Here is a 70,808-nt window from a genome sequence, read left to right on the forward strand (position 1 = left end):
CTACTTTGAAACCTAAAAGAACATGGAGAACAGACTGTTCAAGAAGGAAATTCCATCTCAAACCCAGGAGATTGGTGAGAAACTCATCCTGAGTAAAGCGTAACTGACCAAAGTCTAGATCCTCTGATTGAAAGAGTGAAGTTTTTAATGTAAGGACTTAATAATAGCTTCTTGGCTCAGCCAGCCAGAGCACCATCTGCTCTTTGTCCCTCACTGTGGCAATGCCCAGGGCAGATTGAGAAAGAAACTGAGAGGAAAAGTAGAATTTGCCCTATCAGTCCCAAGGGGAAATCCCCTGCTTAGATATAAGGGAACATTTCCTTCTGATCGGAATAGCTCCGAATGTGCACATGGAAGAAGCTAATATGTAAAGTAGATTTCATTAATGTGTTATTAGTTCATTGCCTACAGGATATGGTTCTTCTAGTCCAGTATCCTGTCTCTGACGATGGCCAGTAGCAGCAACTTCAGAATAAGCTAAAACGTTTCTACAGCTCCTAACACAATAGGGTCCTGATCCATGACTGTGACGCTAGGCACTGGGGTAATACAAATAAATACAAATAATGATAATAATAAAAATCTAAGCAATATCACTTATGCCGTCAACTGCTCATGGGGGAAACAATTAGTGCTTGGCTTGTGTTGGTTTATATATTTTGATCATGCCTAATATAATGGCCGATATTTTTATTACCGGTACTTATAAATGGTTAATCCCACCAAGCTCTTTGTGTCCATAATATACTGTGGCCCTGAGTTCCACAGATGAATTAAGCACAATACTTTTTGAAAAATACCCTCTCACTTCTTATTTAAGAGAGCACAGCAGATTGTTACTGAGAAGTGTGAACAAGGGCTGGATAACAAAGGAAAAAAGACTTGGGCTGGCAGGGAAGGGAGAGAATGGATTTGCTTTAGGTAATAACTGGTTAACACACAAGGAATGGGAACTGTGACACTCTGTACCTTGGGAGAACACCCTGCACCCCCATGTTCATCCTTATAATATGATTGTGTGGTATCCAATGCAAAGTTTGTTATGTTGGGTGTCTTCGGAAGGCTCATGATGTACTGAGCGTTGTTGATACAGTAATGTTATAGGTTGTAATTTCATGTATATGGTGATGAGGCTGAAAATGTGTCTTTGTGGCTTAAAACCAGCCCAGGCAAAACTCTCCAGGAACAGAGGGGCAGTTCACACCTCATCAGGGCATGTATGGGAAAAACCCAGCCCAGCCTCACAGGAACAAAGGACACTGGCCTAGGCAGCAACAAAGGATCTGTTGGACTCTCGAGTGAATCACCCCCCTTCCCTTGGTCAGTTTGGGACTACGATGAGGTAATGCTCACCTGACCCTGTGGGGGAGGGGGACAAAGCCAGGAGGGAAGAAAGAACAGGATAAAAGGGAGAGACGTTTACCATGCTCTTCCTCTCTCTTCCACCTCCATCTACAGACACCACCACCAAGCAACTGAAGGGGAGAGCCTGGCTGAAGAGAAACCAGCTAGCCTGTGGTGAGAAGCATCTAAGTTTGTAAGGGCTCTGAAAGTGTTGAGACCAGCTTAGAATGCGTTTTGCTTTTATTTCATTTGACCAAATCTGACTTGTTGTGCTTTGACTTATAATCACTTAAAATCTATCTTCTGTAGTTAATAAATGTGTTTGTTTGTTCTACCTGAAGCAGTGCGTTTGGTTTGATGCATGTCAGAGACTCCCCTTGGGATAACAAGCCTGGTAAATATCAATTTTTTTGTTAAATTGACAAACTCATATAAGCTTGCAGCGTCCAGCGGGTATAACTGGACACTGCAAGACGGAGGTTCCTAGGGTTGTGTCTGGGACCGAAGATATTGGCTAGTGTCATTCGGTTGCACAATCCAAGCAGCGGCTGGCCAAAAGTGCTCACTCACGTAGCTGGGAGCAGCTTACATGCCACAGGCTGTGCGTGAACAGCCCAGGAGTGGGGGTTCTCACAGCAGAGCAGGGTAAGGCTGGCTCCCAGAGTTGAGGATTGGAGTGACCTAGCAGATCACCAGTCCAGATACCACCAGGGAACGCCACAGGAATGCCTGTGTTCAGAGGTTTATTTGTTCTTAATCATCCATGGTGACAGATTGTGCTTTAAGGAAGTCCAGCCCGGTTTGGAGGTTGTGTCTCGTGTTGTGAATTGCGACACTAGCATGTTAAATCATTTCCCCATTAGCATCGGGTCAGACAGTTCCCCAATGCCCAAGTGTTGTGAAAGGCTTGGTGTTTGAGTTAGAATTCATGCAGTGACTAATTAATGGAGTTAACTGCTTATGCTTGGTGATGGTAACTCACATTAAGATGTTGATGATTTCATTTGTTAATGCTTTAGGCTATAGAGAGTTCAATGTAGCTAATTGGGCAGATATTTATGCACATGGTTAGAAGCTATGGTGACAGCGCAGAGATCGCTGTAGCATTTTATTGGCAAGACTTACATGATTGAATTTCTTTTCCTCTCACATTACTGAGCTTCTGTTTTGCCACTAGGGCTGCAGTTCTCCTGTCTCTTTGGAGAGCATGGCCACGCTAAGTCTGTCACTAATCACATTTTGTATTTACATGGGGCTTTTTATCCCAGGGTCCCTCACTCTTGGGAAAGGAACGGTTAGCAGTCGTTTAAAATTCCCCACCTAATCATTTGTAGCGAACTCCTCCAGTTTGGTGTCGCTCAACACACATTTTAATAATCTCTATACACGTCCGGAGTTTTCTTCCCCAAATCTGATCTCTGTGGGGAACCAGTGTCTGCAACAGGCACTTCCCTAAACTGGGGTTAGTTACAGAACTGCACGGTGGGAAAGAACATTGATGGTTGAAAGAGATGAGAATGTGCAGAACTTCTATTAGCTAGGCCGGCACGTAGTGTTTCTTTAAGTCTTTCCATTCGTTTTTGATGCATATATGACACACAAATATGTCTGGCCAAATAATAGATCAGACGCAGAGGCTAACAGGCAAGGTGCTGTTTATCTACCCACAGGAGGCAGGGACGTGTCAGTCATTCGGGAATGATGTTGGGCTCATTCCCCATTAAAATAGTGGGTGTCTATAGCCAGCCCCCCACAGCACAGCTTGGGGAGGACCCCTCCTCCTCCATGTCTAGATCTTTGTCTCCGCATCTCCGCAGTGATTTCAGATGCCCCTCAGCCCGGTACGTGTCTCTGGGGGTTGAGGGTGTGACTAGAGGGGGTCTGTGCTCCACAGTGCTCAGACACACGGTCACCGCTGAACCAAGAGCTGAATCCTATAGCTGGGGGGCCAGAGGTAAGAGCACGTTGCTGGTTCAGGAGCCTTGTTGTAGCTGCCAGGTGCACAGAACAGGACCTCTCTTGAATTTACACAGACCATCCTCCCAGCTGGGAGCTACCGCTGGCCGAAGTGTACATTTGGTCAATATCTTCTAGATTACACAGTACACCGCCCATAGGCCGTATGAATCCCCGATCCCTAACCCTGAAACCAGTAACCCCTGGCCCCCTTGAGCACAGACCCTCTGCCTAGTTATCCTCATTGGCACTAGGGGGCTGAGTTCCAGGAGAAGAGGCTGCAGCATTTTGTGGTCTGTATGTCAGCGAAGTGAATGGCGTGTCACATTCTCGCTTGTCAGCTGTGACGTATCACTTAGGCCGTGCCAGCCCCCTGAAAGCGGTTGACCTTGGGACCAGTGCATCAGCCGAGTGCTTGTCTGTGTGTCGACGTCACAGAGCTGGAAATAATCACGGCGTTTTTGCTGCATTCACGGATTTGAGAAACCCTCTCCCGTGCATTTCCAGCAAGGATTTCCCGCAGCGGGCCAGTCGCAGCCTCCCGTACAGTGGACAGCTGAAAGCATGAAAATCACTTAGTCTGAACAGCCTCTCGGGCTCTGAAATAAACCGTTCTGTGCTATTGCTCACAAGCCACAGGAGCCCCACGTCTGCAGAGCTGCTACACACCAACCACTCTGCCTTGGGGAGGCTCTCTTTGTGCCTGAATTGGCCGGCACCTCGGCTGCTGTCAGGACAGGAGGATCTAAGCAGGAGGCATTTGGGGTTAAAGCCACACTCCTATGGGGGGTCCAGTCCCTGCCCCGTCAGCCCCAACTTGGAGGCAGGACCCAACAGGAGCAAATCCCTGTTTAGATCCTGGAGGGAATCCGCAGAAACAAGGCTTCCATGTTTCATGCAAGCTTAGCTGCGATCCGCCCTAACTCCTGCGGCATGGGTTAGACGTGGGTTGTGCACAAATAACCTCTAGAACTGCTATCACAGCCACTCATATCACTGTCGCCCCCTGTTGACATTGTCCCATAGGGTGTGATCACACCTCCTTTCTATCTCCACTCCACCCAAGTGCTTTAACGCCCCACTGGGACACAATCAGCAGCATAGCACAACTCATATAGGACACGGGGCCACATCCTCAGCAGATGTCGCACCACCCATTCCAGTGGCTTGTCTGGCCCGGGCTCTTTTTAAAAAATGCCAAAGAGAACAGACGTCTCAAAGCCAGGACTTCAAAGTCCTGCAGCCTCCTTTAGCAGAAAGCCATGGCAAGCAGGAAGCGATGGGCTGCGATAAACGAATGTGATAAATGTCCCAGCAGCAGCATTCTGAATTATCTACAGCTGCTGTGAGATCTTATCAGGCAGCCCAGCCAGCAATGAGCTACAATCACCTAGGCCTGGAAGGCAGAAGAGCATTATCTGCAGTTTCAGCATTGGATGTTCTCTCGAGATAACACTTTGCAATCAAGGAAGAGTTCTGAGGGAGTGAAAAGAATCCAGATGGTATCATCCAGTATAGGGCTGAGCGATTTAACCCACTGCAGATCCTGCAGGCATCAAAAGGGGATGGATGGATTTAAGAACTTCTACCACACCCTGCCTCCAAGGATCTCCAAGCACTGCACAGACACTGCCGAGCAGTAGTTGAACCATTTTATGGATGGGGAAAATGGAAGGCACAGAGCTATTTCGGTGCCTGGTCACGGAGCAGTCTGTAGCCAAGCGGAGAACAGAACCCAGCCCTGTGCCTTAGACACAAGAGTCGATTTCCTTCAGCTAACGAAGCGTTAGAGGGGGCTGGTGGCCTTGCACGGCATCTCTAGACATTGGGCTCAAATCCTTTTGTTGGTCACAGGTGAAAATGAAGGTGGCGGTTTCCTCCAAGTCCCCATCTCAGTCCGTCACATGCTGGGTCGTCTCGGCTCAGGCAAGACCAAGGACTGGAGTGGCTGGCGGGGAGTGAACACATCTGCAGGGGGGAGCGTGCTACCATCGGCCCATTTCCTCAAACTGATGCTGTTAATTTCTCTCTCGGGATCCAGACAATCTCTCCCTCACCTCAGACACTCTGCATCGGGGCGATTCCCACTGGAAAGCAGCCCCCTTGGGAGACCCTGCTCAGAAAGAGTTGCTTGACAATGTGCTACTTGGCCCAGGGCATCAGGAGAGAATGGCACCCCCAATTCAGATCACCGCTGAGCCCCAGAGAACTTCCATTAAACCTCTGGGGCAGCCGCAGGTCCAGGCTTTCTAAGGTAGCAGCAGTTTGGGCTGGGGAGAAGAAAAGGGGTTCTTTTTAGGGTGGTAGGGGGAAATCAGGGGCAAGTTTTAGCCAGTCAGAAAAGTCCCTTTGGAACATTTCTGGTTGTCTCTTTGATCGCCCGTCGCTCTAGGAGTGCCCAGCAGCGGTCACCCCTGCTCTCCTCTGTCTAGGGGGGAGTTAAGGATCCCCTGGCGCTTTGTGGGTCCGGATGCTGGGGTTTCCCATTCACTAGGTGTGATGAACAAAGGAGCCATTCCAGGGCACATCACGACTGCCATGTCAGCCGACCGAGATGCTGCACCATCAGCATCCCATTTAAGAACTTTGGGATCCCCAGAGGAGGAGAAGCGCTGTGTAAAAACAACCCACGCACACGTATTTACTTTCTGAGGCACGGCAGCTATCTTTTCAGCACGGCGGTCACGCCGGTGGACACAACACACATCAGAGATGGGCTCAGCTGCAGCCCCTGGAAAGGGCACAATAAATACATCAGGCGTCAGCACGACCCCAGTCCCTTTATTAGCCCCTGGAAAATAACTAGATGGGCTGAGGAAGCGGCATCTGGATGCAGATGAGGGTGAGGCTGGGATGTCAAGGCTGAACTGAAGGCCGGGATGGGTTAGCCCCCATCACGTCTCCTCTGATGAGAGACAGGCCCCAGTGTGGGAGAAGTCTCTAAGAGCAGGAATTGTGGAGCTTTTGGCCCAGAATGGAAAGAATCCTATTCAACGCCTCTTCCTGAAAGATTTTAGCTGCCTCTGAACGGGAACCTGAAATCAGGCCCCTGTCCGGTCCTGGGCTTGACCTGGAATCAAAATCCTAGGAGAAGGTTTGGCTCCAGACACTCAGATCCGACTCCTTCCTCTTATAAAATGCCAGGTGGCTCATGGTTGAGGTTCTGGTTTTGCCCTAAGGATAGTGCCCAGATAGAGAAGGGCACAGGGCCTGGGGACGTCCCCAGAGAAGGCTCCTGGGGGACTGGGACACGAGGTCTGCTCAGGTGCAGACAGCAGCCGAGCAACAGTGCTGGGAAACTAAGCTACACGCCGGGATAAAGCTGGCCACAGAGAGACTGCAGACAGCCAGGGAAAGTTAAAAGGCCTCCGCTCAGCAAGATCAAAGGCTCCAGCAGTGCTCGTTACGCCTCCTCACCCAATCAAAGACACCAGGACTCCTCTCAGAAGGTAGGGCGTGCAGCTCTGGGCTGCTGGTGCCTAGACACCCTGGAGCTGATGCGATAGATCACACCTCGCGCAGACTATGCCAAGAACCTCAGGTCTGTTTGCATCCAGCTCGCGGCCTTGTGCTTTCATCTCGGTGTCAGGATGCCTGCCTGCTAAACTGAAGCTATTCTGTCCTCCATCCCATGGTACAGGCAGGTGTGTTTGTTCCACAGGGAGATGGGAGGCACTAGCTTGCATCTGCCCTCTGGCAGACATGAACGCTCCCGAACCAATCCCGATTTCCTGCTGCATTCTTACTTTCAGCTAAGAAGTCACCGCTTATTTTACAATTATCACGGCAAGAAATAATCCTCAGCCCTAAACACAGCGAGCCTAGGGTCCGATTTGTATATTCCTCCTGCTCCCCCGCTTTCTTTTTTATAGCCCCGCTCCCCATGTGAGAGCCAGCCGCAGAGCACGTCCCCCCGAGCACATGCTGAGCCCAGCGAGACATCAGGAACAATTAAGTGCTGTTTGTGGGAAATAGGACTTGTGAGGAGTGAAGGACTTTACACCACTGGCAAGTATATTTGTCTCTGTCTGTTCATGCACAGAGCACATTGCTGCTGGCACAGGCAGGCTTCACTTTCGAGTGCTTGCCAAGAACACTACTTCGGCCCTGATGTGTGGGAGGGGGGCTGGGAACTAGGGATTGGTAATTAGCTTTCCATGCTCTTCGGAGCCCCTGGTTGAGAGGGGAGGATCTCTGAAGGTTTGGCAGCTCGCACCTCCGTGGCACTCCTGTCCTCCAGCACTTGCTGCTTCTCAGAGTTTCTGAGCTGGCGTCAGAGCTAAGCGTCCCAGGGCTAAGGGCGGATTATGTCGTTCTTGTCTCTGGTAACAAGAAACAGAAAAGGAAGCTGTGAAGTCCCTGTTTTGCAGCCAGTGCTCATAGTAACGCCCGCCCTGCAGAGATCACCAGGATGAGCTCACATACAAGCTGCACAATTAGATGAAGAGATAATGGACAGTAGGTCAGACTTGCTGTCAGACAGCCAGTTAACTCTACCGCACATTGCTGAGAGAATGAGGAGAAGCTGTTCCTTCTAGAGAGGAACAAACGAGCGTTACCGCCAGATCTGTGTAGTACTTTATGTTTCACTAAAAACTCCCCAGGGACCAGCATTCCCTGAAGTCCTCAGCCATTAATGTGGAAACACCTGCTCTCCATATTCTGGTCTCAGCAGCCTGAGGCAGAAGGAACGTCACAGAATGGAGTGCAGCTACAATGGGGTAACATGGAACCAGGCCTGAGACTACCAGCTCGGTCAAGATTCTGGGCCAGGTTCTGATCCCGGTTACACCAGTGTAATCCCAGAGCCCCTCAACGTGTTACACCTGCGCAACTAAGATCAGAATCCGGCTTATTTACACCCGCGAACTCGAGACGTGACTCCACTGAAGCCAGCGAGGCTCCGCTAGGTTTACGCTGGCCCCTAAACTGGAGCACAAGTCATAAAATCAGGATCTTCATTTAGGACCATACCATCACCATGCCGACAAGAACAGAGCCCTCCACTGGCATCAGGCCCCTGAGAATCCAAAACCCCAACCCTACAGTCAGCACTGTGATGATGCCTCTCCATGAAAGCCCCTGGGTGCCCTTCCCATCTAGCAGCATGGGCAGCGCTGGAGCCGTTGGGTCCCTGGTCCCTGCTCCAGTCGTGTACCTAATGGGGGCAGAAGGTGCCCATTGGAAGCAGATGTGGCTCCGAAAATACACTGCTTTGCCAGGGAGTTTGCTGTATAGAGGCGCAGCTCCCCTGATCCTCTTCCTCCGCCAGCCACATCCTTCTAATGCCCTTGAAGCCTTAACCGTGCTGGGTTGATGCAGAAGGACTCCAGCTTGGGGGTCAGCTGCCCAGGGTCTGTTCCCCTCCTGCTCCCAGCTTGAGGGTTTCGGTGTGTGTCCCAGGGCTCTGCACAGCAGAAAGGCGCACGGGGCCCTAGGAAGCCAGGGAAGAGATTGGAGTGGGACGCTGCTGGCGCGTTCCCTGTGACGTGAGCCCAGCCAGGACGTTTAACGCCTCGCTGTAACTAACCAGACAGCAATTCCAGAGATTCTTCAGCTTCTCACCGCTTCCTGACTCTGAATGCTCCAGAGCAGGTCTTCAGACCGCGGCCCGAGCGCCATGGTACCTCTACACAGCCTACACTTCCAGTCCATACAGGTCAAGATAGGGCAGGCTTCCAGGATATACCCACCTTTCCTGCTGTGACTCAGGCCAATAGGAATTCCCCAGCAGGAAACTTGCAGGAATACGTTAAGGAAGCCTGGATGAATTACTCTGCTTCCACTGCTGCAGGTGCCATGCTCCAGCAAAAGCAGAGCCAGAAAGCAGCTGATGGGTCACTGCCTAACTCACTGAGAGACACAGAACCATCGAAGATCCATGTAACAGCTTCAGGGACCGTCCCACTGCATGCATGCAACCCCCAGCGCAATGGGGCCGGATCCTGATTGGGGTCTCTGGGCACTACCGCAATACAGACAATCAATAACGTTTTCATGGGTTTGAATTGTTCTTCACATCGAGTAAAGGCCGCCTTCCTGGGCTCAGTCGCTGAGGTGAATTTCGGCTGTGTTTGTCGGGGCAGAAGAGAAGACAGTGCTTTGGGAGTCAGGTTTTAATATTAAGCAGTCAGACGTAAGTAGTTCTGCAGAAGTCATTGACCAAGGGCATCCCAGCACAAGCTCCCAGTGGAGCATAAGTGTTACTAAAATTAAGTTGAATGTGATTAGAAATACTGCTCCCCAATTAGTCTACAATAACGGGTGGCTCTTCACAGTGAGCTGGGAAGCAAGCTGTATTGTGGTGTCCTCGTTTTACTGTTCCTTTAGACGCATACAGATAGACACAGTAATTTGGGTCCTGCCCCCCCTTCGCTTTGGGACTGGTAGAGCTATCACTCAGGTTTCAGCCTCCAGCTGTAATCACCATCCACAGCTTCCTAGGACTGCCAGAGTCTTCCAGCACAGAGGACCTGGGGTTTCTGCTATGAAAAGCAAATCAAGTGGTAAAAGCCCTTGCTGAATAAATAATAAAGACAATTCCTTTGAGGCCCCCTCCTAAAGGCACAGTAAAGAGCACAGTACACAAGTTGCTTGACTTTGCCGTTCATCTTTAAATAGCGCGAGACCAGTGACACATATCACAACCAAGGGAAGGCCCATCAGAAAAGCATGAGAAGGAACCCCGCAGAAGAAAAGCCACCATCAAACAACCGTTCTGCTTCACAAGGCAGCTTTAACCCCCGCCGCCCTAACGGCCTTTGCTTCTTTGATAAGTAGCTGAGGGTAGGGGGGTAGCAAATAGATTCTTAATGCAGCACCCGTCCCTTGTTAACCCTTTGTTTCCCTAGGCTACATAAGAAGCTTGTTGCCGTTAGTCTCGTCTCTGACTGTGAGACACCCATGAGAGCAGAGACCTATTGCAGTGGAGTAAAGCAAGCCAGCTGTGCTCAGATGAGTGTGCAGTGAGAAGGCCAGGGAGGATATGGTCTGCGGCTGTTAAAATGGGCGACTGTCAGAAGGTCTCTTTAGGCAGCCCATGAGTCTGACCCTCACACAGATATGAATGCCTGCTCCCTTCTCCCTCATCTGAGGCTCAGCAGGCTCTATGCATCACTCCTTATCAACTGGCACAAGGGTATTTTTCCATCATCGAGTTAACATATTGTTTAGTACAAGCTAACATCAGATAAAACTAATTTAAGCTCCTTCTGTACTGGGTGTCTTGGATTAATTTGGCAGACTACCCAGCTAGGCTGAAGCTACATTTGGCTCCCTGGAGGTGCTAAATATCAGAAGTGCAATAGCAATACCTAGTTTTTAAAGAGCTCATAAGAAAAACTGCCCCAGGCTCCTGCCTCTCGAGTCAGAGAGGGCTTCTCGGGGTTAGGGCAGGAGACGGAGCAGTGTGATGCATCGCTTCTATTCTGAGCTCACGGCCTGGTTTTGTTGTGGGAAAACACAAAAGTAATTTAATTTGAGGGCTGGCTCAGAGCTCGGATGGTCTGTGTGGTGTCTGGTGCTGAAAATGAGGGCTACACTCGGTAGTTTATGGAGGCCGAGCTCACTGCACACACTCCTGTCAGCCCTTCCTTCCACCCACAGCTCCCTGTGTGCTACCTTGCCAGCCCCTCTTCTTCAGGGACTTCCTGCAATTCCCCCCAGTCGCTTCCCTGCTAAGGCCTCCGTTTGCCCCCCATTCCTCCTATCAGAGGGTCCCCCATTCTCCCTTCACGTTCCACAGGCTGGGTGCACTTCCCCCCACTCCCTTTCTTCTTTCTAACTGGGAGAGAAGTCATTCAGCATGTGAAAGGACTGAGAGGATATTTGCAGGGTTGTTTTATCCTGGTTGGTCCCAGGATATTAGAGAGACAAGGTGGGTGAGGGAACAGCTTTTATTGGAGCTCTTCTTCAGAATAAGCGGAGATGAGCAGGGGTATTGTTTAACAAGAGCCATCAACCAGTTCTTCCATCTACAGACAGTTGCAGAAGCGCTAGAGTTTGGGGGGGTGCTAAAGAGCTGGCAAGGGCTCCGTTTGTCCCCTAGTTCACCCTTTCTCATTTTCCATTTTTCCCAAAACTCAACAGAGTTCTGACCATCGATGGCTAGAACATCCCCTGAAGTGCTGGAGTTGGGTGGATGCAGCATTCAAACGTTCTCTTTTTATATACAGACAGAGAAATGCCCCCGAGTTGAGTGTAAGGGCTTTGCAAGCTCGGCCAAATATCAACATGATCAGCAATTGTAGCTGTCATTGAAAAGTGAACCTCCTTTGGAAGTATGAGAATTTGGGTTGTAAGGAATGAAAAAAAAAGAGCCTGATGTATAAAATTTGCTTTAAAATAATCTGAGATCATTATTAAAGGGTGGAGGAATTCCTGTGCATGCTGGCTGATGTGTGGTGGAGGTCCAGGAACTTTATGGGTCTGATCCAAAACCCACTGAAGTCAATGAGCATCTTTGATTTGACTTCATCTGGCTTTGGATCAGACCCTAGACTGAGGTCTTCCTGTGGTGTTGATTTTAAAGAACTCCCCATCGATTTCAGTTCCTACACCTTAGCCTGTGGTGTCTTTCCTCTTTTCTGATGATAATTTTAAGAGACTTTCCCACCTGCCCGGGATTTTGAGAGACTTAATGAAGCTGTGAGACCCAACAGGCTGGGTGGTATGGCCTCATATGGCCATACCTTTTAGTAGTGGTTGGCCATAAGGCTGAAGACTGACTGCTATTAACCTCTAAGGCAGGCCCCTGTTACACCATAATATAAACTGCTTTGTCCTAATGGGATTGTAAAATATTCGTGTCTAAAGGAAAAAGCCCTAGCAAGTGAGTGAATGGAATATTTCCATTAGTGATAAAACGGCGCTATTCTGACAGAACTAGAACTTGTCAGGAATGTCAGTGTGTGGTCCCACTGCGCAAGAATTGAAAACTCTCCACATCTGTGTGTAATTTTAAATGGCGCTCTCAGTGTAGAAAGAGCAGCTGCCAGCGTTCTCCTGGCCGTTTGAAACCAAGCAGGGCGGGGAGCGTGATAAAAAGGGGATGAGAAAACCTGACTGGGGTCAATGTTTAAAGACTTTAACATTTGAATCCCACCAGACGAAATTCTTTCCTTTTCTGAGCACACTTGTGTTTCTCTGTTAGGCAATAGACACTCGACGTTCTGTTCTGACACCGAGAAAACAGGGGAGCAAAGCTGGCGACGAATGAGGGGCAGCCTATACTAGGAACCTAGGCTACCCCCCTTACATGAGGAATCCGGGTGGGCTGCAGTGTCGTAGCTGATAGAGCCAATAATCTATATAGCAGTGCCCGTCACCCACCCAGCCCTGTGACTGGCTTGGCTCACAAATCGTGGGGCCTGGCCACACTGCTGGTGGCTCTGGCCTCAAGTGCTCGTCTGTCTGCATTTACTATCTGCATTTACAGTAGTAGATAAATCCCCATGGCGGCCTGGGGTCTGCTGTGGACTCCCCCAGTGCACTTATGCCAGCTCCAGCGAAAGCCCTTCTCATGCACCCAGACTGAACAGGGCTGGCCCTGCAGCGAGTCTGCTGCTGGGACTGCATGCAGGGAGATGTTCTCCTTTTCCGCTCTATGCTGCCCCTGCTACTGCTCAGCCTGCAGGGCGGGCATATGCGTGGAGGGATCTGCTGTCAGCTGCCCTAGGGCCCTGCTGGCAAAGGACAGTAGGCTGGGAGTACAGGGACTCAGAGCGGAACAGGCTGCAGGCACAGGGTTCTGCCCATGCTGTCCCCCTTTCTCAGGAGAGATTCACAAGTCTCTGTCTGGTTGCCTCGTGGGTCAGTTTGTCCCCAGCTGGATAAACTCTCTGCTTACAACCCTGCTGCTGCCCGTCCCCGAGATGCATCAGAGTAAAGGCCGCTATAGCCATAAAGATGCCAGCATCTGGGTAGGTTATTAACATTGTCTCTAGCGCATGGGAAGGTGGGCTCCAGACTCAGTGCCTTTGAGAAAGTGGGGCGTGATGGAGCAAAGGCTGAAAATCACTGTTATGCTGGACTGGACATGGAGCTCAGAAGCCAGGGGTCCTGCTCTGATCCTGGCTCTGACACCACCAGCGAGGGGAATGGGGAGGAGGCATTTCAAATAGCTTCAATCTTCAAAACTCCCCACTGGCTTTTTGAGTTCCCAGCCTGCGGCACCTTGGACCTGGATTTTCAATGGCACAGAGCGGGCACAACTCCAACTGAAGTCGATGGCAGAGGAGGGAGCTCCACATCCCTGAAAAATCAGACCTGAGGTGTCTCACGCTGGGCACCCAAAATCAGTGCCCGCTTTTGAAAATGCCGCCCTCCACCTTTCCGTGTGTCCCAGTCTGTAACTCAGGGGCAGTGCCACTTACCCACTTCCGGAGGGCATTGTGTTGATGTTGGCACAGTGCTTAGAAATGTAAAAGCTGGATAAATACTCAAGTATTGTCAAGAATCTGTGAACAGCCCAGATGTCCCTTGATACTATGGTGCCACCCAGAATTGGATAGCAGTTGCAGGAGTAAAACTCAGATCTTCCAGTACAAAATCACATGCCCTTTCTACTTAAGCTTGAGGGAAATCTCCTGTCTCCACTAGCAGTAGAGGGGCCATGGTACACATCTGTGTAGTTCCCTCTAATAGTGGGCAGCTGCACACAAGAGCGGGCTGCAGGGACGATCATTCTATTTTGTGAAGGATTTTGAGGTTTTGAAAATTGGCTTCATTTGGAATTGGAACAAAACCCCAAAGTTTCAAAATTCTCCGAAGGAAGATTTGCATTAAAATATTTTGTTTCAACAAAAATGAAACTTTGTTTCAGTCTCAACTTTTAAATTATACATAACATGATGAAACGTTCATTTCAAAAATGTCAAAAAGGGATGTTTTCCGTTGCCAGAATTCCCCTCCCCCCAAATGAAATGTAGACAAAATCAACGTGATTGCAAAGCATTTCGATTTTGACAGAACGGCATTTTCCGATGCCCCTCCTAACTGGTGCCACTGGCACGTGCCTTTATTACGGTGTTATGAATAAACACGGTGGTATCCTTGGATGGTAGGTGCTACATAGGAGCTAAGTGTTACCGTTGCAATTCCTGAAGAATGCATAATGTAAAATAGGGAGACATTCTGAGTCCAGAAATAATCTGAGATATTTACCAGATTTCATTCATGCTCCTGTGTCACGGGGGACAAACTGAAACCCCAACCAACCTCTTAGAAAGAGAATTGGGACTCTCAGTTTGTTGGGGGTCACTGAAAAAAGGTCTAAGGCCTGAAGCCCACAGAGTGACTGATCCAGCCATAGACTTAGAGGGCTCAAATATCCAGCACTGTTGCCACTGGTCTTTGTAATGCTTCCCCGAGAAAGGTATTGAAAGCATGGAGAGCTCTTAGGTCCAGGCCTTGAAGCTGTGAAAGCAAACCTATTCCTGAAAAGCTCTCCTGAAAGACTGAAACCTGGTGCTTCCTCTTTTTCAGTTATTCCGGCCAAGCAAACCCTGCAAGCAGCGAGTTATTTATTATTGCAACCTGTCAGAGCCGCTCTGAATGCACAAAGTTCTCCCAGCACCTGGTCTGGATTGCTTAGGAGCAACGTAACACCAAAGGGTGACGGAGCCCCCTGGTTGCATGGCTGCCGAAGCAGATAGGAAAGGCCAGCGGGGCTAACTAAGGAAAAGATGGCCTTTAAAATCCAATGCCTCCACCCCAGCTCAAGTGGTAGTTTCAGATTAAATTAAGAAGCAAAAGCCGAAGCTAAACTTGTCGAGCAGAGCCTGGCTGCCCAATAATAGTATTTAACGTCTGGCAGCGCTAACCCACCCCTGATGAATAGCGCAGCAAGCTGCCTGCTAACGGTGGGTGTTTGATTCCGAAGGAAACTACTAATTACGGCATTATGTCTCCTGAAAGGCTCTGAGCTCTCTCGCTCCCTCGCAGGCACTCAGCGGCCAGGGGAAATGGCGCTTTCATCGCAAACAGATTATTAACCTGCAGCCCCTGCTACGGCACAAAAGCCTCCTGAGTTGGCGGGCCCCAGAAAACACCACTCGCTTTGATGGGGAGCTTGTGTAACCAAACCAAACAGCCTTGGGCAGGAGGGACGGGGCAGGAGGGCAGACTGCTGATCCCACTGGCCTGCCCATATGCTTTTTATAGGGGAGCACCACCAGCTTCGCTCCATGAGGCGCTCACGCCACAGCCATCTGCTTTGCTTCAGCACATTCCTCCTTGTAATTTTTTTAGCTCTGTAACTTTCCTTCCTAACCGTTCTGTAGCTGCTGCTTGCACACGGACTGTCTCCACTTCGTAATTGCCTCAAAACAGGTTGTCTGAACCTTCAGCACGGCGCAGGAGAACAGCCTAGACATGCTGAAGTCAAACAGGCCTCCAGGAATTCTGGCTCCATTTAAAAATAACCATCAGGGCGGAGAAATGCCGCAGACAGCTGTATGCATCGCACCCATATATCGTCCCCCTTCCTTCTGGTCCGCCAGCACCAACTGCTCCAGAATTCAGTTCTGGGGGGTGCTAATGAATTGAAATCTAGGGAGGGGGATGTCTTATGCTTCTATAAGAGGCTCAATTATAGGATTTTAATAACCCTCTGCCCAGCCCACCCTGCTTTCCATTTGGATCCCACATGCCCACCACTGTGCAAGGAATTGTTTTAAGCCCAGACCAAGCTCCTCTTGCCTTACAAAAAGCCCCAGATGAAGCATGAATGTGGGACAAAATGGTTCCAATGTGCTCACAAACCCCATTCCCTGCTGCTCACTTACACGCTTGCCAGACAGACAGGGGAGATAAAAATGGTGGTAGCAAGTTTCTTTTTACAGAGGACGGCCACTGTTTCCACTGGAATAATATTGACTACAAAGATATTTGCATTATGGTAGTACCCGGAAGCTCTTAATCAGGTTTGAGGCTTCACTGAGCAAGGCGCAGCACAGGCACACAGGAAAACGCATTCCCTGCTTTCAAGAGCATGCAAATTAAGACCAGATGCAACACGTGGGTGTAGCAAACTCCAGGACAGAGGAGAGGGGTTGTAGTGGTAAGAACATGAAGTTACATGGGCTGACAATGCGCCCAGCTTGGGGGGTCCATTTCCAAATCACTTGAGGTCGCTTTGCCTTTTGTTTACAGCACGATATAAATGGAGAGACTAGCTAGGGCACTCTCTCCCCCTCCCCAGGGTGGGGTGTTACGGTTAATGGGGGCGGAGGGAGGCTGCAAGCCAGGCTGCTGGAAGAATTACAGCAAAGTTCTCCAGAACATTGGAATTATTCTTGTTCTAGACAGCAGTCGCAGAGCAAGGTCTGCAGCCACCCTCTGGCTGAAGTCTAGTGCGGGACAGGAGTTAGCTGGTATTTGCGCTCTTCCTGCTCCTGGGTATGGCTAACTGTCTTATACAGTGTGAGCATACGAATATTTGGTCTATCTGGCCCCAATCAAGGCTTTTTCTTTCTAAGAAGCTAAAACAGCAGCAAAGACTCCCCCAAATATCTGCCACTCCCCAGCCCACTCTGTAAAGGTTGCTTTGATTCCCTGTGTGCTGTGCATTCATATTGCTGGTAGGGTAGGCTCAGGTACAGCGGTGAAATCCTTCAGGGCCTGATGGGCAGCCACAGCCTTACACGATAGGTCATTCCATCTGTTCTGACCCAGGCTGGCAGCGAATGAAAATTGTTACCAGCTGACCATTGTTCAATGAGTTGATCATTGTTCATTTCCAGGTAGAAGTGCCCTGGCCACAACTGGCCCCTTGTTCACAGGGAAAACCAAGGTCTGACTGGATGGTGGAGACTGTGCTTGTCTGTGTGTGGGAGGAGAAGCGCAGTAGTGTAGCAATGCCATGCCCGCAGTCCCCAGCGTAGTGGGTCTGGTGTCTTGGAGGAACACGCACAGCACTTGGGATATGGCTACGCTGCAATCAAAGACCCGTGGCAGGGCTGCTGCTGGCCCAGGCCAGCCGACTTGGGCTCTCAGGGCTCGGGCGGCAGGGCTATAAAATGGCAGTGTGGACGTTCCAGCTCAAGCTGGAGCCTGGGCTCTGACACCCCGCGAGGGGGGAGGGGCTTAGAGCCAGGCGCCAGCCCATGCGTCTACAATGCTATGTTTCGCCCCAAGCCCCATGAGCCTGAGTCAGCTGACCTGGGCGCTGAGACTCGACACCACAGGGTTTTTATCGCAGTGTAGACGTACCCGTGAATACGCTGCAGTCTGAGAAGGGAGAACCAAACTCTGCCTTCTCTCCTCTGTCCTGCTCTTCCTCTGCTTTTCACCCTCCCATCGCCTCTATCTTCTCGTCTCCACACTTCCCCCCTTTCTTCCCTCACTGCCCTGGGCTTTTGTTCCATTGATGGAAAACATGCCCCGTCAGCCTGTGACAAACGGCACGTCGCGCGGGGCATCGGCTGGGGAATCCATTCATCCGTTTCTCCTCTCAAACAAAGCTCTCCTCATCACCATACCAGGGAGGGAGTCGGTACCACTTGGCAACCAAACGCCTATTAAGTGCACTTGCGGGAAGGGTTCCTGTTAGCTCCTGAGGAGTCGGAGGGCCGGGCAGTGGGTAGGGGAGATGGAGACCCGGCTTTGGGGGTGAGGGCCAGGGGAGTCAGGGTTTTGTCTGGCATGGATGGTTGTGAGAGGGAGGTTGGTGCTCCCCTCCCTTCAGTTAGCTGTTGGAATTTAACAAGGGGATCCCAGAGGCTCTCGCCAGGAGGTTGCAGAGAGACTCCTCCCTTCCCCTACTTCTATTCTCCCCCTCTCTCCCCTGTTTGTTCCCAGCTCCACATCTTCCTACCCTTCCATCTAAAGTGCTTATTATTATTAATGTGTATTACGGTAGCACCTGCGAGCCCCAGTCCTGGGCCAGGACCCCATTACGCTAGGCGCTGTACAGACATGGAACAAGACAGTCTCTGCCCCACTGAGCTTCCATTTAGGGAGACCACATAGAAAGAGTGAAAAATCGGGATGGGGGTGGGAGGTAATAGGCACCTATATAAGAAAAAGCCCCAAATATCAGGACTGCCCCTATAAAATTGGGACATCTGGTCACCCTACTCCCATTACCGATGTCTCTGAGCCCCTCACAGTTGGGAATGTGTTTTGCCTCACTGCTCTCCTCGGGGCAGGGTGGGGCTGTCGCCCCAAATGGAGCAAATAAGTAAGCAAACAATTTGCAAACACCTAGAAGATAATGTGATAAATAGCAGTCAGTATGAGACACGAGAACAAATCGTGTCAAACCAACGTGATAGCTTTCTTTGACAGGGTAACAAGCCTTGTGGATGGGGGAAAGCGGTAGTTGTGGTTTAACTTGTCTTTAGTAAGGCTTTTGGTACTGTCTCACATGACCATCTCATAAACAAACTAGGGAAATACAACCTAGATAGAGCTACTATAAGGTGGGTGCATAACTGGTTGGAAAATCGTTCCCAGAGAGTAGTTATCAGTGGTTCACAGTCATGCTGGAAGGACATAATGACTGGGGTTCCACACGGACCGGTTCTGGGTCCGGTTCCGTTCAATGTCTTCATCAGTGATTTAGATAATGGCATAGAGAGTACAATTATAAAGTTTGCAGACGATACCAAGCTGGGTGAAGTTGCAAGTGCTTTGGAGGATAGGATTAAAATTCAAAATGATCTGGACAAACTGGAGAACTGGTCTGAAGTAAATAGGATGAAATTCAATAAGGACAAATGCAAATAACTCCACTTGGGAAGGAACAATCAGTTGCACACACAAAATGGGAAATGACTGCCTAGGAAGGAGTCCTGTGGAAAGGGATCTCGGGGTCATAGTGGATTACAAGCTAAATATGAGTCAACAGTGTAATGGTGTTCTGCACTACTCTGCACTGATTAGGCCTCAATTGGAGTATTGTGTCCAGTTCTGGGCGCCACATTTCAGGAAAGATGTGGACAAATTGGAGAAAGTCCAGAGAAGAGCAACAAAAATGATTCAAGGTCTAGAAAACTTGACCTATGAGGGAAGATTGAAAAAATTGGATTTGTTTAGTCTGGAAAAGAGAAGACCGAGAGGGGACATGATAACAGTTTTCAAGTACATAAAAGGTTGTTACAAGGAGGAGGGAGAAAAATTGTTCTTCTTAACCTCTGAGGACAGGACAAGAAGCAATGGGCTTAAATTGCAGCAAGGGCGGTTTAGGTTGGACATTAAGAAAAACTTCTTAACTGTCAGGGTGATTAAGCACTGGAATAAATTGCCTAGGGAGGCTGTAGAATCTCCATCATTGGGGATGTTTAAGAGCAGGTTGGACAAACACCTGTCAGGGATGATCTAGATCATACTTAGTCCTGGCATGAGTGCAGGGGACTGGACTAGGTGACCTCGCAAGGTCCCTTCCAGTCCTATGATGCTATGATTGCAGGGATGGGGAACTGGGGCACGAGGGACTTGCCCGCGGTCACATAGGAAGGCTGGGGTAGAACAGGGACTAGTACCCCTGTTATAGACTAGTGCTCTAACCACTGGGCAGCCCATCCTCTCACCCCCTCTGCTTCCTGCTTTCCTGCCCTGCCCTTCAGTGCTTCCTCGGCCTTTCCCTGGGCTCCATGGGGAGCATCTGGGAGAGGCTTGGTGCAGACCAAGGCGGGCTCCTGGCTCCACGCCCTCCCCTGGCCGGGGAAGCGACTGGCGAAGGCAATGGCGATGTAGGGACCGCCCCAGCAGCAGCCGAAGTGAGCTCGGGAGCCCGGGAGGGAGGGGAGGGAACTCGCCCAGCCCACCTTAAGCCAGCAACGTAGGGCTGATTCAGGCAGGCAGGGATGACCTTAGAAAAACAAGTTTGCGCGGAGCCAGGCCGGGCCCCGCCGCACCAGCCCGGCAAGCTACCTTAAATCGGGGCTGGGCGGAGAGCCGGGGGGTGGGGGGTGTTCTCGGCACTGGCGCTCCCAGTCCTGCCTGCTAGGCAACGCGGGGAGGCGGGTGTCTGCACAGCTCCAGCCGCAGCAGCGGGGAACCGGAGCGGGAGCCGGGCTGCAGGTCCGCGCGCTGCCTCTCCCGGGGGGCGCCCAGGGCGCGCGGCTGCAGCGCCCCGGGACCGAGCGCTCCCCCTGCGGCGGGCTGCCCAGGTGCGCCCCGGCCGCCGCGGGGGCGTTGCAGCGGCGGGTTCGCAGGGGTCACCGCGCCCGGGATTTGGACCCCGCCGGGGCAGAACCCAGCGCCTGCCGCAGGTGAGTGGCAGCTCCCCGGGCAGGATCGGCCCGATTCCTCTTCCTCCTTTCGGGCTGGGGCCCCAGCGTAATTTCCTCCTGCCGCTGCCCGGCCCCGGCCCCGGCTCTTCACGCAGCACTTCTCCTTTCTGTCCCTGCCAGGCGCCAGCGATGGAGGCTGTCGCCAGCCGTTCCCGCTGCCCTGCCTGCTGGCTGCCCTGGCTGCTGCTCCTCGCCCTGCACGGCTGGCAAGGTAAGTGCTGCTGCCTCTCACCTGCTGCTGGGTACTCCTGGCACAATGATTGTTGGGTCCTGTCTGGATCCTGGCCCCCGCCCCCCTCTCTTCCTTTCCCTGGTGTCTGGTTCCCCTCAGCCTCCCCCTGCAGAAACCTTTTCCAGCCAGGAGTGTCTGCTGCACAATATAAATGCGTATTGACCTTTAACTACCGCAGCACTACTGCAGGGGAGGGGGCCATAGATGTGAATTAAAGGGGCGAGGGGGTTGTAACTGGGCTGCTATGGGTGGTGGTAGCCCGGGCTCTGGCCCCCTCGTTCCGCCTGGGTTCTGGGAAGCCCAGGATTCCACCGTGTAACTTGGCTCATGGCTGTGGTTTGTTTGATTTGCTCTGATCCATGGATTCTGCTACAAGGTAAACACCTCTTCCTTGCCTTGGTGAAAAAGGGGCACTAGGGGCTGAATTCAGCAGGTCTGCACTGGCACATCGCTCGTAGGGCCGATGCGAGCTCGTCAGCAGATGGGTGTACATGGTGAATTTGTCAAAACTGCACAAATCTGCCATTCAGGCAATGTACGGAATGGGTGTCATTTACACACCAACGGTCAGCATGATAGAAGAGCAACTAAGGGCATGTCTGCAGAGGAAGTTGTTCCTGATTAACACCCTGTGTGGATGCTTTTAGTCTAGAATAAGAGTTAATCATGAATAGCTAATCTGCTTTCAATTCACACCCTATCTTATTCCAGATTAATTTTCATGAGCCCGTGTAGGAGGCTGTAAAATGGGCACAGTTGTAAAATAGCTGTTTTCTTACCCACTGCTGGTAGTTGCTTTTCTTGGTCCTTAACCTCCTTCCTGCACTGCGTGGTGTGCAAATCTCACTCGCTTTGCACAATCACTGAACGTCAAATCAGGGTAACTTCTGCCACTGGGCATCAGTTTTCTAGTCAAACTACACCCAACATGAAGTTTGCATCACAAGGAAAGTTGCACACACTGACGCCAAGCTCCGTTTGACCCTGTCTAGGTTATGTCTACACTCCGGACCTTACAGTGGCACAGCTCTGCCACTGTAAGTTCTCCTGTGTAGCTGCTCTATGCCGGCGGGAGAGAGCTCCTCCGCTAGCACAATTAAACCACCTCCAACGAGGGGCGGTAGCTCTGTTGGTGGGAGCAGCTCTCCAGCTGACATAGCGTTGTCCACACCGGTGCTTTTGTCGGTGAAATTTACGTCCGTCAGAAGGATGTTTTTTTCCACACCACTGACCGGCAAAAGTTTTGCCGACAAAAGTGCTAGTGTAGACAGAGCCTAATCTAGGCATTTACACGGTGTTCGCCCCATGGTATCTGAGCACCAATCAGGGCTCCTGGCTCTGCCAGATGATTTGTTTAATGCTTGCAAAAGGCTCTGAGATCTATGATGAAAGGTGTGATTGTGGTGCATCTGAAGTATTTATTTATTTTTCCTGCCGTTTGCATTTCCCTCTCTTCACTCCCTTCCCTCCCTCAGTGTCAGTAAACCTCCCTCCTCCACCAGGAAATGAGCCCTGCGGCGGCTGCTTTCAATGGTGCTTCGCTTGCAGCTGAAATGCTGTCAGTAATTTTATTTCTATCTCAAGATTAAGCAATTGGTTAACCTGCCTTCTCTAATTCATCTAAGGCCACAGTGCGACCAAAGTCAAGGCCTGCATTTCATTGGAAGCCCTCACAGGAAAGATGTTGGAGTAACCAGCTCCTGCTAATGTCCAATCACCGCTAATGCCAGTCCATGAGCCAGAAAATGCCATTGACCATCGACTAAAAAAAAAAAAGAGAGAGAGAGAGAGAAGCTCTCTAGGCTGTCAGTTACCAAGAGGGGTTCTGTGTATCAATAATAAGGGCAAAATTTTCAGGTGAAAATGTACACTTCTACCCCGATATAACGTGGCCCGATATAACATGAATTCGGATAACGTGGTAAAGCAGTGCTCCGGGGGGACGGGGCTGCGCACTCCAGCGGATCAAAGCAAGTTCGATATAACGCGGTTTCACCTATAACGCGATAAGATTTTTTGGCTCCCGAGGACAGCGTTCTATCGAGGTAGAGGTGTATGTGGGGTTCTTTCCATGCTGACTGACCACTGCTGTCTAAGGTTGATGGGTTCCAGGGAGGGTTGCCACAAAGAGGTTTCTGAGGGGGTGGGGAAAAGGCACAACAACCCAGAATATTTCTTTCCTGCAAAAAAGTGGCACTGGCTGATCACTGGTAAAGCTGCCTTCGAATTAGAGATTTGCCAAATCAAAGCCATGACTTCCCCCCACCTCTCGGACACCGATTTTCCTGAACAAGTGGGCTGGTTGAGCTCCGGGTCCCATTCCTCTAAGTTCTCCCTGTGTAGGAGAGTCAGATAAACGTTTCTGTGGTTCTGGCAGTGCTGGGGAGACAGCGGGTCACAAGTAAGAGTTGTTGAAGCAGATGACATTACCCTCGTGAACTACACACACTTCCTGCTGATGTCACCCACGTGAAATACACCCTTCCTGAAACCCACCAGACGCTGTCTGGGGCTCCATATAGCGCTGTGTAAATATATCTGTGGCTTTCTTTTCCTTTTTCTGAGTTGCAAATTCCATGCTCATTTATAGCAGGCACCTGTTCATTTTCTTAACTGGGTATCCCCATTGGGGGGGAATTTTAAGCATTGTACCTAGTGAATTATTTTTGGACTCCTGCTCCAGTTGAAATTGTCTCATTCCAACAAATGACAGTGACGCTGACTGCAAATATTCAACCCAGCTGCAGATTTCTTTACGCATGTGAAATCCTTTCTCTGAGTAACGCTCACAATGCTCCTTCCAGTGTTACTTTAAATTGCTTTTGAAGAAAAGCTATTTTTGTGGGCAAGAATTTAGGCAAGCGCTGCAGCTCGCCTGCAATTAAACCTTAACCCATTCCAACCCACTTAGCATCAAGTTACTCGAAAATGGGGAGAAGGAAAAAATTAATCACTCACCAAACCGGAAATTTTAAACCACAAATAACAAAAAACTCACTGCTCTCCTAAGCCAAGCAAAAATCAAGGTAAGGATAGACGATGGGGAGCACGTGCCATGGGACGCTATGCATGCTGCTGCCTCCTTGCTGGGCTAGGCGCATCGTAATTCACTCTAGCCTTCGCCACTTCCCCCCTCCCATGATGAATTCTACACTGTACAAGTTCTGGGCCGGCGGTATGAGGATTTCCACACTTACAAGGCTATTGCCTTACGTGATGAGATGTAGTGCTTTTAAAAACAACATTTCGCTAACCCTGAAATTTAACATCATGGTAAAGTAGATTGCAGCAGATGAGCATTAAGGGTCCAATCCTGCGGGGATCAGCACACACTTAACCCTCCTTAACTCATCCTTAATTCTAATTTTTAAAGCACCTTGCAGGATTGGGTCCTAAAACACAAGTTGCCAGTTTCCTAAGAAAATGGGTTTTCTAAGAAACTGTTCAATGCGGTGCCTGGGAAGTGATTTGTTCCAAGAGGAACAGCTTGTCTTTCGTTTGTGGAAGTTGGCTGTGGAAATGATCTCTTTTCCATGTGTGTGATGCGGCAGAAGGAACTCATGATCTTGATCACTGTACAGTATGTGTGTCACATGATCAGCGTCTGAGTCAGGAGCTGTGTTGCACAGACTATTAGAAGAAACTTTCTGAAACCTTCCCACTCAGTGCTTCCGTGCTGTGTAGTAGGAGCCTTCATGGAAGGGGATGGGTGAATTCTTGTCTGATTTTAAACCCATTGTAATACCGGTGGATTCAGAAGCTCACCTGTAACAGTGCTTGTGTTTTGCCTTGGGGAGACAATGGGGAGGGGGTTTAATTGTGGGGAAAATAAGTAGAGGAAGAGAAAATACCCAGTCACTGAAGAGTGGCAGGGAATGGAGTTTCAGCCTAAACTTTGCATTTTCTTGCTCGTATGCTGCAGTATGCATGTCTCTTCAGGGTTTTTCAGCTCAGCTTCCTCTTTTTTCATAGTGATGAGGGGGAAGGGACTCGCCCCACTGATGGGTCTTGGCATTTCAAGCTGTTTCTGAACTAATACTGGGCCAAATGCATCCCTGGAGTTACTCCGCTGACATCGCTAGAATTGTACCAGGAATTAATTAGCCCACTATGTCAATAGGCATGCTGAGAGGTAGGCCCATTTTGTATGGCGACTCCAGTGATAGTTGTGTACTTGTAAGATGTGTGATGTAAATACCCCTAGTTGAAGCTAGGAAATGCTAGCATGGTCGATCATGGCAGACGCTTGCGTGCTGTGCCCATCCTGCAAATGCTTCGGAGCCATTACAGTAAATCTTAATATCAGCAGTCGCTTATGTCTGATCTACGGACCAGCAGGTCATCATAGGTTATGGAGAAGTGGCTGAGTTGGGAGGATGGGGGAGAAGGGCTGATACAAGTTGGGCAAAAGCAACATTTGAAATATATTCCCAAAGCGCGTACAGCTGGGCAGTGTTGACAGAGACGACTCGGAAACCAAAGCCGCCAGATGAACTAGGGGCAGCCGGCAGCAGCGATGGGGTGAAGCTGTTTGTGTCACAGTTACACTGATGGTTCTTCTCAAAGTGCCAGCTCCATCCGAAACAAACAGCCACATCTAGTGCACTGACCTCACCAGCTGCAACAACACAACTGGCCGACCTGTGGCAGAATGCGTGTCACCAGTTGGACTCGACAACAATGAACAGACTCATTAACCACAAACTCCTCTTCTGTTAGAAGCTGACAGCCATTCGGATGTGCACACGTTACAAGAATAGGGTTGGAAGAGCCAGTGCATGATACGGACGACCTGCCTGCAGATCCTCACTTCAAAACACAGACGGGCTTGAGCTCCAGGATCACAGAAGAAAGTCTCTAGTACTCTGCCACTTCCTATACATGCTGACTAGCTTGAAGGTGCGGGGCTGCCAGGGAGGGAAATGCCATCCTAACTGGACACTATGTATAGTGGGTTTCAACAACAGTGACCAACAGTAACAGTTCATGGCCCAAGTTCCTCTCCTAGTTATACTGGTGTAAATGCAAAGTAATTCCATTCACATCCATGGAGTTACTCCAGATTTACATTGGTGTAACTGAGATCAGATTCTGTACCTCTGAAAGCCTGCATTCATAATGGAAACCGATGAATAATACACACAACTTGGCTGAACCAAATCCAGACCCACTGATATCTGTTCCTGAGGCTCCTCAGACCCCCCAGGATTCCAGAGCAGACACTTCCCCCATCTTCCTCCTCTCTGGGTACAGTGCTTGCCTTTCAGAGAGATCGACAGATGGCGAGAGGGAGGAGGAAGGAGAGAGCTCTCTCACATCCATTACACACTGTACATTCTACTAGCCTACACACTCCCTCTGCCTAGGGCTACTGATATTGACAGGTTCATTCCTACTGGGAAAGTTTATCCGGGATCTTCCTCTGGACAGAGCAGAACTTTGTTTTGCTGTCTGATAAGACCAGGGTGAGGTTGTTTCAGACAGTTAATGTTGGAAACTGCTCCCTCTTTAGTAGATGTAATTTAATCAAACATTGCTGTTGTGAGCATGATGCAGAAGGATAATTATCTTCTCAGTGAACTTTTGTTGGAGAAATAAATCACCCGCAGTAGCGAGCATTCAGTTCCCCTCCATCACGTTCTCCTTAGGGCCCAATCCTCAAGAAGCTCAGATGTTACAGTGATGAGTGTCAGTATAGGAACCTCGATAGGGCTGAAGGATCTCCAAGGCAAACTCCCACTGAAAACATTGTGAGTCGTACCTGAGTGAGACTTGCTGGACTGGGCAGTTCTAGTGAGGATTGCAGTGGGCAGATGGACAAGAATGTCCTAGAATTCTTTCACGAAGCAGTTCTAATACCAAAGGTGAGGCCAATATATTGGCAATACGATGGGAGCCCTTATTTTTCCAGCGGAAGCTGCTTTCCTGTTATCCCCAAGTGATCATGGAAGAGAACAGCTCTGCTAGCCAATTAGGCCCATTTTCAAAGCAATCAGTGCTCAACGTGCCAAGGCCCATATTTAATATTACTTCTGTGTAATAATTGTGCACTCATGGCTTCTGGGAACAGTGTATATATCTAAACCTATCAGCCAGCCTTGCATGCATTAGGCAGCAGTACGAGCCATTCCTCCCAGTCCTCTGTCCCAGCCCGCCAGGTGGAAATCACATCCAGAGTTGAGCCCAGAGTCCAGCAAATGAGTAGTCAAGACAACAACCCTGTCACAATTCCTTCAAGCCCAGCGCAATGACTCTGGCGCCAATTCCATGGCAGGGAGCCATCCACCAAGGACACCCTAGCTCCATGCCTCAAGAGCTTATGTGATGGCCACCAGCTTGGTCCACAAACAGGGGATTGAACCAGAGATCTCCAGAGCTAAAAGCCAACGTACTCTAGAGATTTATATCCTCTGTGGATAGGACACAGAGAGGGATCTGTAACGTACCCTCACCAACGGGTTATACTAAAATCTAGTGACTGTCAACAGGGGAAACTCAGCTGATGTCACCCATTATGGAGATGCATAGGGAAAGGAGGTCTTATTTGACAAAGGTAAGATAAAAACCCAAATGAGGAACAGAACCGCAAATTAGCTGGGAGAGATGCGGGATTTTTTCCCTTATCATCTGTCCCCTGTGTTTCAAGGCTATTGGTCGGTTGCAGTAATTTACAAAAATTAAATCCGGAGCTAACAAGACTTGTGTTTGCAACAGAGCTGAATGAATTATTCGTGGTAAACAGCTGACTTGATGAGCTTGGCCTCTTCGTGCTTACCGAAATGATCGTGATTTCCTCCGACGGGGTCGTTGTATGAATTTCATCTTTTTATACTCTTTGAATGGATCGGTTTGCTGCAAGGATTCTCTAGACAAAATCTGAGCTGTTGTGTTTGGTCAGATGATCAGAAGTCACACGCTATTGGTTCTATTTCCTGGGAGAGTGTAGGAGGGTTTGGAGAAGCTGCTGGAGCTCTAAATCTCAGGAAGCAGCAACGAGAACCAATATTGCAGGAAGCTTTTAGATCTCTTACTTCCTGGGTCGCACAGGCCTTGCTTGAGGCACCGAGAAAAATTAGACTATCAGATGTACTGGCTGGGTGCAGAGCAGAAGTTTAACTTTCCCTTCTCCTATGCACCCAAGTAGCTGTGTCTGAGTGCAGTCTGAGCTATGACCAATGTGGTCAGATCCTTATCTGGGTTGCTTAGTGGGCTCTGTTACAGGAATGCTCGATCTGTATCTATTACATTCAGAGATAAGGTGCCAGTAGGCAGAGCTCGTCTGCGTCAGCTCTTCACAGCTTTTGTGCCAGGTTCTGCTGTGGGGTTTGAGGAACACTCGTTCCGTGCTGAGCCAAACAGAGTCGCTTCTGGAGAGAGTTCTCAAACGCGGAGCTTAGACCTGGCTCTCTGACCCTTGGTACAAGTACAGCTCACCCACATTCGCACGTTCAAATGTCTGTGAATGCTCGGCTGCTTTGGGGCAGGAATCGATCAGTGCTACTAATGGAGGCACGTCTGTGTCTAGAAGGTGAGTGTGATGCCTTGTTTCACAGTTATGTCCAGTGGAGATTAATGTTCTCCTCTCACTGCTCACACATGCCCAGTCTCTCTACTAAGCAATTCCCTGCCCTTTAGAGAACTTCTCTCACACACCAGGCACATGCTCCAGAGTGGGACACTGCTGTAAATGGGTATCTGAGAAACTCAGGGACAAAGTAACATTTAACATTGTATGAGCCCAGAGTTGTTAGACTGACACCACTCACGGGTGGATGAAATGGAGACTCGACTGAGCTTGCACATTCTGAAATGCCACTGAGCTCCTCCTGAAATGGGGTTTTCACCTTTAAAATGTCCTTTTGGACACACTTGTGTCTCAGGATCAAAATGCTGATGCTGTATCAGCCCCATTTTATTTTGGGGAAAATTTCAGTGTCCTGGTGTTCTGAGTCACATCAAAACCCAGGACTTATCTGTGAAAGGAACAAAGAATCCAGAAAGCAACAAACTTAAAACTGAGATTTTTATACAACGCACAATTAATCTGTGAAACTCACTGCCACAAGAAATAATTGATGTCAAGAATTTCTCAGGTGTCAAAGGATTGAGAATTTATATGGATGAAGAGAACATTAATGGGTTACATTATAGGGGATAAGAAATTATAAGTGATAAAAAAATACCTTGTGGCAGGGCATCAACCAGCCACTAACTAACGGGGTCTAGGGAGAAACTTCCCCTATGGCAAGTCATTCCATAGTTGTCCAGTAGGAGGTGTCTTGCACCATCCTCTGAAGCATTTTGATATTGGACACCATGGTGGGAAAGTGGTTGGCGTTCAGTTGGGATTTAGGCTATCTGAGAAAATCATCTGGTCTCTACAGCAGTTGTAAGATCCCTTTGCACCACTGGAGCAATGCAAAGGGAACTCTTCACAGGGCAATATTGAGTCCAAGTCTTTAATTTTCTGGCAGGGATATACCCTGTATGCAGCTGCTGCACTAAAGGCTATTATTGGATTCAGGCAAAGAGAAGAGAGCTTACCAGAGAAATGCTCAGCATTTTAAAAAAGTGCATCACAGCTAACACTAAGCATTTCCACAAGCACTATCTATTTACACGTTTGGTTAAACTTAACACCATTTGTTACAGTGCCCTCTATTAACTCCCAATAATAATATGGTATGCAGTGATTTACTCTAGCTGTGAGTGCCATTAACATCCACAGAAGCTCTGCAACTATATTACACTTCCCTCCATGCAGCGTTTAAAAATGTAACCATAAGCAATGGCCTGGATAGAAATCTTGTCCAGTTCAGTTTCAATATCTATATTGGCATGACAAGTGTTGCCAAAATTAATACATCAAATATCTGTATAGGTTACAGAGCATCTCTACCTATATTGCTCCTCCTGCTGCTGCTTCTACAGGTCTTGACTATAGCACTTTTCATTATTTCTCGTGGTCTTGAGCGCTCACTTTGCCTGCCTTATTCTGCCTAGGTATTGCAGCACTTAATTTACTTTAGATAACCAGGCAGTGTTTCAGTCAGCTGAGCACGACAGGTCAGGGTAACAATGAAGTTTCATCTGAGGCTGCTTTATCATCATCATTATTCCCTTTGGAAGGTAAATTGGAACGTTCAGGACATTTTCAGAGACCTCAGACAAAGTTCCCACATAGTTAACCAGTGCCAATACTGGTTTCTGCACATGCATGTGGACACACACCCACAGCCTTGGCAGGCAAGTGCAAATGAGCACTCAGGCTCACAAGGTGGAGAATTCTGTGCAAAAGTGCCCACTTGCATTAACTAATACAGCATACTCGGATTAATTGGGAAACTGCTTTATTGGGATGTCTTCTAGGGAAGTGACTTAGCCTATTAGCAGGGAATGGTAGTAACTTCTGGCTAATTGGGAAGAATTGGCATAAATATCACATCTGCTTAGTGCCAAGTGGTGCTACCCAGGTCTGCTAGTCTAAGATTCAGTATTTGAATTCAATAGAAGCCAAGTAAAGATAAAGATTTAAATGCAGGAAATAAGACCTATTCTTGTATTTGTATTAATTATAATAGTTTGTCTCTTGCGTTAAAATTGGAAAAGATGCAGAGAAGGGGAACAAAAATGATGCAGCGTCTGGAACAGCTTCCATAGAGGAGAGATTAATAAGACTGGGACTGTCATCTTGGAAAAGAGACGACTAAGGGGGGATAGGATAGAGGTCTATAAAATCATGACTGGTGTGGAGAAAGTGAATAGGGATGTGTCATTCACCCCTTCACAGAACACAAGTACTAAGGGTCACCTGAGGAAATTAACAGGCAGCAGGTTTAAAATAAACAAAAGAAAGTACTTCACACAACACACAGTCAACCTGTGGAACTCATTGCCAGGGGATGTTGTGAAGGCCACAAGTATAACTGGGTTCAAAAAAGAATTACGATCATGGAGGATAGGACCATCAATGGCTATTAGCCAGGATGGTCAGGGATACAACCCCATACTTGGGGTATCCCTAAGCCTCAAACTGCCAGAAGCTGAAATTGGATGATGGGGTTGGATCACTTACCCAATTCTGTTCATTCCCTCTGAAGTATCTGGCACTGGCCACTGTCAGACACATGATACAGGGCTAGATGGACCATTGGTCTGAGCCAGTATGGCCCTTCTTATGTTCTTAAGTTTGTGGGGTGTTTTTTTAAATGGCCCTTTTTGCGGATAGAGAAGAGATCACACCAACCTGCCTCATGGGGCTAACGTAGGGATCAATACATTAATCTCTGTACAGGGCATTGGAATTGTAAAGCTCGCTGTAAATGCTAACGATTATTATTATTATTCGCTAAGGGTCTGACCCTGCTGCCAGTTCCTCTAGCAGGGACTTCCATGCCCACGTACTGCCACAAAGTCAATGGTACGTGACGCAGGCCCGGGACTCCATGCTACCACAACTGGTCTAATCAGGGTGTCCCAGTGAAAGTTTTGGTGTAACCCCAACTGGCTTAGTTTCCAGTGAGCAGGAGTATTTTATACTCCCCCTATATAAACTTAAGAGCAAAGAAGCTCCGTACAGAGCACAGAATCATTAGAGCAATTACACCATAGAGATAAGGGGCCTGAGTCGCCTCTCTTGTGCCGGTATCATTTAAGAGCCATGCAATGGAGTTCTTGGGAGGAAGAGGACTGTCAGGCCCATGAAGGAAATGCCACGTGGTTCACAAGTAAAACCAGCATCTGTTGTTACAAGATCCATTTCTAAGGTGCCCACCCTGGGCATTCATTACACAATTAAGAAGTTTAACGAGATCCACTGAAAGGAATAGACCTCCCCTGTGTTAAACTAGTTTCTTTGCAGCATCAGAGCCAGGTTGGGATTGGCAGGAGAGTATAGCTGAGAACATTGTCACCCATTAAGAAAAGGTCAGTACGAAAGTGAGTCTTACATCCCCTCTAACTGTAACCCCAGCCATTTCTACTGATCACGTTAAACAGTCACCAGGAAAGTCACACTTGTTTGGAGTTTATTTTCCTAATATCGTTACAAAAAACACCCGTAAGGTGACTAACTGCCTGATTAGGAGACAATTATTTTCTTTAGTTTGCATTTGGCAGCACTTTGTATGGCATCAGTTTGGCTGCTCTGTTGATGTCTCATTCGTTACCAGGATGAGGTCACTCTCCAGCTTGGCACCTCACTCCCGCTCCTCCCCGTCCTGCAGGAGGGAGTTTACCAGTAACTCAGCAGCACTGCTACTGCTGTTGCGGAGTTTGGAGCCAGGAGGACATCTCTTCATGGGAGCCCTTTACAGAGACTGGGGGCAACAGGAGCTGGGGGGAGGGATGTGGTGGCTGGAAGAATCTCCCCCCCCCCACCCTTCACCATTCAGACCTCTGGGTAGAACATGTGGGGCTGAGACCTGCTACAGCAGGTGTAACTCAAGTGACATAACTACTCTCCACACAAGATACCCTCCTGCACTGAGCTCAAACCTGTACAACTGGGGGCTGGAGGACCTTAAATGGAATAGTTTCAGCAGAGTATAAATAACTGGGCAATGGGCGTTGGATGGAAGCTACACCTACCTAACATCTAGGGCGGGGGGGGGCAAACTTTTTGGCCTGAGGGCCACATCTGGGTATGGAAATTGTATGGCGGGCCATGAAAGCTCACGAAATTGGGGGTTGGGGTGTGGGAGGGGTGATGGCTCCAGCTGGGGGTGCGGGCTCTGGGATGGGGCCAGAAATGAGGAGTTCAGGATGCAGGAGTGGGCTCTGGGCTGAGGTAGGGGGTTGGGATGTGAGGGCCCAATCTGAGGGTACAGGCTCTGGGGTGGGGCTGGGGATGAGGGGTTGGGGGTGCAGGAGGGTGCTCTGGGCTGGGACTGAGGGGTTCAGAGGGTAAAAGGGGGTCAGGGGTGCAGGCTCTGGGCAGTGTTTACCTCAAGCAGCTCCCAGAAGCAGTGGCATGTCTCCCCTCTGGCTCCTACACAGAGCCATGGCCAGGTGGCTCTGCATGGTGCCCTGTCCACAGGCGCCACCCCTGCAGCTCCCATTGGCTGCAGTTTCTGGCCAATGGGGGCTGCAGGGGCGGCACTTGGGGCGGGGGCAATGTGCAGAGCCCCCTGGCTGCTCCTACGCATAGGAGCTGGAATGAGGATATGCCTCTGCTTCCGGGAGCCGCGCGGAGCCATGGCACGTGGAGCCGGGCAAGCCCCAGACCCCACTCCCCAGCGGGAGCTCGAGGGCCAGGTTTAAACATCTGAAGGGCTGGATATGGCCCCGGGCCGGATATGGCCCCGGGCCATAGTTTGCCCACCCCTGAACTAGGGCAAAGCCCAAACCAGCCCCCCATATATCAGGCTGGGATTATTGCTGACAGGCCTTGCGAGGAACCACTGAAACTTTTCAAGGTGGCCCAGCCCAATTACTCAGCCATGTTTTGGGTTGGGAGTGTATTCAGTGCTGTAGATCCCTTCTTTGATCATGACCAGGAATGTCCACCACATCTCAGCCCAGGGGGATTACTTGAATGAAATCAAGTAATGACTATCAGTAATATACAGAAGAATTTGTGATGCTGTAGCACTGCTGTAACTTCCATTGTTTTGTGGGTTCCTGTCTCTCATATACACACACACACACACATACATATTATATATATATATATATACACACACACACACAATTAATTAATTAATTAATTAAACAAACAAACAAGAAAACACCATGACCTAACAGGTAGTAAGAGATAAAGCCATCTCCACCTGGGATTGTATGGTAAGGAATAAGGCACTTTTAGATACCCAAAGACAAGTCATGCATATAAATGTAAGACTAAATGTTAGTTTCTCCAGGGCAATAATCCACAATTTGTGGTTGTGCTGGTTTGTCTAGACTGACATTTCTACCTCCTTGTGTGTGCAATTTAAAGGGGTACAGACTCTGAAGGTGTGTAACTCTTTAGGGTAAATATAAGGTGCCTATCACCTGGGTAGTGAAGATGGGAACTGTTTGTGTGATACCAACAGGCCCAGAGTCCCCTGGTTGGGGCATTGGCCAGTGGATTTGGCCCAGCCCCGCTATTTTCAGTCAACGCTGATAAACCTGGTCGGTATTTTTAAGCTCGACCATATCTTTCGTCTGCAGGCAGCAGCTCAGCCCCAGAGCGATGGGGAGATGGCTCTGGGCATTGCTATAATGCAGGGCAATGCTGTAAGCTCCTGCTGAAAGGAGACGTGATGGGCTCAGCCCTTGGACACGGGAGGAATTGTGCTGCATGTTACTCTAAAGGTCACCCCCTGTAATAGAGTCACTGGCTGTGTCCTGCCCCCGGGGCAAGGAGTGTGTCGAATAAAAGAAAGAGCTGGATGATGGTTGGTTTTGTTCCAGGGGCCGGGGCCCAGGAGTTCCAGCTGCTGCAGCCCCAGGGCGCCGAGTCGGTGTCAGCGGGAGAGACTCTCACTCTGAACTGCTCTGTGACTGGGAAGGTTCCAGTAGGACCCGTGAAGTGGTTCAAGGACTCGGGCAGTGGCCGCCAGCTCGTTTATGAAGATAAGGGATCATTCCCCCGGGTGACGCGGGCTGTGAGTGGCTCTGACACAGACTTCACCATCCGCATCAGTGACCCCCGCCCCGAGGACGCCGGGATCTATCGCTGTGTGAAGTTTAAGACGGGGTTGGGAGGCGAAGAGGAGATCAGATCCGGTGCTGGCACGGCCGTGACTGTGAGCGGTGAGTGCGAGCTCCCCCCAGCCCCACGCCCCTCCCCACCGGGGGCTGGTACCAGGGCGGGGAACAACCCAGCTCAGCCCAGACACTGACCGGGGAGCTGCGCTTCCCATGGGACTCGCCTAGACTGGCGCTGAAGCAGCCTGGTGTAGATTTGCCCCATGACAGGTGGGCCTGGCGGGGGATCTGGGCACCAGGCAAAAATCTCCATTTCTGTTCCTACCTTGGCCCTCTGAAGATGGCTTCACATTGCGATGAGCCCCAGGAGGGGGGCCTGGTGGGAGGAGACAGGTTAGTGCCTCCCTGATCCTCCCCTACAAACATGCAGGTGCTGCTGGCATTGGCAGGCTGATTTGGGCATCACCCCAGTGATGCCAGTGTACCAGGCTGGGACTCGAATCCCACCTGCGGGGCCATTTCCCCTGCCTTGTACAGAGCTGGGGGGAGGCCCCACAGGAGCATCCAGCCCTAGTTTGCTCCTTGTGTGCACAACTGAACTGCACCCACACGCAATCCGGGGGGGGGGTCTTTGCCCTCCCCCACTCGTTTAATTCCTTCTCCTGAAGCTCAGTGCCCCAGCCTGAGCTCGGGTACATGAATGAGTCATGAGGCATTTGGGGCTAGATTCACAAGGGTACTGAGGCACCGGGGGGCTGGAACAATGTGTATCGTGCGGGTGCTGAGAGCCATTGAACTAAACTGTAAATCCTGCACGCAGGGCCAGCTCTAACTTTTTTGCCACCCCAGGCAAAAAAGAAGAGCGCCGCCCCGCCGTACACCCCCCCCGCGAGCGCCGCACCGCGCCACCGAACCCCCCCCAGCGCTGCGCAGCCGAAATCCCCACCCCCCCAGCACCGCGCAAGCCCCCGCACCTCCAGCGCCGCACCGCCCGAAGCCCCGCCCTCCTCTGAGCGCCACGCCAAGCCCCCGCCCCCCTCCGAGCGCCGTGCCGCGCCAAGCCCCCGCCCCCCCATCCGAGCGCCGCGCCAAGCCCCCGCCCTCCCATCCGAGCACCGTGCCAGCCCCCGACCCCTCTGAGCGCTGCGCCGCCCGAAGTCCCACCCCCCCGAGCGCACCGTGAAAACAAAAAAACCCTCCAGCGCTGCCCCAATGAACCAAAATAAATAAATAAATAAATAAATAAAAACCCGAGCGCCGCCCCGCCCCAAGGTGCCACCCCAAGCACATGCTTGCTGCGCTGGTGCCTGGAGCCGCCGCTGCCTACACCCCAGACTTGGGGGCTTTAGGCTGGGTTTAGGCACCACAATCCAGATGTAGGGTCCACTGTGACCCACAGAACGCCCAAGCCCTGCAGGCGCCTGAACTCAGGGTAGAACTTCCCGAGGCCTCTAGTTTTCCCCTTGGCCATTCAGATGCCTCATCCCCAGAGCAATTCACAAACTGGGGAAATGGGCACCCACCTGCCTGCCTCATGTGCAGGGGCTGAGCTGGCAGCTGTGCTCAGAGACCACCCAGTGTATTGGGTCCCCTTCAAAGTTGAGGAGAAGGAGGTGGAGGCAGCGCCTCTCCCCTTAAACTTGTTGGTTTGAGCACTCACCTGGATGTGCGCACCCCAGGTTCAATTCCCCCCTTTGTTAGGGGAGTTAAACAGGGGTCTCCCCCCCCCAAGAGAGTACTCTAACCCCCCAACCTAAGGGACCCTCCGGGGGGCTCCCTCAGTCCTTCTGTTGAAGCTGCCCCATTGTGCATTCAGAGAGTCACTGGAGCAGGGATCTGGACCCTGGGCTCTCACCTCCAACCTGGGTGCCCAAACCAGCAGGCTCCAGCCTCCTCCTCTCTCTCTAGCTCCGTGACTAGTTATCCACAGTGGAACAGCTCCCCCTCAGGCAGAGAGGAATTGAACCTGGGTCACCCCACCCCAGGTGAGCGCTCTAACCCCAGGCTAAGGGGGACACACCCCCATCACCACCTCCAGCTGTTGTGTGGGGAGTTACACACCTGCCTGGCTCATTCACGCCACAACCACCTAGGGTGCCTCAGCTGCCGGACTCCAGGCTGGGGGTTCCTATTCGTGGATCACGTCGTCGAGCTGGGCACCCCCTGAAAGCTGGACTGAGGCACCGATCACCACGAGAGGGCTGGGGCCTACCACACAGGCCTGTCCCCGTCTTCTCCCAGGAGCTCAGGTAGCTCCCCGCCTCGCGTGGGTCTCTTGTGGATCGCAGTCTAAGGCGCTTATCTAGCCCCGCTTTTTGGGGGAGAAGTGGAGGCTATTTCCCACCCATAACCATAGGTGCTGGAACTAGGGGTGATATCACACACACACACACACACACACACACACCTCGGCTTGAAGGGGTTTCCATTTTATCCAGGGTTTACAGTTTGATTCAATGGCTCTCAGCATCCCCACTATATACATTGTTCAGCACCTCTGCCCATGACTAACCTCCCTACACCCCAGCCCTTTGCATTTGCTCAGGGACAGGGGCTGTGGCTCCCCCGATCTCAGGCTGTCCCCGTGGGGAGGTGGGTCCCGTGGGGCGGGGGGAGGGGCTCTCAGTCACAGAGGGATCTGGCTGATAAACACTTCTCCCTGCAGCCAGACCGTCGGCCCCATCCGTGTCCGGCCCCCCCAGCAGAGCAGAGCCGGGTCCCCCAGTGACTTTCACCTGCACGTCAGGAGGATTCTCCCCCAGAGACATCACTGTGACCTGGCTCAAAAATGGGGCCAAACTTCCAGCCCCCCAGCCCCGGGTTCTCCCTGCACACGAGAGCGTCTCCTACAGCATGTCCAGCACCGTGGGGGTGAGCCTGACCGCAGGAGACGCCCGCTCCCAGCTCACCTGTCAGATAGAGCACAGCACCTTACCGGCTCCCCTGCGTGCGACTTACAACCTCAGCGATGCCCTGCGAGGTAGGAGCCCAGCTGGGGCTGGTGATTGGGGGCTCCGCTACTGAGGAGGGGCAGAGATGGCTCCTTCAGCCTTTGGGCCGGGTAGTGGAGGGTCAGGGGGGTAAGAGGGGAGTCACTGAAATCCAGATTCAGATCTGGACTCTGTCCTGTGCCCTTAAAACTTTGAGACTCTTCGCCCTGGGCTGGCACATCCCCTACTGCAGCCCAGTGGAGGGTAGGGTGGGGAAGATGTTTGACTTTGTTTAAACCCTGGTAAGACACCACTCTCCATTTTAATGTCCCAAGCTGGGTCTGTCAGGGGGTTTTCCAGGGGGAAGGGGAGGGAAATTGGGGACACGGTAGATTTGGGTTTTTGCATTCTGCTCCTTTTAAAACATTCGCCTTCCCCTGGGTTTATTCCTGTGAGGAGGCCAAGGCTCTCACACGTGGGAAGGCAACTTAGAGATAGCCAAGTTCTTTGCCCTCGGAAAAATATCACATGGCAAGTGGGACATGGGGTCAGAGGGAAGGTCAGTCTGTCCAGCCCCGGAATTTCCCTGTAACTCAGCAGGAAAAGGAGAATGTCTGTAGATGCCGAGCGCAGGATATCTGTGTTCTCAGTTCCCCCCAGGCTGCGAGTGGGCACTGACCCAGCGGCACCCGTCGCACTGAACGAGTCTGTGACGTTCACCTGCCGCGCGGAGGGGTTTTACCCGAAGGACGCGAGTCTCACCTGGCTAGAGAATGGAAATGAGACGAATCTGGGAAAACCCTCCCCCCTGGCTGAGAATCCAGACGGGACATACACGCTCCAGAGCTCCCTGGAGGTCAACGCAACTGAGCAGAGGAATCAGTCCGTGTTCACCTGTCGGGTTGTGCACGATTCCCAGCCCCCCGTCAGTGCCAACGCGACGCTGAGACTCTCCCAGCCATCTCCTGAGCCAGGCAAAGGTCCCACTTCACCTACTCCAGGTAAATGTGCAGTCGAACCCTCCCCTGCACTGCTGGGAAATGCCAGGTCTGGTCTGCGGAACCCAGGGGCCATTTCAGCCCATCTCCGCCAGGGGAGCCCCTCAGTGTAACAGCAACTCTTTTATTCCAGGATTATCGCTCAGCTCTGCTCTCCTCCCATCCCAGCCACATGCCCCTCCCCACTGGGGGCTGGTACCAGGGCAGGGAACAAACCTAGCTCAGCCCAGACACTGACCGGGGAGCTGCGCTTCCCACCGAGACTGCAGCAAAGTGGGACCTGGGTTGAGACCTACTACACCTGTTTGGAGGGGCTGCGGATTTTAGGGTGATGGGGGGGAGAAGAGGGAGAAATTTATGGGTGGAGGGATAGATCAGTGGTTTGAACATTGGCCTGCTAAACCCAGGGTTGTGAGTTCAATCCTTGAGGGGGCCACTTAGGGTTCTGGGGCAAAATTGGTCCTGCTGGTGAAGGCAGGGGGCTGGACTCAATGACCTTTCAGGGTCTCTTCCAGTTCTATGAAATAGGTATATCTCCATAATTTATATCTTTTTTATTTATTTAAATTTCTGTTCTACCCCAGGGATCGCTGCCCCCAACAAAAATGAAGTGCCAGGTGCACCAGGGTGTGCAGTGGGGGGGTGACTGGCCAGGTGGGTACATTGGGTGGGGGTTCAGGTGTTGGGTTGATTCTTCTCACTGGGCCCCTCCAGAAAGAGCTGCCGTAGCTGCTGGCAGGGGGGTGGCCTACTCCTACTCCAGGTAAATGTGCAGTCGAACCCCCCCGCACTGCTGGGAAATGCCAGGTCTGGTCTGCGGAACCCAGGGGCCATATTAGCCCATCTCCGCCAGGGGAGCCCCTCAGTGTAACAGCCACTCTTTTATTCCAGGATGATCCCTCAGCTCTGCTCTCCTGGGGCCCGGGGGCGGAGCGGGAGGGGGAAGGTTAAGGGCAGGAAGTATCACTTTGGCTGCACTCTGTGCCCAGGGCAGATCATCTCAGCAGCCCTGCAGGGGCGTGACTGTCCCTTGGAGAGGGGCTCGGACATGGTCACTCCTGCAGAGCTGAGGATGAGGTTCCACGTGGCCAGCTAGTATCTTATGCAAACAGCTGCCAGCCAGAGCTGGGCAAACGCAGCAGGATTCAGTTGAGTAACTGAACCCATGTGTTTGGTTTGGGATGAACCAGCCCCTGTGTGTTGCCTGGGGGCTTGAATTCAGTGTTCGTTCAGCCTGTCAGAGGTTTCACTATGAACATTCTGCACAGCTGATCACTTGCCTCTTGAGTCTTCCTCCTTCCTTGGTATCCCAAGACATAACTTAACCTCTACACGGTGTGCATCTGTGGGTTAAGGGTCTCTCCCATATTCCTCTCCAGCCACTGTTGCTTGAGATGAACAGTTATAGTGTGTGCTGTGCCATTCTGGGGGGGGGAATGATTGCTGTCTAGTGCTGCCAGAAGTTATACCAAGACCCAAAGGCTTCCCCCGCCCCTTTTCTATAGCTATGGAACAGTCCAATGGGAAACACGTTAACTTGGAGTTGCTGGTCTTCACTAGATACGCTCAGCAGATGGGCTGAGACTGGTCATTATTAGAGCTGACCAAATAATGGATTTTTTGCTGCAGGGGCAAAAATTTTAAAAAAACCAAAACCCTCAAAACACTGTTTATTTTGACCCAAAATGGAAGTTTGTTTTGGGTGTCTCACCCTTTTTTCTATGTAAAACAAAACTTTAGCTAAACATCTAAACAAAACACCATTTCAAAATAAAACAAGAGCCAAGTTTGGACTTTGAAATGGCCAAAACAAGCCATTTTAGTTGTTTCCACTGAAAGATTTGCTGAATTTGGCCTGAATTCACAAGTCTTTTTGGTATAAAGAACCCAACCACACACACGTTTTGGTGACTTCACTGTTTGCCAGAAAAACTTCAGCCAACTGCAGTAACTATATCCACACACCTGAGAGCACCCAGCGAACTGGATTCCGAATCCTCCCCTAAACCCCACAGACTAGGCCTGAGAGAGACCAGGTGGGGGAGGGAATCTCTTTTATTGGGCCAAACTTCCGTTGGTGAAATGGACACGCTTTCAAGATGCACAGAGCTCTCCTTCAGAACAGGCCTGTCATCTCTACAGCAGCTATGAGCAGGAATCCCCGGTCTGCACAATCAAACTCCGGGGAAGTTCCCATTTCTACCAAACTTCAGACCTGAGCTGTGGTTGAGATTCTCAAAGAGGCCAAAGGGAGTCTGAATTTCCATGAGCTGAGCTCCTAACTCCCTTAGGCTCCTGAGGCCTAGCTCACCTTTATCTATAAATATACACCCAGATGTTCTGCATTTAACTCACTCAGTCTGGCGAGGAGTTTTTCTGTTTGACTATTCTGACACTGGCCTCCTATGATCTCTGAATTTCTCTCGTTACAGGTAATTACTTATCTGAAGATGAAAAGATCTACATAGCAGTAGCAGTGGTTTGTGCAGTGCTGGTTGTATTGGTAATCGCCGTCATCTATCTCATCAGAGTACGACAGCGCAAAGGTAAAAATGAATGATTTCCTGTGGGTGCCTGCCAAGGGGTGCCCTGGCTAGATCACTCTCTTCCCATACACGCAGGCAGTGCTTTACAAACGCACCAGCATCAGGGGGGATGGGATGAACCGAACTGGTTAGCGTTCACCTGGGGAAAGTGGAAGAGAATTTCACTCACAGCTATAGGGAAAAGTCAGTTATAGCTTTAGGGTAACAGCCACTGGAATAGATTTAAGGTATGCATTATGGAAATCATGTGTGTCACACTTTGTATTCTTTTCTTTAAATTGCTCGTTTAGTTCTGTATAGCTTCTAGGGACCCTGAAACCCTCTACTAAGATGCAAGCTAGACAGATGTAGGGGCAATGACTATAGATTCTAAGGGCAGTTATGGGAATTTAAAAGCTGTAGTTGAGGGAGAATGCCGACCAGGACACCAGGTTTCTCTACTAGTGCTCTCAAAAAAAAATGCCCAGGGGATATTTGACTTCCTCCTGGACAGATGAGGAGTAAAAGGGCCCTTGGTTTAACGCCCTCTCTAGAGGGCACTGCTGTATGGACACCAAGCAAGGAAAGCATTGACTGCATGAAAGGATGGGCTGCAGTGTTTGTCTTGGCAATGGGCTTAGCATGTCCATGGGGCAACCCCATTTTGGATGGAGACACTCTCACTCCCATGCATTAGAACATATGGGTACTACTAAGATTCTAACACTATCCCATAGATTCTAGCACCTATCCCATAGAGCCCAGTACAGCTGCTAGGAGCAGGTGTTTGGATAACTTCAGCATTGCACTGTGGGAAGGACCAGTGCAGCTGCACCACTTGTTCCACTCCCAGCCTGGAGGGAATACCACTCCTATAAACGTCACTGGTTCTGCCCGGTCGTGAACTAAAGACCTCATTCCAGGTGCTGCAACCAGCTAGTCCAACAAGGGATTGTACAGGGTCCAGATCAGCCCGTGTGGGGATGCAGGCGTGTTTGTACATTTGTTGTAAGTTCAGGGTGTTTCAGGCACTGGTTTGTTGCAGTATCTTCTTGCCTAACAATGCAGCACCCCATTAATACATCACTGAAACATCAGCACTGGTTGTGATCTCAGGGTTTCTCAGTAGGGTTGTCCCTCTTGTCTGATGGAAGGCTAAATGGGAAAAGTCTCACTGCTACCATCCCCCCTCTAGTTTCTGCCAGTTGCTGGAGGAATCACAGCTGCCAGTACTGTGCCTGGAAGGCACTGGAAGATTCATCCCAAAAATAAGAGGGGAGGGGAGGTGAATTACCAGGGGATAATCTCATCAAGGGGATCTGATAACATTTTAAACAGCAAGAGCAATAAGACCTTCTCAGAACTCTGATACCGTTACTGGCTTCTGACTCCTTTCCCATCATTCCTCTAGCATGCTGCCATGTTCAACTTCATAAAACAGCCCCATTCTGAAACCCTCCAGGCTGTCCGTAATATTGTATTTGATGCAATTTGTGTCTTGCAAAAGACACTCCTAAAATAGGAAAGGTTTAGACTCCACCCACAAAGATTTGTCCTGCAATGAAAGGAAAGGAGCTTTGCAATACGTTCAGCAGAGTTTGCAGGAAGTTGCTGTTACTGGGTTTCTGGAAAACCTGATCTAGCAACTTCCACCAAAAAAGTTAGAAAAAAAGTAAATAGTGTGCAAAGGAGCTAAAACAATATAAACTAACATGAAATGCTGTGGGGAGGAGGGATTATTACAGTAAGGTTTTTTAAGTTGTGTTTCTCTTTTTTAACAGGAAAAAGCTCCCCTTCTGTAAGGTAAGCACCGATCTCCACTTTCTTCATTGAACTGTTGGGTAATCAGTGAGGGAATTTAAAGCCACAGGAGCTAATGAAGTCAAAGTGTTGACACCAGGGATGAAATGGGTCAAGTTTTAGCTAGATTCCAAGTTTGTAACTTGAATCCCTATGGTTTAGGATGGTCTTCACTTCACTTTGAAAGCTCTTCGCCTGTACATGGCGGTTGATGTGATGCTCAGTCACTAGTGGATGGAAGAGGAGAACCATGCTATGGAGACTTTGGTCTCTAGCTCTAGTGACATGGCGGGGTCGAATACCCCAGAGCCATTGTAAAGGCAAGAGTAGCTCATGAGCCATGACTCAGCCTGTTACAGCACACGACTGTTCGAGAGTGACCACCCAGAGACGGCTCAGCGAAGTCGCTCTCTGTACAAACAGTTACGAGCCAGCAAGCAGACGTCACTGGAGATGGTTCTCCCATAGCACTGCTGAATGGAGGTTCCTGGCCGAGCGTACGCCCTCACATTCATTAACTGAGCTGCAGACCTGCCACTTGTTCTTTATTGTCCATGCCCCACACAGGCAGCCTGGGGGAATCCAAATCTTCATCCTATGGCCAGCTGGCTATTTACGTCTGTGTGTTGTGCGAGGATAAACTCTGCAGAGTGCGGTTAGTTCTCCGTTATCACACACTGGTATCCAATAGTTCTCCCCTCTGTCCTGCGATCAACCGTCAGTCAGTCCTCAACCATCCGAACCTGAAAAATCCTCTGCAAAACTTAGTCACCCAGCAGTGCTACTGTTTTAAAATACAATGAGTGTTTGACTCTGTTCTGTTGCTTTTTCGGTAGGCTACACGAGCCCGAGAAGAGCTCCAGCACAGCTCCCCAGGTGCGTAACAACTAGCTTCTTTTGGGGAACCGGAGAGGGGGGAGCGACAGAAGATACCATGAAAATACCAAGTGTCAGGCTAAAATCATGGCAGTTTATTAAGTGCTCAGAATCTCAGCTATGCGAGCCTGCTTCTGTGGCTGGGGTGAAGGGAGAGAGACAGTTCGCTCCCTCTCTAAATTGCATAGGGAAGCTGCCTCCATTGCACTGAATTTCTCTTCTCCTCATCCCCACCCCTCCCCAAAGAACAAGTCTGGATCTATTGTGACTAGAGCCAGCTGTACAATAAGCCAGGGAAGAGTTATTTTGCATTCTGTGATGCGGCTAGGAGTAATTTACCGATCAGAACGGAGCTCTATCCCCCCTGCTCCAGCTCGGCCACATGCTCACGCTCACGTAGGCACACAGCTGGCCGAACACTGGTTAGACCTCATCCATTCAGGACATAGCAGCCCAGACCATGATCTCACTTCCACCGCTGCAAGTCTAGAGTAATTCTGTGGACTCCAGCGGAGCATCTCCAGATCTCCAGGGGTGCAATGGATTGCAGTCTCTGGCTCGGTTTTGCCAGCTGGTTCTTCCCTCCGAGCATCGTTCGCCAGCAGACTGAAGGGAGAATTCTTGCCGTGGATGGTAATAGGGCAGCTCGGTTGCCCGGAGAAGCCTGAAGGCAGCAAGCGAGTGTCTCGGTTAGTCTCGGGCCCCGTGGACTAGCGTGCTTCTCCGCCCCTCTTGAAACACTATCCAGTGTCCCCAGGAGCCTGAATGACAGTTCTAGAGCCGAGTTATCCAGCAACAGGTCCAGCTTGCACTGCTGCTGGCTAGATTGACCCCACACTGTCCCACCAGCATGCCTTAACCCTGCCCGGGATGGCAGATCAGTCTCCAGAGCCATTTCCGTCCTTGTTCCCTGCTGAACAAGCCAGCCAGTTGGCAGCTGATGCCCATAGTTGAGGGGTTGGTTTTGGAAGGGGGACGGACACCTGTCTCAGGATCCAGCACCACTAGTTCATCCACACAGACCCCAGGTCTCAGGCAGTGGGACTTTAGGTTCGAGCACATCATATTTGTGCTGCCCTAGCAGGGTCCATCCAAGGACCTCAGAGCACTTTAGTCGTTAATGAAGTAGTTGTATTCCCAGTTCACTGATGGGGAAACTGAGGCACTGGGCTACTAAGTGACTTGCCCAGGATCAGTCAGCAGCAGAGCTGGGAGTAGAATCTAGCTCTTGCCACAATCTCCTGCAATAGCCACCAGACCGGGCTCTTAACTCAGGATGAACGGCTTCATATCCCATCTGTAGGTGAGACAGCTCCCTACTGACGCCATGTTTTCTCCCTCCCCCAACTCAGGATTCTGATCCCAACAACCTGACCTACGCAGACCTGAACTTCGACAAGCAGAAGAAGAAGAGCACGCGCCGGTTCGTGGAGATGAGCCCGCAGTCGGAGTACGCCTGCATCCAGACCGGCCAGCCGGCAGCCACTGAAGACAATCTCACCTACGCTGACCTGGACATGGTCCACCTCAACAAGGCACCCAAGAGACCTGCCCCCCGGCCCGAGGAAGCCATCTCAGAGTACGCCAGCGTCCAAATCCAAAGGAAATGATCAGGGCTAAAAGCAGTCCGGGGCTCACTGGGTTTTCGGTGAAGTCTGGCAGGCCCCTAGCTGGACGTGGAGCCCTGGTCCTCCAGCACTGGCTCTCAATGGAGGCACCAGGAGCACAGTGGAAGTGTGTGCCAAACTATGGTCGCTGCATTTCCGGGGCTGGAATGCTTCACACTGCGTGCGGCAGCCTCCCCATGCCACTGTGTCCTCACTTGAGTGAATACCAACTTCCACACCCGGCCCGGAGAGGCCCAGACTGAACTCAGACCCTCACACAGTGCAGCTTTATTTCTGGACCAGTATCTCTGCTATTCCCCCCCCCCCTCCCCTGGTGATTTGTCACCAGACTGGAGAGGTCCTTCGCTCGGTGCACCGAGTTTGCTTTCACACGTGTTAAGCAGACAGACTGTTTTCAGTGCTTCGCTGGTGCAGTGGCCTAGTCCACCTCGTAACCTCTCCAGACAAGGGCTGTGTCAGTCTAGTGAACACCTGAGTTTCTCTGCAGCCAATTTAGGACATCGTGTGCACTGAAGAACCAGCCAGGCTGCCTCAGATCAACCACCTAAAGGAGAGGAGGCCATTTTGGGAGATAACTTAGTGGCAGAGAGCTGTCTGGCAGCAGGCTCTGGACTGCTGTTCTCAAGGCAACATAGGCCAACTAGCTTGCCTGATGGAGTCCCTCTGTGAAGAGCAGACACTGTTTGATCCGGAGCGACTACTCCCTCTTCCGCTCAGACTTCCTCCCGCCTCCTGTTCCAGAACCCGCGTCTGAACGAGACTGCTCATTTTAGGCACAGCTTTTCCTCCAAACTAAGTGTGTCGTAAGTAATTCCTTAAGTTTCCACCTGAGGTTCCCCCTCCCCAATCATCCCATCCTTGGGGCAGTATGTTAAGACCAGTGACCCCCTCGTGCCCTTGAGGGTTGAGCACCAGGCTGTGTGTCTCATGCTCTGCAATCAGATCACAAAGTGAGGCCGTTTCTCAGCACCAGAGCACCTTAGGCTGGGGAACGCAGCCTGCGGAGCTCCCTGGGCAGAGCGGAGATTCTTGATCCGACCCTGGAGCCAATCACAAGCTACACTAGTCGTGAGCTACTAGGCACCACCGCTCCCAGGCCTGTGTTCCCCTGGTACAGAGCATCCTCATTGCCAACCACAGAGCTTATCCTCATGAGACTGGGACTAACGGGCTTCCTACAGAAGCTTGTGCTAGCCGGGGTGGGGGAAGAGGCTAGCCAACCTCTACTGCCAGAGCACAGGCTACTCCCAGGGCTATGCTGCCTTTCAGCACTTCCTGCAGGCCAGGTCATCCAGCACTCCCGGCCCCAGTGCCTGGAAGGAAGAAGAAAGCCTTGATGCACAGGGGAGGGCATCCCCCGGAGAACAACGTCACCATGTTTTGACTGTTTGACATGTAACTGTTAATCTTTAGAGCTAAAAGCCAATGCTTGTGTGTCGTCCATGGGTGAAGTGCTGTGTGTTCATCACTAGGATGAGACGTGCAAAACTAAGTGTCAGAGTCAGTGTGATAATCCCCAACCCTGTCAAGTGAAGTCTCGGTAAGCAAGTAACCCTCTATCAGCGCTGCGGGGAGGGGTGCGGATTTCTGACTTCTCGGCCTTCCCCACTGCCGGGTAGACTTACCGGCCTAGCAAAGAAAAGTGGCAAACGAAGCTGAAATGCAGCCACAAGTGGCATTTCAGAAGCAGCCGTCTTCCTGATTTTCTACATGGGAGGTTGCAGATCATGCAGAGTTTCAATTTTCACCTTATCCCTAGGATTCAGGTTTCAAGATTCGCAGGGCCAAGAAGAGCTGGGCTAGGCAGCTGGCACTCCAGGCAGTGGATTATACCTGTTTACGCCAGGCCTGAATGTGGCCCCCTTGCCCAGTTAGTGTGATGGCCGAATGCCCTTTCACTGCCCTCCTTTCCTCAGCAGGATTAAAGGGAACACATGGGACTTATGGTACCATTCCTTGGAAGGAGGGCGGACGAGGGAGAAATAATCTAGCACTAAAATGTGTTGGAAACCAGATTATATTCTAGCTGCTTGATCCTGCCGGGAGCAGGGGAGGAGGAAGGGGAAGCCAGGAGATCTAGACAGGATGTTTCAAAACCAACAAGGTGACCACTTGTACAGATTGCAACATATTTTTGTTTTGTTTTGTTTTGCTTGCAGGATATTTTTGTAATAAAAAGTTCAAAGTTCTGTCTTGCTTGTGTGTCGGTGCCAGCTGCAGTGCTCAGGGCCCCCTGCCACAGGGAAGCCAGAATACCCTTCCTGGGTTAGATACCCTGGGGGAGCGGGGAGGCAAATCTGAGTCATTCATGTTCTCAGACCCTTTTCCCCATCTCTATGTACTGCCCAGTTTTACTCCGTCCCTCGCTTGGTGGTGTCGGGGAGAAGAATTTGCAGGGCTGAGCACAGCTGCTTTGTACGTCTAAAGCATTGTCTATCCAAGAAGCTCCAGGGGCTTCACAGTGCAGCCTCGCGGCCCCTCTGCAAGGCAGGGCAATGTGATCCCCATGGAGCAGATGGGCAGACTAAGCCGCAGGGTGGTGAAGAGCTGGGTTTTTAAACAAGTCTGTTTAAAAACCCAGCTCTTCACCACCCTGCTCAGTCCATAGCAGAGCATCAAATAATGCTAACAGAAGCAGTTAAAACCTGTGTCGAAAGCCAGCCTGCTAAATTAAGTGAGTATTTGTTCCTCTTTCTTAGTTTAGCTTTCTGTGGCTTAGATGTCTGGATCTCAGACAAGGTCCCGTAACCATCTGCCCATGGTTAGACCTGCTGGGCCTCTTGTAAAAGACCCCATAGCTTGTGCTGATGGTAGCTCACTGCTGAAGCCCAAAACAGGTTCTCAGTACAACTACCATTGGCTGAAGCCTACTTCTGTTTGAGATGAAGCTCATTGTTTGGAGGGTGACAAAGGTCCATCCCTTGCAGCAGAAGAGTCAAAAAGCAGGGCCAGGACCCTGAGCAGCATCAGGTGGAGAAGGAGGGGGTTTTGTCAGGAGATTGCACTGAACTGAAGAGGGAGGAAGCAATAGGACCTGGTGACATAAGCCCCTGGCATGCGGTGTGTTTCCCCACTTCTCATGCCAGGCTAATCCGCTGCCGTGAAGCAATTCAACCAGACATCCACAGATTCCAATTCCATACAGCTGGGAGAGAAATAACATGATGCAGACACAGTGTGTGGAAACTTTCCAAGTGATTCCCATGAGTCTGTGGCTGACCTTCAGGGCTCCTACAGCTTGCAAGGGGGATGCGAGAACTGCAGAGACCGGGTCCTGCAGGCAGTAGCAAGCAGACTACAGGAGGACTCAGGAGCATAAGTCTAGGGTAGCAACCATTGGATGGGTCTGTGAGGTGGGACTGAGCTTTCCAGAAGGAAGAACGCGTGCTGGGAATAATGATGGGAAAACACTAAGGCCTGCAACACGAATGATCCAAGACACTGCGGGTGTCTGCTGTGTTTAGGGGCAGGAGGGGGGAGAAATACTGGGATCGTCCTTAAGAACAAGAGATCTTGAAATAATGGTTCAGTGACTCCCAACTGTCAGGAAGCCCAAAATGTTTTCAGACCAGCCATGATCCTTTCCAAGCTTAGAGAGTTATTTACCCTGCCCAAGGGCCCCTTGTGTAGTTACAACCCACCTGTGCCCCCAGGCGTCTTTATCGTCCACTCTTGCCGTTCCACCCCTCCCCCGGGGAACGTGGTGCCGTGGTGGGTGACTCAGGTGAGTGGAAGTGGGGTAGTGAAGGGCTGGGGTCTGGCCACAGGGGCTGTGAATTAGCAAACCCTAGCTTTGTTGGTGGAGCTCCCCCCAGGCTTAGCCCTGTATGCAGACAGGTGGAAGTCAATAGTAACAGGCGTTTCAGAAGAGCCGTCTTCCGGAGATGGGCCCTTCCACCATGACTGCTCCAGCTATGGAGCTCCAGCATTGTCAGGGTCCCCTGTAGAGCCCATTTACAGGGGTAAGCACGGCTAGGTCTGGGGGTGGCAAGAGCCCCTACGCAGGGCAGCCCCCTCCATTCCGCCTCGGTGAATTAACCCTGTCCGAGCAGCAACGCAGCCCTGCTCCCTCCTGGCTACTCTCCCAAACCGAGCCACCCATTAACCAACATCAGCCTACAACAGCAAACAGGTCCCTGGCACACAACCGCTTGCCATGCAGATGGTCCTTCGAGTCCCACTGAGCAAGGCGGGGCTGTGTCCGCCAGAGCCCCTCTCCCAGCAGGACCCCCCAGCAGTATCATTCTGATAGTCCACGTGCCCCCAGGGAGCTGGGGAGTGTAGCAATGAGTTTCAGTACAGCTGTGGCTGACTGAAGCCAGAGCAGACTACAGAGGAGAAGTTCAAGCAGCAAACTCACTTCCTTACTTCGGATTTCCCAACTGCTGAACCAGCATACGCTCAGACCACAAAACGAACATGACTGAGAACACGGAGAGGGAGATTTCCTGTCCCTGTGGTCAGCGGGGCACTAGGAGCCCCAGGTTTCCGTGTTTACAACCCCCCAGCTCAGAAGCCGGTGCTGAGCCTCCCCCCTCAGCTACTTTATCACTGGAGCAGAATTGGTTCCTCTCTCTGCAGTCCAGCCTTTCTACCCTCGGGATCTCGTCCCAGCGCTCCAGCCGGTTCGGTTCGTCCAACCACGGCGGAGCGGCGGGTGTGCAAATCCGTCCCTCAGCCCCCATTCAAAGTTTGCTTTTGAAAAGAGACTAACCACACTGAGCTTCCAGGGAAGAGGAAAGTCTCTGGCGTTGCTCCAGCCCCTCACAGCACACAGCTGAAGGCTGTGACCCTAACAACCAAGCCTGCTACTGGTCAGTGCTGCAGTGTGGAAGGGTTACCTGGTGCTTTGAAAGAAGAAAAACCCCACAGCTGTTGAATAGCCTTCCTGTGTGTTACTCAGCGAACCCCTCACTAGTGCCTTTCAGAGAGGGGGGAGGAGAAGGACGTTAAAGAGGCACGAGAAGAGGTTGCCTGTCTGGTAGTGGGAGAGCTGCGGCTTATGGCACAGGCCTTCTTTCCCCAGCTAAGGCCGAAGCTAGCCTCCCATTAGACACACAGACACACTCTGCCCAAAGCAGCTTCCTCACAAAGCAGCCAGTCACCCTGCAGTGTCGTGGCAGATCATGCCCAGGGAGAACGTCTGAATTTTTGTTTTGCTCATTCTCCTCCCTCCAACAATTTAAAGTTAGGGTCTTTCAATGCATCCCACTGACAGGGCAGGTTTTCCTGAAGTGGGAAACCCCATTTCCAGCTGTCCAGCTGTTAGCCCTGCCAAGAAGCACTGTTTGATTAGGTGAGGGATGTTAAGAACAAGAACATAAGAACGGCCATACTGGGTCAGACCAAAGGTCCATCTAGCCCAGCATCCTGTCTTCTGACAGTGGCCAATGCCAAGTGCCCCAGAGGGAATGAACAGAACAGGGAATCATCAAGTGATTCACCCCTGTCGCCCATTCCCAGCTTCTGGCAAACAGAGGCTAGGGACACCATCCCTGACCAGCCTGGCTAATAGCATTGATGGACCTATCCTCCATGAATTTATCTAGTTCTTTTTTTAATCCTGTTATAGTCTTGGCCTTCACAACATCCTCTGGCAAGGAGTTCCACAGACTGACTGTGTGTCATGTGAAGAAGTACTTCCTTTTGTTTGTTTTAAACCTGCTGCCTATTCATTTAATATGCTGACCCCTAGTTCTTGTGTTATGAGAAGGAGTAAATAACACTTCATTTACTTTCTCCACACCAGTCATGATTTTATAGACCTCTATCATATCCCCCCCTTAGTCGTCTCTTTTCCAAGCTGAAAAATCCCAGTTTTATTCATCTCTCCTCATACAGGAGCTGTTCCATACCCCTAATCATTTTTGTTGCCCTTTTCTGAACCTTTCCCCATTCCAATATATCTTTTCTGAGATGGGGCGACCACATCTGCACAGAGTATTCAAGATGTGGACGTACCATGGATTTATATAGAGGCAATATGACATTTTCTGTCTTATTATCTATCCCTTTCTTAATGATGCCCAACATTCTGTTCGCTTTTTTTACTGCCGCCACACATTGAGCGGATGTTTTCAGAGAACAATCCACAATGACTCCAGGATCTCTTTCTTGGGTGGTAACAGCTAATTTAGACCCCGTTATTTTATATGTATAGTTGGGATTATGTTTTCCAATGTGCATTACTTTGCATTTATCAACACTGAATTTCATCTGCCATTTTGTTGCCCAGTCACCCAGTTTTGTGAGATCCTTTTGTAGCTCTTCACAGTCTGCCTGGAACTTAACTATCTTGAGTAGTTTTGTATCGTATGCAAATTTTGCCACCTCACTGTTTGCCCCTTTTTCCAGATCATTTATGAATATGTTGACTAGAACTGAGCCCAGTACAGACCCCTGGGGAACACCACTATTTACCTCTCTCCATTCTGAAAACTGACCATTTATTCCTACCCTTTGTTTCCTATCTTTTAATCAGTTACCAATCCATGAGAGGACCTTCCCTCTTTCCCATGACAGCTTACTTTGCTTAAGAGTCTCTGGTGAGGGACCTTGTCAAAGGATTTTTGAAAATCCAAGTACACTATATCCACTGGATCCCCCTTGTCCACATGCTTGTTGACCCCCTCAAAGAATTATAGTAGATTGGTGAGGCATGATTTCCCTTTACAAAAACCATGTTGACTCATCCTCAACAGGTTATGTTCATCTATGTGTCTGACAATTTTGTTTTTTATTATAGTTTCAACCAGTTTGCCTGCTACTGAAGTCAGGCTTACCGGCCTGTAATTGCTGGGATCACTTCTGAAGCCCTTTTTTAAAATTGGCGTCACATTAGCTATCCTCCAGTCATTTGGTACAGAAGCTGATTTAAATGATAGGTTATAGACAACAGTTAGTAGTTCTGCAATTTCACATTTGAGTTCCTTCAGAACTCTTGGGTGAATACCATCTGGTCCTGGTGACTTATTACTGTTTAGTTTATCCATTTGTTCCAAAACCTCCTCTAATGACACCTCAATCTGGGACAGTCCCTCAGATTTGTCACCTAAAAAGAATGGCTCAGGTTTGGGAAACTCCCTCAAATCCTCAGCCGTGAAAACCGATGCAAAGAATTCATTTAGTTTAACTGCAATGGCCTTATCCTCCTTGAGCGCTCCTTTAGCACCTCGATCATCCAGTGGCCCCACTGGTTGTTTAGCAGGCTTCCTGCTTCTGATGTACTTAAAAAAAAATGGCTATTACTTTGAGTCTGCTAGCTGTTCCTCAAATTCTTTTTTGGCCTTCCTAATTATTATTTTTACACTTCATTTTCCAGAGTTTATGCTCCTTTCTATTTTCCTCACTAGGAGTTAACTTCCACTTTTTAAAGGATGCCTTTTTGCCTTTCATTGCTTCTTTTACTTTGTGGTTGAGCCACGGTGGCTCTTTTTTGGTTCTCTTACTAGGATTTTTAATTTGGGGGACACCTTTAAGTTGAGCCTCTATTATGGGGTCTTTAAAAAGTTTCCACGCAGCTTGCAGGGATTTCACTTTTTGCGCTATACCTTTTAATTTCTGTTTCACTAAACGTCCTCATTTTTGTGTAGTCCCCCTTCTGAAATTAAATGCTACAGTGTTGGGCTGCTGTGGTGTTTTCCTTTATTCCATGTTTGTTAGACTTGAACGGTTTCTGCCAGATTTTCCCTCTCGCTCTAGCTTCTGTCAGGACCCTCCTGCCTTTCAGCTTTTGACACGGGACATTAACGAGCAGCCTGTTGATTTTTCTCTGTCCCAGACTCACCATTAAGGGGAGCTCACGTATCAGCTATTGGAGAGATCAGAGCTCATTCTCACTGGCTAGATGGTGCCACCCCGTGCTGCTGTTTTTACTTGCAGGTCTGTCCCATACCTAAGCATATGCCGAAAGCCTGTAATGTACTTTCATGGAGCAGGGTCTGTACCTCAATCAGTCCCCGGATAAACTGACACACAAGCTGTACAGGAAGAGCCGTGGTGGCCCAAGGAGCAATAATTGCTGGGGAGGAGCGTGGATCGTTACCCTTTGGAGAGGACAGTTCACTCACTGGGCGTGGGGAAGGCTCACTAGACACACCTTCATTTTTCCTCCCGTTACACAACTCTAGGTTTCCAAACACACACACACTCTCTGCCTCCTTTGCATGTTACAAAGCAGCTACAAAGGCTCATCTCCAGGCCACAAGGGGAGGCTACAGGATAAGTTACCTGGCAGCTGCCAGCAATACCGCTGTAGAGCACACCTAGGACAGAGGCAGGGTGCCTTCCCCACCAAGGTGATGCCCCATCAAGCATCCCCCAAAGAGGGTGGCACTGGGGTGTCCTCCTTCCCATGGGCCTGAGCTGGCCACAGAAGCACATTCCCTGGCAGGCCAAAGTCCTCTGCCCCCATGAAACATACAACCCAATCTTCAGCCATTGCTAAGCAGTACAGCTGCAGGTTACCTACCAGCCCCCCACTACCACCACCCTCCAGGGTGCACATCAGCCTGTCCACGAGTCAGCAGCCACCCTTCACACCACAGGTGCTGCAGGTCAGTGGTTACTAGCCCCCAGGCACGGCCCCAGCAGACAGAGTCCTGAGCCCAGAGTTTGTAAAGCAGAGACAAAGCGTTCCCCGAAGGGCTGCCATGCAAACCATCTCCAGAGACAGGCAGCATCTCAGGGCGCCCTCCCCGAGGAGCTTCCCGCAGCATTAGCACCGGTGGGCAGCCTCCCCCTTTGGTGGCTAACTGGGCTGCCCAGCCGAAGGAGTTACAGAGGATGAGGAGAGGCAGGAAAGCCACAGCTCTCAGGGCCAGCACACAGTGTTCATCCCCAGCGGCAGGAAGGCGCCGCCTGCTTCAAACTGCGTCCAACCAAGGTCGCGTGGGCACCGGATACAATGGTGTCAGTCGCAGCAAAGGCCAACCCCCTCTAAGCCTCATGCCGGTTCCCAAGCCACAGCCAGCCTGCATGCACAGCGCCTGCCCTGGATCCTTCGGCCCAAACAGAAACCCAGCCAGGCCCCAGCCCTCCAAGCCTCCCTCAGCCCTGGCCCAAAGTACCTGTGAACAGCCCTGCTGCTGAGCCGGGGAAGACGGCAGGGTCTTGTCCAGCCACGCCAGGCTTGCTCCTCTTGGGCATGGGCGCTAAGGAGACCAGCTGACTGCTTCTGACCCAGCATGCTTGAACAGGCCCCAATTTTCTGTTAGCCCCACCCTGGGTAGGGTGCCTGCTGCCTTCTCTGTATAGCCCCCTCCCCCTGCTAATGAGCCAGCTGCAGGACAGCCCCACCCCCTCCCCAATTGGCAGCCCAGGCAGGTTCTCCAGGGTGCAGCTATTCTCTGCCTCTGGGAGCGGTTGGGGCATTTACACATACCCCCGCCAGCCGGTCCCGCTGAGAGGGGGTGTCCTGGGCCGCTCACGCAGAGACCCCCCTGCGCCAAAGCCCTTCTTGCAGTGAAGCTGTTGGTCGATGGCTCCTGCTCCATTGAAGGTCACGGCAGCCACTTCTAGCGCTGAGTCACACCTGCTGATGGGCCATGGGCAGCTGTTGCCATGGGAACTGTTTGTCAGCTTTACCCTGTTGTTTTTCAGAGCAAGGAGAGGAGGCGGTTTCTCAGCGAAGGGCCATTCCTCAGCAGGAGCAGGGCCTGACTCTGATCCCGCTTCGCTGGGGTAAATGAGGACTAACTCCCCTGGAATCACCAACGGGCGAAAAAATCAGGCTCAAGCTCTCTGAGCCTCCCTCCCGCGGGCCCCAGGGGAATGGCGGACCAGCTGGGAGCAGACACCTGACACTGGGACCGGCCTAGTGCTAGGGGAAATAGAAGAATCCTTCCTTAACTTGTCTCATGCTCATTATAATTAATAATTATAATTCATCCCCAGCTCAGTCTCCTTAGCCCTCTGTTGTCCATGGGGCCCAGGAGACACAGGGCGGGGGGTTAAGTGTTTTGCTCCGGGCCACAAAAGGTAAAATTCAGCCCCAGGGAAAGGACTTTAGAAAGGTGCGTGCAGTACCTAAGGTTGGGTGCTGGCTGGCTGCACAGGGCTGAATTTCAAACAGTGGCAGAGCCAGGAATTGAAACCAGGTCTCTTGCCTCCCAGACCTTTGCCCTGCCCAGTACACCACATGGTCTCCCTTCATCTACCGTGGCTCCTGCCCTCCTGACATCTCCAGCAAATTTCCGGCTTGTTGTAACAACAGCTCCGTTCCTTCCCAAGGAGAAAGGCAGGAGACTGGGGGATTGTCTCTGCTGGGCAGAGTCTGGAAGCTGCAGCTGGAAAGTTTTTGGCATGGCTTGTTTCAGAGCACAGAAAGCACCAGGAAGAGGTGTGTTCTCAACAGAGAGGGAGTGGAATGGCTGAGTAGGCCGAGGTGGGTGCAACTGGGCGGAGGTGGATCCACAGAGGGTGGGCCCTGCTGTACAGATCAAACCTGCAAAACTGTCAGGAACAATTACCAGCTCCCAGCCCGATACCTACCCACCCATTCGGACGGTGAAGGGGACGAGGACCCGCTGATATTTCCCTTGCCCTGATGTGTGGGTGAGAGGCTGGAATTATCATATTTCCAACATGGACACATTTTCAGATGGGAGTAGCAGAACTCTCTGGAGAGGGGCTTTTTCCTCCCTTATCCTGGATGCGGGTCATAACTCCACAGGGTCTCTATGCTTTGCGTCCCTCTGTACGCCAGTGCTTCATGCCCAGCCGAAGCAGGGGTACTGGGCATTCATTGTTTTCTTTTCTGTGTCCTTGTCCTGGCACCTGCTGCTCCCCTCCCCCAGTTGAATAATCCGAGTACTCAGCAGTGAATCTAAAAGCACCCACATTTGCTTCATGCACATAAAGCACGTTTCGGGCTCACTCCTGTGAGGTGCTGGCTGCTCTCCCAAAGGAGCCATAGTGAGAGGTCATCTAGTCCAGCCCCTGTGCTGAGGCAGGACCAAGTACACCTAGAGCATCCCTGATTTCCAGGGCTTCTTCCCCAAAGACCTATGTTAGCCCCGTGATGAGCCCTCATCCTGGCCGGCCCCCACGCTGCGGACAGATGCATCACCAGACACAGACTCATTAACATCTTTTTATTTACCATACAGAAAAGGAAGAGGGTGAACGTGACCCATCTCAAGACAGACCAAACTTTATTTCTTCTTGTAAACGTAATAACGGAAAGTAACCAGACTCCGAAACAATCTGTACATTTCAGAACAGCACAAGGGAGCAGGTGAGGGCTGATGGAGGCCTGTGCTTAGCCAAACAGTGCGTCTCAGGCAGAGTCCAGACTTCATCTACATTCCTTTTCATAGCTTTCCTCTAGTTTAATTTCCCAATTTTGCCCATGGTTGGAAAAGGAAACAATGTGCCAAGCCCCGCCCGTTCCTGCCTCTGTCTCAGGGTATTTTTGTTGGCCTGTTGCAATTCAGTACTAGCTGGGGGATGGGGGAGAACACTGATGGTTGCAATGAGAACTACCTGATGAGCCAAACTTTCAGAAATGGTTCCTCACTGATTTCTGTCATTGTGTGTGGGAGCGATCCCCTGTGAGCAGAGAGAGAATGGGGACAGCTAGTGTCAGTCTCTGCTCCTAATTATTTGCACCTGCAATTCTGTGCACACAATCACTCCAAGGCACAAACAATCGGACTGTGCCAGCAAATCTGGCAGCACAATACCTCCATTCACTCGGCTCCCTTAATGACTGTGTGCGTAAATCCCCAGGTGACAAACGAGAGGCTGACTCGGGTGCCTTCAGAAGTGCGACACTATTGTGATTGCATCGCTTCATTAGAAGTGTGCCTCTCTCGTGTGTATTAGAAAGGGTCACAGCTGGGATTTAGCTGGAATATAATGAAGCAAGTCAGGGTTCTATAGGGCAAGCCCACCTTGCTCTCCAGGCAAGATGCCCTCCCGTACAAACACAGGTCCCTCTGGGACACACTGGCTGTTCTGAGCAGAGGCGTCTGAATGGATAGACTAGAAGGCAAGTAGCAGATGCCTCTGTTTCCATTCGAATATCTAAATGGGAAATGCCCGGCAGCACCTGGTGCCAGCGCCGGGGACCTTTGAAAATGGGTTTCCACCGCAAAGAACTACAGTTGGACGGTTCCGATTTGGAGCTGGAGCCAAACTCCCCCAAAGCTGGGAGGCCTTTGGATCTGGAGCTCTAGTTTGGTCCGTGACGGACCAAAGGGGCCAGCCACCGAGTTTGGCTCCAGAGCTGAACTTCCCCAGCGTTTGGGGTTATTCCGACTGGAGGGTGAGTCGGGCTCATCGCTAAGGATCACAGGGAGGATCGATAGTCAGTCGTCTGAGACTTAATGAAAGTAACCTGCTTTCGATCCAGCTGAACTAAACCCCTAGCTGGGCTGATCGGTTCGGTGCTGGAAACAGCAGCAGGTCCAAGTCCCAGAGTTGACAGAGACAGAAACGGAGGAGGAACGTTGCCAGTTGCAATCCCTGCCTGGCTCGAAACATCTGGCTCTTCAGGGAAGCAGCAGCGGGGTGGTGCGTCTGGGTCGGTGTGTGATGCCTGGGATGCTTGGCTGAGCACAGGAGGGTGATGTGGCGCGGGAGGAGCGATGCAGTCCATACTGGAAGTATTCCGACTGTCGGGGGGGTTCTATAGGTCCAAGACCTCCCCCGAGTAGGCGTTGGGGTCCTCATCCGACCGCGTCGTCACCTTGAACTGGCGCCGCAGGAAGCCCCCGTAGCGCTTCTGATTGTCCCATTTGAGCTTGGGGCGGATCCTGCGCATGAAGCCCCCGTAGCGCTTGTGCAGGTCCTCCAGCTCCTGGCCCTCCCCCTCGGGCACCAGCACCGAGCTCCGCTTGGGGTACTTGCGGAGAAAGCCCCCGTAGCGCTTCATCTCGTCCTTGAGGTTTCCTTCCTCAGGTTCTTCCCCGTGGTCGCCTGTCTCCCTGGCCTCCAGCTCTGGGTAGTCCTCCACCACCTCAGAGGCCGCCCTCTCCCCCGGCTTGCGGAAGAAGCCACCGTACTTCTTAGTCATGCCGCCTTTGCTGTGGGCGTTCTCACGCAAGAGGGAGAAAATCTTGTTCTTGTCCAGTTTCTTCATGAAGCCACCGTAGCGTTTGACCAGGCCGCTGGGGAGCTCGCCGGAGATGGGGCTCCCTTTTGGCTCTGCCTTCGCCTCAGCCTCCAGAGGGGACAGGCCCTGGCCCTCCACCACTGCCATCAGCGGGGTGAGGAGAGCCAGAGCAGTCTGGCACCTCTCCCACTCCGCGCGGGACAGCAAGGAGCCCTGACACTCCAGCGAACAGATCTGCAACACACCAACGAGAGCAAACCCATGACACCCGCCGGCAGTCCCCAAGCGCCAGGGCTCTCTCCAGTACCCCTCAAGAGGGAGGAATGATGTCTTGGGATTCCCCTTTCCAGTCCTGGAAGGGGCTCTAGCTCTACTCCTTGTGATCCCACAACATCCTACCTTGTAAGAGCCTGCATCCCACCCCGCTGCAGTGGACGGCTGAGTAATCTGGTCCCACAGTAGGAAGCAGATGCTTCCATACCTCTAACATCCAGGGCCGGATACAGAGAGGGAAAGATCGTCAGAGATCAAAAGGAGACCCAGCCCCACGGCCCTGATTCTACGTTGTGCGGCACTTGGGATCATCGTAGACACCAGTGCACAGTGGGTGTGAGATGCTGTCAGATCAGACTGGTAGCTTTGACACAGACTTTGCACTAGTGTAAATGACTGCACAAAGTGCAGGGCAGGGGAGAACTGGGCCCATGTTGTTGTTCTCTGGTCTCTGCTAGAGCATGCAGAGTCCAATCTTTCCCCAGCTAGCAGGACCAACCGCTTCAGCAGCCCTGCCACTGCCCTATACAAGGCAAGAAGAAATGCTCATGTTCAGCTAGATTTCAGTACTGTGTGCACAAAAGCACATTAGTGTGCACAATTACTGCAGTTGCACGCACACAACCATGGCAACAGCATCCCCAAATCAGGCATGCAAACACAGATGCGCAAGTCTGGAAAATCTGGGTCTTTGTAGAGCAAGTGTTACCAGACCGGTAAATGGGCTAAAACAGGGGCCAGTTTGGATACAGAGCTCGTTTTATCTGAGCTCCAAAGCTGAGTTTGCTCCAGACTGCACCTGGCATAGGACCCAGCACTTACCAGGGGACTGATGGGCTTCTCCAAATCCTGGGTCTGCACGGCACACATGGAGCACTGGGCTGCACAGTCTGCAGAGGCCGAATGAGCCAAACCCATGCAAAGAGCCAACACCAGAACCTGCCACTCCATTCTGCGCAGTGGGCACTTCCTGCGGCGAGGAGGGGAGAGAGAAAAACCACAAGAGACCAATGATCTTTCACCATCAGATGTAAACCCCAGGCAATGGGTCCCCAGTGCTACCCTCCCATAGCCAGGGGCACCCACAGCACTTGGACATGGGCAAGCCCACCGTGGGGAAAACTCAGTACTTGGCCCGGGAGTGCCACACCCACATCCCCCATGAGTCAGAGATCACAGCGTAGCTTCCAGAGCAAAAACTATTGGGCCAATAGGAGTTAGAAAGCAAAATGCCCCTGCCACGGCAGGTGATAGTCCCCCAAGAGAGGGCAATGCACCGATGTCACACTTGCCCTTAACCAACAGTACCTACGTACAGGCAATGGAGCATGGGGCACAGGTCCGAAGTTCCTCACTCAATGAGATGAAGTGACTTGCCCGAGGTCACAAAGGCAGTGTGGAGCAGAGCTGGGATCTGAACCCAGATCTCCTGAATCCCTGTCCAGTGTCTAGTCTGGGAGGCTTTACTGCCATGCAGCCTGTCCCAGAGAACACCCCCAGGCTGCCAGTGGGAGGGTGGGGTTAGCTGTGACCCTGCAGCTTGTGCTTAGCATAGCCCGTTCACATTAGTCCCACAGACATGCACAGGAAATGGCTGCCACTGGGCATCAGCAGTAGCCTTGAGGAATTTCCTCTAGCAGCTGTTGAGTGGCTTTACAGGTTGCAGGGGCGTGAGCGGCACCACCATTGAGATTTGCTCTGAATGGCAGAAAGGGGGCATTAGCTGATCTCTGAGGCCGCATGAATGATGATACAGAATTGCAAGATACGACTTCAGCGCGAAACATACAGGCATAAACACACCCCGCCACCCATGTGCAGACATAAACACACAGAGGCACACACACACACGCAAACACAAACACGTGTTCCACCTAGATGTCTCGGAAACCCTTCACTTCCACCCAGCTGGTAACTTTTGCACATGTGCCTAATACACAACTTAGCCCAGAACTTCAGCTCATATAAACGAGCATAACTTCATGGAAGTCAATGGAGCGAACTCCGATCTACACGAGCTGAGAATCTGGCTCTTTGCCTCCAATATACAGTAAAAGCTGTGTTACCCGGCACTTTATCAACTGGAAAGCTCTATTAGCCGGCATTTCTGATATCTCCCAATACAAATCTTCAATCTAGTAACCGGGACGAGTATACTGCCCAGCACGTTATGCAATTGCACATCCTGCACTCTACTTTTATGCAAAAGAGGCAGAAGACATGGACGCAAGCTGATATCAGAGATTTATTAAAAAAAGCAGCTTCCAGGGTATGTCAGGGTCATTACAGATTCAGCCCAATCTCCTACACCTTCTCCATCTACAATGATAACTGGGGTTGATAATGATGACGCTGCGGCACTGCAAGATCCTGAAGTGCCTTCTGAATCATCAAAGAAAGATTAAATTATGTTCAGTCTAGTTTTAGTGTTAAGTGTATTTTTAGTGATCTGGGTGTATGCCATGCGCTGCCCATAGCGATATATAGTGTCATCAGATAACCTACTGTATAGAAAACTTTACCTGTATACACCTTCAAGAAACCAACCACTCGGCAGTGCAGTACTACTACGGGACTCGTGAGTACCTGTCTACTATTTTATACTTTATTAATTTTATTGTATTCTAATTCTTTGAAAATTGGTATTCCATTGGTAAGTAGAACTCTTAGTTAACCGGAATATTTGATTAACCAGCACCCCCCATTCCCCCAACATGCCGGATACCAAAGCTTTTACTGTATTTAAGAAAGTCCTAGCATGCCTGTGTACATTTCTGACCTGTCTTTCAATGTTCCTAATGTCTTGGGGACTGTTTCAAACATGCCTGCATATAGCATGTCTCTCATCAGCAGGACCTTTCTAGTCTCATCAGCTTATGGAAGATGTGGGTCTTGCTCTTGTAGATGCTGTTCAGTAACCTGTTCCTCCCGGTGCCTGAGTGAGAACAACTCAAACACATTTATTCTAAAGCCTTTTATTTATCATTTTAAAGAGAGATTCTTTCTTAATCAACAGCAGCATGAATTTCTCTGCGGTATTGTTATCCCTGCGCTACCGAGGGGCTTAGAGAGGGTGAATCACTGCTTCTCTCACGTGGCCTTGAAGAATAAAGGCAATGAAATCCACAGCAGCTATTCACCAAAGGAGAGCAGGGGGAGGGAAGGAATTCAAGGTCTTTGCATTATCCAGTGATGGATGGCAGTACCTTTCCAACACCCTCCTCCCCAGTTCCCAGCTGCAATGAACACTTCACACTCTGGTCTTCTCCCCTGCGGGCCTTGAGCCTTCAGGAGGAGGAGATGGGAGGGGGTGGAGTTCAGGAAACTAGGCTCTGAACCTAACCTTCCTCCATGTCACATTTTGGATTCTTCGTCCATCAAATGAGAGGCCACACGAAGCGCTCCTCTCTCTTTTGGATCTATGTCCAATCGAGTCACACTCATGAGTGAGCAGATGGTGCAGCTGGGCCATGACACATATCATTGGCTAACAGCAGCAGACATATTAGTTGGAGGTTTCCACCCCAGAGACATCCTAGAAAGATTCCCTAACTGCCTGCTAGCACACCCTGTCCTCACCACAACTTTCCTCTCTCACAAAATTCTGCACCCCCCCAAACACCTTCCTTCCCAAAATCCACCCTAGTCTTCTGTACCACACACACCCACAAACCCCATGCCTCCCAAATACCCAAACTCAGCCTTTCCCAGGGACATGCATTCAAAGCACTTACACCCACTGTTCCACTAGGGACAGAGTAAGTGGTAACTAAACTGGACCAAAGTGAGTCTTGCAGTGACTCATTGCCTTCCCATGAGTTCACTGGCATTGCACCAGAGAAGCAGGGGATTTGATGTGATGCCTTGTTCCCGCCAAGATTCCTCTGCTAATAGAGAAATGAGTGGTTGAGGATGAAGCAAAATGTTGTTGACCTGTGGAGTGAAGGTGCCTGCTCCCTACACCCCTCGACAAGGAGAAAATAAAGTCAGAGGTGCTTTTATTTTCCAACCAGCAGGGAAGCAGAGGCAGTGCAAGAACTCAGCCTGGCACAGGAATATGCCATTTGGCCCATGTTGCCCGCAACGCAGGCCAACCCTCACACTTGCCATGAGATTACATGCGCCAGCCACTGTCCCCGTGCCCCTCCACTGCATGACACCTAAACGTCCTGGACTAAGCCAGCTTTTTCAGAGCTTAGAAGCACCGCAGGTCACACAAGCCCAAGATACCTGGAACATCTCGACTCCCGAACCTTCATTCCTGGGATCCCTAGGTCATTATTTCTTTATGTTCAATACAATTTCAGAAGTACCCATGTGAATTAGGAGCCTAAGTTCCATTGACTTTCAATGGGACTTAGGCACTTTTGAAAATTTTGCCCGTTGTACCACGTGTGTAAAAAGTTTAGTTGTCTCCAAAACATGCTTAAGCAGAAAATTAGCCACCAATTGTTCCCTTGCTTTATTGTGAGCATGTGATAAGTGTCCTGTTACCTTCTTGGTCCCTTTTGCCTCCAGGACAATGGCATAACCCAGAAGCAGTCCATTTGGGATTACTGACGTGTACTGCAGTCTCTTGCATTCTCAGTCAGTATCTGTTAATGTACCATAATTGGCACTAATGAAGAAATATGTTAATATTCCGATTATTAATTCAGGCTACGCTTTAATGTAATTTGAGTTATCTGCATTATCGTATGCGGAACTATCTGCATTAATAGAACATCAAATTCACCAGGCTCAAAGCTGTTATCAAGACGCTCAGTAAATGAATGGCTGAATAATGACAATACTTTGCACTAATGTAGTGCCTTTCATTTGTGGATCTCAAAGCGAGGAAGCCTCACACCATGACTGTGATAGGTGTTATCACAGTTGTAAAGGTGGGTAATAAAAGGCACAGAAGGTGCAAGTGATTTGCTTAAGGTCATATAGCAAATCAGTAGAACAGAACCCAGGAGTCCCTATCCCCAGCCTCCTACTCAAACCACTAAGTCACTCTCCCTCCTTGTTAACCTCTCGTGATGTGTCATTAGAAACAGGAATATGAGATACCCTGTTACTTTATTAGCCTCTCTGCTAGTCATGCAAATAGAACTGGTCAGAGAAAACTCAGCTAATGCCAATATCGGTGCAAAACTGTAATACAGGGGTCGGCAACCTTTCAGAAGTGCTGTGCCGAGTCTTCATTTATTCACTCTAATGTAAGGTTTCGCATGCCAGTCATACATGTTAACGTTTTTAGAAGGTCTCTTTCTAGAAGTCTATAATATAGAACTAAACTATTGCTGTATGTGAAGTAAATAAGGTTTTTAAAATGTTTAAGAAGCTTCATTTAAAATTAAATTAAAATGCAGAGCCCCCCGGGCCGGTGGCCAGGACCCGGGCAGTGTGAGTGCCACTGAAAATCAGCTCGCATGCCGCCTTTGGCATGCGTGCCATAGGTTGCCTACCCCTGCTGTAATACAACAGGAAGAGAAAGCTCAATCCAGCATGAAAACCAAACCGATTTTTAATTTGAAGTGCTCTCGGTCTGGAAGACTGAAATGCTGAAGGTCTCGGCGCTGCATGGAAAGCAAAGAAGGAAAAGGGGAGGGAAGCACCAAAGAGGAGGGGCTGGTATGGAAACGGTTAAAAGGAAGGACGGAGAAAAGACAAATATGCCACTTGTCAATAACCGCAACATGTTCAGCTCCTCGCCCCAGGGCCATTAATAACACCAGGCTCCCCAGTGCCCCGCTTCTATCCAGGTGCCCAGTGGGACCGGACGCTTGGCAGCACGCGAAAGCCTGAGGAAGGTTTCCAGCAGCACATGGGAAGAAGACAGCAACGGGCCCTATTTTCTAGCCATGAAAATCCCCGTGCCCAAGGCAAGGCCTGGGGACGAGGGGAGGGAGACACATACTTGGGGGCTTGTGAAAGTGGTGCTCGGCAGAGCGGGGCCTGAAGCAGGATGACTGGCTTTTTTCTTGCCTAGAAGCCCAGCACTCTGCAAGCAGTGTGGGGCCTTCAATCAGGTTTGCATTCAACGGGGCTGTGGCACAGCCTCTCACTGGGGCATGAGGTTGAGCCTCTGATCTGAACACCCCCCGGTCTCAGACTGGCCCCACACATACAGCCATTCCAGTGAGGAGTCGCCCTGCTTTATCCAAATCTCGATTTAGTCAAACCAGCCCGACGTTCTTCATTCTGCTTGGATTAATGGGGCTCACCCTGCCTCCTCCCTTTACCAGGTTAAGTCAAGTCAGAAGGGCCAAATTCACAGCTGGTGTTTCCAGATACCTCTTGACTTCACTGGCGCTTCACCTGCTTAAACCAGGTGTAGATATAGCCTGGAGACTCGTCTTTGCCCTGTTCACTATCGATCCAGAGTTTTCCGCATTAATAGCTTTTCTCTGTCTGATCCAGCACTGAAAACATCATTGATCTCTAAACCGAAACAAATGTCTGGCACCAGGGAACTGGCACCGATTTGTTCCTACCTTAGCTACGGCATTCCGTGGCATCAGCTCCTATATATTGATCTCTACCAAGATGATTTAAAATGCCTTGTAAAATGCAAGAGCGGTGAATTAAAGCCCTGGCTATCTGGTATTGGATTTCAGAGAGGAGATCAGAAAAGGAGCCCTCTGTGCCATCTGGAGAAGCCGGGCACCACCTTACACATCTGATAATATTTATCACACAGGCATTTCAAACCTGATGTGACAAATTCCAGAAGCAATTAACAGACTATGAAATCAGAGCATTTGCCTGATAGTTAAGCTATTGGATCTGGCACAATGCGCCGAGCATAATCCTCACACCCTCCACAGCCAGAGGACAGGGGATTTCATGACATCCCATACAGCTGTAACTCCTCTGGGCAAACTGCAGGCTACAGTCACCAGTCATCAGGCAGCCAGAGACCTCCCCCATGAACATAACTCACCCAGCACTGTAAGAAGTACTCCACACAGAGCTTAGCTGCGCTCTGCTCAGAAACGGAGAAGTGACCGATAAAAATAGAACAGAAGAAAAGGAGGGAGAGAAACAATGAAGGATAAAAGCAAAGGAGGAAACACAAGGAAGGGAAGAGGTAAAGAAAGGAGGAGGAAAAGCAGAGTTATAGATATATACCATATTTTATATACGTACTATAATGTGTGTGTATATACTCACACACACACCAATACACACCATGTTACACACACATCCTGGAGAGATAGATCCTTGCATTAATGGAATTTTAATAATAGATGTAATACAATTTAACCTCCTGCTTGCAGCCACCTATAATTAAGTTAAATATGCACCTTTGGGGCTGAATTCTTCCCTGCTTGGTCTCTGATTAAAAGTGGATTTTTTTTTTTAAGTTCATGCAAAATCCCTTCAGCCATTTCTGAGGACATCGTGTGCCAGATTATAAATAAAGCAACAAATGTACAGAGTATTTAACTAACGAACAGAATGAAAAATGGGAAGTGAAGACTGTTCCTGTAAGTGGTCATTTCAGAATCAGATTTTCTATATATTCACCTACTGGATTGATAAGCGGTGTGATGCAACATAATTAGTGTTTAAGAAGGGCTGCAAGGTCCTCAGATGAAAGGTGTGCAAGATATGAAGATAATTATTTTTATTAATAATTATTATTGGCCATATAATGTTAACATACCTGGCACTTTATACAACACAGACAGAGTACACTTACCTCAGCCCGGTTACACCAGTTTTCCCTCTCTAAAAGATCTATCATTCTGGATGCTTTTTAGGACCTTATAAACATTTCTAACATCATTTCCCCTCCCCTCTCATTTGCATCCATTTTGTCTTTAAAAAAGACCTGAAAAATGTCTTTTGTGCATGTTTTGTTTTACCAAATAAAACAAGAACAAAACACCAACTCTTAAAACAAAAATGCTGCAAAATTCTACAGCAATGGTCCATTACTTTGCAACTTCCACTACTGCTACTTCAGAGTTTGGTGCTACTGCTGTAGAATACTAGTCTTTTTTTAAGGGAATTTATAAAAAAGGGAAATGGGTGTTGTCCTTAACCTCCATGTGCACTTTCTAGTTTATTTTGAAATTTGATTTGTTTCAGCATAAGTAATTCTGTCCCTTCTTGAAAGATAGAAAGATGTGATATCTGAACTGAAATGAAGTATGGGAAAGACATTTACACAGATAGACTGGGTAGGCGACAGACAGGTATAGGGATGAAAAAAATATCTGGGGACAAAGAGCCTCATCTGCATGTCGTTAAATAATTTAGCAATCGATAAGAGGTACTTGGCACTAGAAACCAACCAGCGGTTTTAAACAAATCAAGTCCCTTTTTAATGCCAGAATCGCTATCCGAGCTGCAGCCTGTGCATCATTATTAGAAGTTGAAATGCAAGGAAAGGAAAAGCAAACCTGAAAGCAAAGAATAAAACTCCAAAAAGTGTTGGATTCAGGGAAGTGCATCACACACACACCTGTACAGACGGACGGACACACAGACACACACACAGCTGGTGTCTTACCTGTGTGTTCCTCCCAGTCCCTGGAGAGCTCCCCGCCCCGGGCAGAGTTTGGGTGGAAAGTTGATTCTGGGAGCTGCAGGCTCCCTTGGAAAGTTGAGAGTCTCAGCAGATTCTGTCCACCTCCTTTCCTCAGCTTTAGGATAATCTGGTCATCAGTGAAGGGCGGGGAGGAAACTGCTCCCTTTTTGCAGCTGTGGCTTTTGGCTTTGTAGCCCCCAGACGGCACCGAGGACGGCCGAGCTCTGCTTGTTCCCCTTTGGAATTACAGCCCTACTCTTTCGATCCCCTCTTTTTATTGACACGGAGCCTCCTCCTGTCACTGAGCCCCAGCTCAGCATAGGCTTTCCAGAGCCAATAGGGGGAGACGGAAGCTGTGAATAATCAGTCACAGACTCCTCTCCACCGCCCTGAGACGGGCCCCCAATGGTCCCCAGGCCCTTTAAACAGTAACTCCTGGGAACATGCACGAGGCATCTTATCAAAGCAAGAGTGGTGCAAAAGAGAGTATGAAGGAGGAGGGTAAACACACATACACACACACACACACGCGCACACACAGAGGCTACTGAATGTCGTTTACATTTGCAAATCTCCAAGTCTAACCCACTCCAGCCTGCTGAGCGCCTGCCCTGCCAAGTGGCTCTCCTAGTGACACTGCTGGGCTGTGGGATTGCCGGCCGTGTCGCGATAAGCCAGAGGATGCGCCAGACCCAGAGACAAGCCCTTCCCAAGCAACCTGGAACTTAGGGTGAAAGTCTCCAGCTGCAACACAAACGGACAGACTACGCTCGTAGGCTGGCAATGGAGCGAGGCGCTTCTCACCTCTGGTAGCTGATTCAAATGCAGCCCAGACTGGTAGTCACCTTAAAGTCACCCACCTGCTGGCCAACTGGCAGCCTGTGTGAGATGAGATTGGTGGGTCTCAGTCCAGCTCCCAGGGAATAGATGAAACTCACAATGAACACACAGTAGCTGGCAAAGAGGCCCAGGACTGAATACACCCTGGGAACTAAACTGCCATCCCTACCCACCCCCGGACATGGCCCCTTGGGAGCAGAGGGGAGGCCACCCCGGCAGGAGGCAGCACATGGAGATGGCACTGCTATTGCCCTGCTTGGTCCTGTTCTGTGGCTCGATAAAGGAATTCAGCCTCCAGGCCTGTTGATCTCCCACCAGCACTAAGGTCAAACATCACCCGGAAAGAGTCAAAACCAGTGACGCTGCCACCTGCCCTCACCTGTTTTCCAACTGTCAGAAAGCCTTCGTCGGCTCGGTAACGTCTTTGAGATGGAGTCAAGCTCCCAGAGCTATAGACAAGACAAAGAGAGAATGCACAGTCACATGGACTCCGGGGAAAGGCCTGGCCCAACTAACTGGATGTGGATGTGTATTTCCAAATATTAAACCCTGGGCCTTTAGCATTCAGATGCCTGCCCACCCCCCTGTCCCCACCCTCACTCCCCCCTCTACCACCACCCAGGCACCCTCATGCTGCTGAGACATCTGTCACAAGGCCAGGAGGCCTCACAGGCCCTCCCCAGAATTTACCTCTACTGGCGACTATGCCGAGACACCGATGTTCTCCAGCTGCTTCTTCTCAAAAAAGCACCAGCCGGAGAGGAGCCAGCCAGGGACTAGTGTGTCTGAAGGCAAAGGGATTCAGCAGCCACAGGGGCTCTCTTCGGTTGCTTCAATTCTCTCCTCCCTCCCTGTTTTGTATATCCAGTGGTCCCTTACCTTGACCTTCCGACGCTGTATACGGAACAATCCTCTTCACTTGTTCTAAAGCTTCCACCTGCGCTTGCTATTGAAATGCAGGTTTTTATTCACAGCCAAGGGTTAGTTGTACTTTCCCCCTGCCACACACTCCACCTCCTCTTTCCCTGCACATCGAGCTATTGATAATTACCTTGGGAAAGAGACAAAGAGATGGGAATACTATTAACATAGAAGAGGGGAGTGGGAGGCAGCCGGACAAGGGAGAGACAGAAATGTGCCCACATTCTATTCCCCGCCCTGATTCTGATTCACTAGGGCCCAGACTGGCATCAGGGCATTTTTAAACATCTGCCAACCCTCCATGCAGGTGCACAAGCTAAGATTTGAGTGTACAAGCCTTGAATTGCACACGTGCATCGGGGGTTAAGCTTGAGAAAACTGGGCATGGACTAAAGTACATTGTGGAAAATCTGGGCCTGCAGGCAAGTCACCCAAACCCTCTGTGCCTCAGTTTTCCCATCTGTAAAATGGGGGTTCAATTTATCTGAGAGGGGTCATTCATCATGTAAGAGCATTAGGTGAAAGAAGCTACACAAGGGGCATTTCTTATCGGTAGATCTCCTTATTGCCATGTTTCATCCCAAGCAGCAAATGTAGCCACAAAAACAGACTGAGCAGAGGTTATAGCGCTTATCAATGTGCCTGGGGGTCACCCTTTACCTCATCCTCTTTCAGACAAGTGTGAAAAAACTCCCAGAAATTTACTCACCAACTTTCCCTCTCTTTCTTCCCAGTAAGTCTCAAATGAAAGAAACCAGCAGGGACCAGAGAGCAGGAGACGCCTGACTGGGGTGATGCTCAAGAGGTTATGATTCTGCATCTTCTTTGTAACAGCATGGACGCCTGGGCACAAACAGAAAAAGCTCTCCCCTTCCCCCCCCCCCCCCCCCGTAACGTTTATGCCTTAAAAACGAGAAAGGCTCTGACATGGTTACTGCACGTGATGCCTTTCAAATATTAGTGATAATCCGGGATCTGAAGAACGTACTATTTTTACCTTCTCTCTCTCCAGAGGGATGTTTCCCAGCAACCCTCCCTTCCCCTTAGCTTGAAAATTGGCTTGCTGGATACTTGAGGTTCCTTCCTGTGAATAAAGAGCTGTATTGAATTAGCAGGTAAATCTTAGTTCTCTACAAAAGCCTCAGGAGGCCACTTGGTAGGGATGGAAAGGTGCCCATGAGATACGAGAAACATTCAGCTCTTAATAAAAGGACTTTAAATCCCAATCCTTTCAGAGAGCTTCTTACTGGGACGTGCACAAAACTAGGGTGTTTTTGCACCTAACTGGCCAAGCCTATTGCATACGCAAACTCCACATTTGCACATAAAGATGGGAATTTGTGCACAGATGTCAGCTTGTTGGGTGCACAGTAACCCAACTGTTGTTTACACGTGACCTTTGCTCATGCTAATTGTGCAGATGCATAGCTTGCAGGCCCTCTGAAAATCCAGCCCCAATTCAGGGCAGGTTACATGGAGCACCTGGGTAATCACACGGGGTGAAAATCACTCCTGTCCAGAGGATCGACACAAAGCCCACGTACCACCTAAGTTCTGCTGGAGTTGGAGCATGGGATCTTCTGCTGACCATTTGCACAGGGGTAAATTTCACCTATGTTACTAGCCACTGAATTCCAAGAGAATTCAGTGTGACTATTGTTATTCCACAGGTGGCATGAGGAAGGGGAAGGCCATGGGACACTGCACTTTGAGACAGGACTTGTGTGTTCAGGACCTTTGCTCACCAGACCAAGAGTGGAAATGGAGGGGCAGCAGCAATTTCTACCTTTCCATAAGATGCTTCCAGTCACAGAAGGCTGGTGCCCTCACATCAATACTCTGTAAAGAGTTCTTACGAAGCATTGTGCATTTCCAAAAACAGTCCTCAGGGACAGATGACGGGGTTTCATTTATCCACTGGAAAGACAACCACCACTCTCCCTTTGACAGCTCTGGCCATGGAGTTTGAAAGAGAAGTTCCCCAACCTACCCGAAGTCACATCTGACTGACTAACGTGTGCTGGCGTTAATA

General features: G+C 50.3%; 2 protein-coding genes across 2 annotated transcripts; one reads left to right on the forward strand and one right to left on the reverse strand.

Annotated features, from left to right (window-relative positions):
* The first annotated feature begins 20,450 nt into the window (after positions 1-20,450).
* LOC112107283 (tyrosine-protein phosphatase non-receptor type substrate 1-like) lies at positions 20,451-45,464 on the forward strand. The gene is made up of 9 exons (XM_026652674.2): positions 20,451-20,516; positions 20,658-20,748; positions 34,165-34,506; positions 37,067-37,381; positions 37,982-38,332; positions 40,762-40,875; positions 42,636-42,657; positions 43,491-43,530; positions 44,883-45,464. The coding sequence occupies exons 2-9, from the start codon at positions 20,667-20,669 to the stop codon at positions 45,138-45,140; spliced, it is 1,524 nt and encodes a 507-aa protein (XP_026508459.1). The 5' UTR covers positions 20,451-20,516; positions 20,658-20,666; the 3' UTR covers positions 45,141-45,464.
* A 12,189-nt stretch (positions 45,465-57,653) lies between these two features.
* Positions 57,654-69,558, reverse strand: PDYN (prodynorphin). The gene is made up of 5 exons (XM_024200944.3): positions 69,486-69,558; positions 68,735-68,906; positions 68,235-68,304; positions 59,311-59,458; positions 57,654-58,449 (listed from the first exon to the last, which is right to left on the reverse strand). The coding sequence occupies exons 4-5, from the start codon at positions 59,437-59,439 to the stop codon at positions 57,790-57,792; spliced, it is 789 nt and encodes a 262-aa protein (XP_024056712.2). The 5' UTR covers positions 59,440-59,458; positions 68,235-68,304; positions 68,735-68,906; positions 69,486-69,558; the 3' UTR covers positions 57,654-57,789.
* Between the last annotated feature and the right edge of the window lie 1,250 nt (positions 69,559-70,808).

The sequence above is a fragment of the Terrapene carolina genome, unplaced genomic scaffold (genome assembly GCF_002925995.2).
Source record: "Terrapene carolina triunguis isolate 2854851 unplaced genomic scaffold, T_m_triunguis-2.0 Scaffold130, whole genome shotgun sequence".
In the NCBI taxonomy this organism is placed as follows: Eukaryota; Metazoa; Chordata; order Testudines; family Emydidae; genus Terrapene; species Terrapene triunguis.

What these genes read in the sequence shown, in the direction of transcription:
- PDYN (XM_024200944.3), bottom strand. Translation starts at nt 59,439, where the DNA reads ATGGAGTGGCAGGTTCTGGTGTTGGCTCTTTGCATGGGTTTGGCTCAT. An exon ending in AGAAGCCCATCAGTCCCCTG is followed by an intron (nt 58,450 to 59,310) that starts GTAAGTGCTGGG and finishes GGTGTGTTGCAG; the next exon opens with ATCTGTTCGCTGGAGTGTCA.
- LOC112107283 (XM_026652674.2), top strand. Translation starts at nt 20,667, where the DNA reads ATGGAGGCTGTCGCCAGCCGTTCCCGCTGCCCTGCCTGCTGGCTGCCC. An exon ending in CACGGCCGTGACTGTGAGCG is followed by an intron (nt 34,507 to 37,066) that starts GTGAGTGCGAGC and finishes TTCTCCCTGCAG; the next exon opens with CCAGACCGTCGGCCCCATCC. An exon ending in TCCCACTTCACCTACTCCAG is followed by an intron (nt 38,333 to 40,761) that starts GTAAATGTGCAG and finishes CTCTCGTTACAG; the next exon opens with GTAATTACTTATCTGAAGAT.